General features: G+C 38.1%; 3 protein-coding genes across 11 annotated transcripts in view; all 3 read left to right on the top strand.

Annotated features, from left to right (window-relative positions):
* Positions 1–2,171, top strand: part of LOC120291770 (probable serine/threonine-protein kinase PBL11) — a 6,736-nt gene extending 4,565 nt beyond the window's left edge. Inside the window, exons 4-6 of the mRNA XM_039309498.1 lie at positions 1,858–1,928; positions 2,007–2,083; positions 2,156–2,171. Of these exons, the coding sequence (XP_039165432.1) occupies positions 1,858–1,928; positions 2,007–2,083; positions 2,156–2,171 (164 nt within the window). The remainder of the gene's footprint in view (positions 1–1,857; positions 1,929–2,006; positions 2,084–2,155) is intronic.
* Positions 2,172–14,523: 12,352 nt separating this feature from the next.
* On the top strand, positions 14,524–25,027 carry LOC104439344 (TMV resistance protein N-like). Of its 9 annotated transcripts, none has more exons than XM_039308177.1 (7): positions 14,525–14,762; positions 14,795–15,957; positions 16,075–17,155; positions 19,979–20,278; positions 20,372–22,003; positions 23,538–23,659; positions 24,597–25,027. In XM_039308177.1, exons 2-5 carry the CDS (start codon positions 14,846–14,848, stop codon positions 21,551–21,553), a joined length of 3,675 nt encoding a protein of 1,224 aa, XP_039164111.1. In that variant the 5' UTR covers positions 14,525–14,762; positions 14,795–14,845; the 3' UTR covers positions 21,554–22,003; positions 23,538–23,659; positions 24,597–25,027. The 9 variants fall into 9 exon arrangements, with proteins under 9 accessions (XP_039164105.1, XP_039164111.1, XP_039164110.1 ...); XM_039308176.1 differs by having other exon boundaries at positions 23,459–23,659; XM_039308175.1 differs by having other exon boundaries at positions 23,434–23,659.
* Positions 25,028–37,599: 12,572 nt separating this feature from the next.
* On the top strand, positions 37,600–59,759 carry LOC120291769 (chalcone synthase 17-like). The gene is made up of 4 exons (XM_039309497.1): positions 37,600–37,795; positions 39,261–39,422; positions 45,048–45,052; positions 59,427–59,759. Exons 1-4 carry the CDS (start codon positions 37,600–37,602, stop codon positions 59,757–59,759), a joined length of 696 nt encoding a protein of 231 aa, XP_039165431.1.
* The last annotated feature ends 12,330 nt before the right edge of the window (positions 59,760–72,089 follow it).

Genomic DNA, 72,089 nt, shown 5'->3' with positions numbered 1-72,089 from the left:
AAGACCATGTTGAATGAGTAGACAAACTTTTTCCCATTAGCTTGCCACTCAAGTAATACCAAGGATCCATGTACCTACATTTGACAAACCATCAATGATACTAGACAAAAACCATCAGTGGTACGACAAATCAAAAATAAACTTACCACAAAGTCTCCATTATGTGCATGGATACATGCGTATCTATATCTAAAGTGAACTTGGTGAGTCCAAAGTCTGCAACCTGAAATCAAAATGTTAGCTTTCATAACAATAACTTGAATTCAATAAACAACTTATTGATATTATCATGTCATCGCACCTTAGCGTCAAAATCAGAGTCCAAAAGAATATTGGAGGACTTGCTATCACGATGAATAACTTTGAGATTACCTAGAAGGTCAAATCAATAAAATGAAACCCGAAAATTATTATAGTAATGATAAGGTTTTTTTTTTTTTGGTTGAAAAAAAAAACTCACACTCTTCATGTAAGTAAGCCAAACCTTGTGCGGAACCTTAAGCCACCTTTATCCTCTTAGGCCAAAGCATGATAGGGGGATCAATACTTGCAATAACATTTGGGGTAATTATAATAAATCAGATTTTGAGTTTTGAAATAACTAAGCATACATGATGGATACTAACAGTGCAAATGAGAGTCTAGTGTGTTGTTTGGGATGAATTCATAAACTATGATTCCAAGAGTGTTAGAATCGCAATATCCAACTAATTAAATGAGGTGAGGGTGGTAGATATGGTTGATGATATTGACTTCTGCTCAAAACACCATCTTCCTTTGCCAACTTCTAGCTTTTAGTTGCTTGATGGCAACTAATTCCTCACTCGGGAGTACTCTCTTATGAATGAGCCCAAAATCGCCTTCATTGAGTAGACCAGATTCAGAAAAATCATTCGTTGTCATTTTCAGCTCCTCGTATGTAAAGGACTTATGCAAAACACCTAAGGCAATGGAAGAGGTTGGACGTTGGGACCCCATTCTACCAACTTAATGATAATGAAAGCATAGTTAGAAGAATTGATGTTAGAGATCTTGGTATTATGAACATGTAACTATTGTGATCCAACTGTAGAGCAAATTTTGATTGAGGACTAAAATCACATACAATGAAAAGGACAAGCTTAAGGACAATTAATGTTGATTCCTCAATCAGAATTTGTTGTACATACAATAGTAACATGTTAATAATACCAACATATGTAATATCAATTCTTCCAACTATACTTCGTCATTATTATTAAGCTAGTAGAATAGGGTCTTAATGTCTGACCTTTTCTATCTCCAGGCATAGCCTTTGGTATTTCACATAAGACCTTTACATACAAAGAGTTGAAAATGGCAACGGATAATTTCTCTAATTCCAATCTACTAGGAGAAGGTGGTTTCAGCCTCGTTTATGATGGAGTACTCTCAAGCAGGGAATTAGTTGCCATCAAGCAACTAAAAGTTGAAAGTCGGCGAGGGGAGAGGGAGTTTCGAGTGGAGGTCAATATCATCAGCCGTATCCACCATCGTCACCTCATCTCTTTGGTTGGATACTGCATTTCTGACACTCTCAGAATTCTAGTATGAGTTTGTCTCAAACAGCACACTGGACACTCATTTGCACAGCCAAATCTATCATGTATGCTTAGTTATTTCAGAGCTCAAAATCTGATTGATTATAACTGCCCCAAATGTCATTGTAGGTACTAATTGCCCAATCATGCCTTGGCCTAAGAAGATGAAGGTGGCTTTAGGTTCCACATGAGGCTTGGCTTACTTACATGAAGAGTGAGTATTTTTTTTCAAAAAAAAAAAAACTTATCATTATTATAATAAGTTTCGGGTTTCAATTTTGTTGCTCTGACCTTTCAGACAATCTTAGAGTTATTCATCGCGACATCAAGTCCTCCAATATTCTTTTGGACTCCAATTTTGATGCTAAGGTACGATAACGTGATAATATCAATTGGTTGTTTATTGAATTCAAGTTATTGTTATGAAAGCTAACATTTTGATTTCAGGTCACAAACTTTGGACTCACCAAGTTCACTTTGGGTATAGATACCCATGTATCCATGCACATAATGGAGACTTTGTGGTAAGTTCATTTTTGATTTGTCGTACCATTGATGATTTTTGTCTAGTACCATTGATGGTTTGTTAAATGCAGGTACATGAATCCTTAGTATTACTCGAGTGGCAAGCTGATGGGAAAAGCTGATGTCTACTCATTCAACATGGTCTTAGCGGAACTACTCATTCGAAGAAAAGCATCGGATGCTGATCAGCCTAAGGACCAACAATCTTTGATGGAGTGGGTAAGATGTAAATGAGTTTTCAATTTAACTTATATGGGTTTAGATTTTCAATGACAAATATGATATATATAGTCGATCACCTAATAGCTCACTTTTTAACTTTTTGCACATGTATAAAAATTGTAGGTGATCATCTAATCATTTACTTTTCCTAGTGATGTACAAGATGCCAAGGAGTAAGTAAAAGACAAGGTCCAAGGTCTAGAATTCCAAAGTCTGAATGTACTTCAACTATACACTTGTCTTTCGTGGACTATAATTTTTTAAACCTGAGAGAAGTACAAAAAAAAGCAATCGAGTGAGATAGTATGACCTATCATACACTGAGTGTAATCATTCATTATTGTAATCTTTTGTTAATCATTTAGTGGAATCTAGCCGATAGGCTATTAGTGTGGAAGAGTAGATGTAAGTTTAATTTAAGTCGAACCATTATAAGTCTTATATGCAAATTCTCTTATCCCTAGCCTTTTACTATTTATTTTTATAGTCTATTGCACACTAGCCATATTGCTTATGAAGTTTGTTCTATAGCAAACTTGCTTTTGAATTTTCATCTAGAATCTAAACTTTCCACTCTAAATTCAAACTTGGATATTGACTTTTTCTATTTCGCTTTTAATTTATCAAAATTATATAAAATCACCTATTCACCCCCTCCTTCCTCCCTCCAAGTGACTTGCTAGCTACTTCAATATGCTCCTACTGTTTTTCAATCTCATCTCATTAGTAAGATCATTTGCCAAATAACTATATAGATGACCAAATTAGTTAAATGTATGAATACATTGGAAAGAAAATGGGGAATTTGAGTATATTTCGATTTGTAGATAAATAGTACATGAGTTTATGCATAAGCTTTACTAGATGACTGTTAAGCTAATAAGATAAACATAAAAACAAATATAATCAATCAAAATATACACTATCAAAGAAATATGCATAATTTTAATAGATACGCAAAATCAAGTAAATATCCTAAAATCCTCTCAAACGCAATGAGTATGAAAAATAATCTGAACAATGTCACAAAATCTGTGATTAAAAATGAGCTCAGCAGATTTGAAGCAAAGCAGTGCGTAGCGCGTGTAATGGCTTTAGGCTTCCATTGATGATGAAATTTCAATGTGTTTGATGGCAACGAGTCTAATGATGGTGTTCAATTCTCGAAACGAGAAATGATAACTCAAGAATTAGAGGCCGACAACATGCATCATTTGCAATCAGTTTTGCTATCAAAATAGTAACTGAACAAATATAGCCAATATGACTAGTAGGGCTAGTATGGCTACAGCAAGCTGAATAAGCCAGGCATTGTTGAGCAAAAGCTACCTACATGAAAAGGAAAAACCCGATTTGGCAACACATCACTTACGTCGTAACACGACCACAGCGCTTGGTCAAACGCAAATGAGACCTTTGGCCATAGCACTCGGTCAGACATTAATAAGGCCTTTGGCTAAACACTGTCAATGGGAATGGATTTATTTAGATGTCCAAATGCCAAGTCTGCCTAGTGCACTAGGGTTGCCCAAAGCTAGAAGGCTCTAGTGTCAAGTTAAATGTAAAAAGTGGAAGAGAAAAAATGAGGAATTTGTGCATAATTAGATATATTGATAAATAGTACATAGGCCTATTTAGACGTTTTAAGCCGCTCTCACAGTCTATAAACAAAGCACTTGTTTCCCTCTAAACTAATTCTTCACTCTAGTCACGTACAAACAGAGACTGTGATGGCATCTTTGGCTACCAATGGCAAGGAAAGTCGATGGTAGAAGCACCAAATCCTAGCCATTCTAATCCGCCAAACTACATCCGCCAAAATGATTATCCTGATTTTCTCTTTCAAGTCAATAATTCCAACCACTTGACTCATGTGAAAAAGAAGTTTGTGGGCATTTGTAATAGCAGTTTCTGTGTTGCCAACTAACTCTAAATTCTTTCTTCTTCTTTTTTTTTTTGGGGTTTGTGCTAAGATTCAGTAGACAAATCTTTTATTTCATGATTATGATTTCAATGAAAAAAATTTATGACCTATTTACATAAATATTTTGCATGCCCCTACTATTAGTGATACCGATAGAATGGTAGGGATACTCGAATAAAGTTGTTTAGCAAATCTTGCAAAATCTCACATGCCTAAATAGGTGATCAAGTTCTTGGAAAAATATCACTTGGGTTTATTTGTGTAGTATTTTCCTTTCGATTTGATAAAACATTTTACTACTCATGTATATGTACCACATTTAATAAAATTGTTTACCAAATCTTGCAAAATCTCAACTTAAGATGCCACTATTATCACAACCTAACCCCTCGAGGAGAGAGTTAGATTTAAGGGTATTCTCAACTCCGGACCGATGGCTTTTCATTTACTTAGGTTCTTCCAAGCTTGTACCTCACGTGACATCAAGCGTTCAAGATTTTAATCAATTTAAGCCTATACAAATTTTGACTAAGGAGTCACCACTAGCTCTTTTGCGATCGACAAGAATCCTAGTAACAGGCGAATATTTTACTATCTATACAATCAGAGATTCTAAACTCAGGTTTTTGATGCTAATGCCGTTTTTGTACCTTACCTAATCACATGCTAACTAACACCATGCCAACCTATCAAAAAGAAATCTAATGTTCATCTTAACCATTCTAAAACAAGATAGTAACTATCCGAATATTGAAATACACAATTAATTATAATCATGAAAGAAAACACACAAGTATCCAAATATTGTCCCTAAGAATAAAAAGACAATCAAAACAAAGAATCCTCTCATAAAGCCTTAAAAACTTGTCCAATTTTAGGTTTTAATCTCTAAAGGTTTTCTAATTGAAATTTTGTTTGAAGTTTTCTTTTAGAATTATTTGAAAAAAAAAACAATTTTTCTAATTTTCTCTAGATTTTTTTAATGATTTCCTAAATTCTCTAAATTTTGTTAGTGATTTCCAATTTTGTTAATTTTAATAGATTTTCTGATTTAAAATTTTCAACATATTTTTTTATTTTATTTATTATTTTTTAATATTAATGTAAAAGAAATTTTGACAGGGCCAAGAGACCCGACCCAACCAAACCGACCCGGACCTATCGGTCCGGGTTGGACTAAAATCGGGCCGGTCCTAAGGCCCACTAAGAATAAATGAATAGGCCCACTAAGTTTTTTTAGAACAACAATCACCCAACCTCCAGCCCATTTTCATTTCTTGTCGGCCCAACGCTTTTTTATTCTAAGCCCACTTCTCATTGAAATTTCACTAACTCACACACTCCTAGCCCATGAACAGTACCCGACCTAACCTTTTTTATTTAATCTTTTTATTCTTTTCTTTTTCTCTTTTGTCTTATTACCTTCATCTTCAACCTCACCCCCTACGCAGCTCACCGAAGATGAACGCCTGCAACTCCCTTCCCCCCGCCGCCATCTCTCCGGCCGTCGACCGCCATCTTCCGCTGTCACAGAAACAACACCACTCTGACTATCGCCAGGGACGCTGCCCTTTTTTTTTAACCGCAACTTAACAAACAAAAACCGGAGGACATGAAGAGAAAAGAAACATGCGGAAATAGACTCATACATTTCACGAGTGATCGGCAAACGTGATTTCCACTCCGACATAGCTCTCGCACAGCATTGGAACATAAGACTCAAAGAAAAATGAACCCAGAAACGGAATGAACTACACCCTAACTTGGTTCGGGCATTTCAACGAAGGCAGGTGTATTTATACATGAAATTCAGAAGCAAGCTCAATACTCTATTCGATCCGACGTAACATATCAAGCTTTAGATCAATATTACTTGCCACAAAACCGATACTAGCTTCGAACAACCTTCTCACGCATTGATCATCAAGCCATATATCCTAAGATCGGCAAAGAAAAGCAAATATGAGATTACCTGGATTCGAAGACGAAATGTGATCGGCTATCCCCGTGAGTGGGTTGGGCTCGTCTTCTGGCGCACCGTGTCTGGTTTCCACAACGCTTTTGACGCTGGGCAGAACGGAACGATGAGAAGGCAACGAACGGTGGCGAGATCCGGGGTGGCGGCCACCTCCAATGACAGACGCAGATGAAAAGGCAACGCTTTTTACGAGGCACCCTCTCGCGCTGGCTTTTCTTCTTCCGATCCCCCCGGGAAAAAAAAAGTGACACCCCCTCTACCTTCTCTGCCTCCAAAAGCGTCCAGCCCCCCACTCTTTTCAGCAGAGAACCTCTCCGTTAGACCACGCTCTCTGGTTTCTTTTCTTCAATGGCCGAACGCTCGACCTCTTGCCTCCAGAATTAGCGCCCTGCCCCTCTTTTCTTTTTCCTTCCTTCTGCTTCGTGCTCGGGCAGTCCCCTCCTGCAAACCAAAACCAGCCGAAGCTCCCCCCTTGGTTCTCTCACTTTCCGGCTCTCCGCAACTTGCCTCTTCAACGGCCGCCCTCTCCGAAAACCGACAGGCGTCTCTCCTCCTTTTATCACGCGAACAGGAGCCTCTTCAGGCGAGCATCCCTTCCGGCCGAAGATGTTCCTCGGCGAGCAAACTCCTTTCTCAGATTCTCTCTCTGCGATCTGGTCTTTGCCAAAACCGCCGAGCCTTTCTCCCTTCCCTCTCGGTATCTCTCTCTCCGTAAAAACAGCCACTCAAGCCTCCACCGATTCTCCCTATGATGCGGTTTTCTGCCCTCACCATAACCGAACGATTCCCCTTTTTTCGCCCACGTCCTTCACGCTTGCTCGCACGCTCCCCTCCTCCACTCGTGTGCTCAAGGAAACAAAGAAAAATGGGCCAAAAGAGAGGCAGGGAAACGGGGAGATGGGTCAAGGGCTAGCCGAAAGTTTTAGACAAGTGGACCGGACATGCCGGCCCGCTCCAATTCTTTCTTTCTTTTAGTTATTATCATTTTCATTCACCCCGTCTATTCATTTGTTTGCTTTTTCGTTTCTTTTTATATTTTTTTTGCCCTCTTTTCCTTTTTCTTTTCAAATAAATGGATACTTACAATGTCGATAAAAATTAGAGTGTCAACAGATATCAAAAGCATGAAAATAAGAAAATGAAAAGTGAGACGCTCAAGGGAATCACAAGGGATAATATGGTCAAAACATATAAAAATGGAGTGTCTAATTAGAAAGATGAGTGAAAAAAGCATGACTCTTATTATATTGTTGAGTTGATGAATCTATTATACCAAAAATTTTCTCAAACGTTAAAATTGCTCACTTTCACCAAAATCCACATTCTTTTGCACCCTAACCCATCAACCACGAGAAGCTAAGCATAATGAAAAGGAATAATTATTAATTTGTTTTGAATTTCAATATCCATGTGATTGTTGGCATTTCATTTTGTTTATTACAATATCCACGAAAGAATCTAATTCTAGATTCAGTTTTTTCCATTGTATGTGAACTCATGCGAGACAGGTAGAGTTGTCGCAACCTAAATACCATTGATCGCCCCTCTCCAAACTCATGGTAGAACTAAAGCCAAATGGAACTCAATGAAAATCATCTCATCAGTGAAGAATTTAAGCTTTTGGAATCTGTAATTTCCGTGCTTTGCTTCCCAACGTTAGCGGGAGATAGTTAAGTTTGAGGGTTACTAGAAGGCCTTGGAACTGATTGATTTTTGTATTCCTCTCTTACGGTTCGATGCAAAGTCTAAATTCTCGCCATCCGTCTTCTCTTCTCCCTCCCGAATGATTGGGACTAAGAGGAGAGGTGATGGGATTTACTTGGAGAAGAACTATATGAAGAATTGTGTAATAATTTTATTATAATTAATCATTCCCTTGCAACTGCGAGAGCTACTATACCTCAGATTCATTTAGCACATACTGGCAACTAATTGAACAGACAAGAACAACCATTGCATGCATCGATGAGAACAAAAGTTCTGTGGGCTTTGTGAGGAAAATCATCTCGTCACTGAAGAATTGAAGCTTTTGGATGTGCAGTTTCCCTGCTTTGCTTCCCAATGTTAGGGGAGATAGTTAAGTTTAGGGGTTGCTAGAAGGCCTTGGAGTTGATCGATTTTTTATTCCTCTCTTACGATTTGATTGGAAGTCTAAATTATCACCATTTGTCTTGTCTTCTCCCTCCCGAATGATTGGGACTGAGAGGAGAGGTGATGGGATTTACTTGGAGAAGAACTATGTAATAATTTTATTCCAATTAATAATTTATTAAATCTTTATTCCCTCACAACCGCAAGAGTTACTTTACCTTGGATTCATTTAGCACTTAGTGGCAACTGATCGGACAGACAAGAACAAACCTTGCATGCATCGGGATCCGATGACCACAAAATTTTTGTGGGCTTTGCGAGGATTTAGCATAAAAATACTTTCTTGATTTCTTACCAAAAATTAAACATGTTATCCAATTTCAAAACTTACAAAATATTTATGTGCCTAAAATTAGCATAAAAGTACTTTGCATGAGTTAGGATAAAACTAACTCTTACTCTTGCTACAAGCCTAAGAGTTTCTTAAGTCTCATATATATTGACCATCTTTCATGAACCACAGCTAAATCCACTGAAATTGTCTCGTAACCGCACTTGAGAGACAAAAATGGCTTAATTTTTTAATGTCCAACAAAAGCATATTTTTACTAACGGGGCAAAAATAATATAAAAAAAAATTATCGTTTATACTATCCCATGTAGCTGCTAACGTGGCTAACGATGTGAATATTTTAATAGTCGGGCCATTTTTGTCCAGGCCGAGATATAAGTTGGTTGTTTTTTTTGGGTTTATGCAAAAGGGGTTGGAGATTTGGCTCACAAACGATGGCATGCTAGACTAATGCTAGATATAAAGATTGAAAAACTTATTTTACAAAGTTCATTGGCTCAAATGTAAGGGGTTGAGGGTTATTACGTAATCAAATGATTGTTATCTCAATAATTGACCAACAAGTAGAGATCTAAAAATGGGTAACGGACTCATTGGCTTTACCAAATAAAAAAAAAAAATTGCAACCAATTAATGTAGTGCATCAGTCCATGATAGCATCATCGGGAACTCATGTGATGACTTAAAACACAAAATGTGAATAATACGAGTGATATTTTTGTTAGGGGATTTGAATCAACTCCTAATTTTTAATATAATAATTGACTAAGTGGGTCATCAAAATTAAGGTATCAACAATGTTGAGGAGCCTCCACATCTTAGAGGCTTATCGTTATCGATGAGTGATTGCTTGTAAATAGCAACCCGGCGGCTCAAAGTGGGCATTTTCAGGCTCTCCAATAGGCGATGAACCTGATGCCAACACTGTCTAGTAGAACAGCCATAGATAAGATGGACAGACAAGAAACAGGGAGTTCTCGAGTCATGCCTGAGAACAATGGACATTAACATGGTGGTTCGGCGGTGCCAATGGTGTTCGTCGTTGATGCGACGCTCGTCGTGGCCAGCGGCTGCTGTGGTCAAAGGTGTGACAGCGACGGTGGTCAATGCCGATGGGTTTAGGGCGGAAGTTAGGCTGGGCTCAAGGCAAAATCTGGCGGAAGGAAGAGCAGATGGGTATGATGGTAGAATTAGCATATCTCCACCCGGTCAATTACAAGGGACCATTTCGACCAAAAAAATAAATTACAAGGGACCATTGGGCTTGGATCAAATTGTAGTCCATGCATGAGAGAGTGTGCTCAAATATTTAAGATTTTCTTTGTTTAGGATTAAGTAAAAGTAAAAGTTTTTGCTTTTAGCTTTTCCTCCAAAATTAAAAATTGTACTCAAATTTCAAAATAAAAATGTCCAACTTACGTTTGACATTATAGAAACTCAATGTGTGGAACACGACCGTATAAGCCACTAGCAATTGTTGCGGTCCTTAGCCTAAGCCAAAATGATTTGAAAAGGGACAAGGGTTGCTTCGTCGCAATCCTTGTTTCAACAGCTGTCCATACTTTTTGAAACCTCTTTTAAATTCTAGAGCATTTCTTTCTTAAAACATCATTATAGAAACTCGTCTAATTTCCCAGTCTGTTATTCGTAAGGTTCAACCATCAAATTGGACCAAACGATGGAATTGGACTGACTTTAATGCTCCGGCGCCATGCCACCGAATGCGTTCTTAATGCATCAGCCCATGCAACATATATACCCACCCTAGCAACCCCATCCTATGGGAATTAAGGACCTGTCTAATCTAAATAGGAATTTGATTAGTTGTTACCCACCTTATTCATGCATCCATATATAGCAGTAATCCCTATTCATGCTCATGCATCTTTCTACTTGGAATTTCAGTGATGGAGGAGTCCCGTGAGTGCAAAGTTCCAGCAGCAATTCTGGCCATCGGCACGGCCAACCCTTCAAACTGTGTCAATCAGGACGACTATCCTGACTTCTTGTTTCGCGTCATCAACACCCAGCATTTGACCAATGTGAAGGAGAAGTTCGTCCGCATTTGTAAGCCCACATGCTTGTTTCAGATCATATAAAATCAAACTTATTGTGCTTTAAGTCCAAGAGAGCATTGTTTTATTGTACTTTTCAATTATGTAAAAAGAAAAAAAAAATATTTAGAGAAGATAAACTTTGAGCTTGTCGAGATTAGTTTCCTTGGCCACTCTATTATTAGTTACGATCATAGTAATTACTTTTCAATTGCATGACTAGGTACCTTTCAAAATGGGTTATAGTAATTAAGGGTGACCGATTCCTAAATAGGTAGGTTCCAAACTTGAAATTTAGAACCTAACCTTCTATAACCAACTCTTGGTTTTTGGAATTTAAAACCTACCATGTTTTCCTAAAACCGGATGTAAAACCTACCATGTTTTACTGGTCCAATTCCAAGATCTACCTGAGAACCATTTTTTTTCCCCTTTTTTTGGTTTCATTTTTTATAGTAAAATTATATGAGCAACAAATATGAAATATTCCTAAGAATCATGTTGCTCGGCTAACATCATGCAAACACACTGGTATGTTCTCAACAACACATCTTTAGTAGCTACGAAATATACCAAAAATCATGTTTGATTAACTTATAGCTTAGTTAACATCGCGTAAACACACCATTACATTTTCAGATAGAACAATAAGAAGAAATATTTCAAGATTGCAATGCAAAAACATTTCGTCGAGCAGGTTTTGTGTATTCGACTAAAAATGAGAAGGTTATGGTGCATAGCTCATAACCATGCACTGTTTATGTATATCAACCCACCTCATAAGGTTATCTGTATTTGCAAAATAAGTATAGAATAATCCAAATTAATGGGGGAAAATTACAAAAAAAAAAAAAAGTCATAAACCTATTTTGATTTTTCCAATTCAGTCATAAACCCTTTTTTTGGTCAATTTAGTTCTAAAATTTTTACAATTATGTCGATTCAATCTATCTTAGCCAAATTTAGCCAATCAATGCTAACATAGACGCCGGCCGGCGATAACAAATAATATTTTATTTTCTTTTTATTTTCTTTTTTTTTTTCTCTCTTTGTTCCTTCTCCCTCCTATTTTGTCTTCTCTGGCAACTAGCTAAAGTGGAGGGTCGATCACCTGACTGAGGCGACTGGCCAATGGCTAAGAATCATCAGTCTAATTTCTCTCAGCCCCATGCCTACTTACAAGCACGAAAACAGCAAGACAGTAACTGAGGGGTTAGTGACTCAAATTATTAGAATATTTCAGAATGAACACCAGCAAATCTAATTAAGGTCTCAAAGGACAGGAGTAAAATACCATATGTAAGAGAAAAATTCAATCACTTTGTGTCCCTGCCATGAGTACATAGAAACTTGGACAAAGCAGAATGAACCAAGTTCTAGTTTTTGAGAAATCCAGTAGTTTCTGCAATTTGAGAAGAGTGAAATTAGAACAAGAGAGAGTCGCAAATGACTACGAGCCTGATCTTCTTATCCTCCATGGACTAAATTTTTTGGCAAGAACATCATTTTCAGCTGAACTTTAAGAGTAAGTATATGAAATGGTACTAATGAAGGCAACAGATTAATCATTTCAAGATGAATTCTGCTAACCCCATCTGGGAACCCAAAGTTCCAAATTAATGATTAATACAACATTTTTCTAAAGATTAGGGTAAAAGGCCTAGGTTTATGAGCCTGATAATATTCTTTTGAAAGTCAGATATAGCTTTTCGAATGCAGAAGTAACTAGCTCATCTTCTGTTTCAAAGTCAGTTATAGCTTTTCTGCAGAAGAGTACACAAGTCATAAGGTCACAATTTGTTTCATCTTGATAATTTGAAATTGACAAATTTGCATACAGTTAATGAAGTTGGCCATCCAACTTTGAAGAAAATTGCAAGGAGCAAATTGTTTATAGGAAAATAGTTACGATTGAACTAACTAGTCATTGCCCAAAGAGAAAGACGAAATGAATAACAAAAAAAAGTCCTTTGGTGGTAGGCATGGATTGTATCTTTGCGGGTAAACAGAGAGAGAGAGAGAGGGGGGCCTTACGAAGATCGAGGAGAAGGGACAGATCGGAGAAGTGGGCGAGGTTGAGGACTACCGACGGCAGAACAACAGCAGCGTCGCGGTGGCGGCCCGACAACAGCTCGTTGCTGGGAGGTAGTATGCACAACGGCAAGAGTCGGCAATGTCTTCAAAAGGAGTAGCAGCGGCGTCGATGGCGACGTCGTGGGTCATGACAGCAGCATTGAGGGCACCGAGTAGTGAGGACGTTGAGGGCGGTCAGCAATGTGGGGTCACCGATGATTTGGGGGTGGAGCGCAGACTGCAAAGGAAATAGAAAGAAGGGAAAGTGAAGAAGATAGGTTACAGAAGCGTTACAAAATTAGGTTTTTGGGTTCCTCGTTCCGATTCGGTTGCAGTGGAACCGGGAACCACCTGGGAAACTGAACCGATTCTCCGTTCCAAAAAAAACCGTGGAACAGATAATTGGAACCACCCTGATTGGGACTTTGTAGAATCGGAAATAAAGGGAAAGAACCGGTTACCCATCGATCCGGGTTTTTGGTTTCTCCGGGAACCGGTTCCCGGTGGAACTACCTGCGGAACCACCCTGCTCACTCCTAATCACCCCTGAGTCATGATGCCTTGACGCTGAAAAGAAAGAGTGATTGGGATGAATGAAGAAAGAAAAGAAGAAGGAGAAGGAGAAGGAGAAGGAGCATAAGAAGAAGGAGAAGGAGCGGAAGAAGAAGAAGAAGAAGAAGAAGAAATCAATGAATTAATCTTATAAATGAAAATGTATAAATAGATCTAAAATAGATATATATATATATAGACAACTTTTTGTTATATATCTTATTAGATAAATGTAAAAGTGATGCTGTAAAGCACTTTCAATACACAGCAAATTTCTATAGATGGATTGTCTTTACCGAAGACCCTTCCATCAACAAGCAAAAGATGAGACCCAATAATTAAATTGTTATCCTCATAATAAGTTGTCTAATTTAAAAAAAAAATTGCAAAACTAATAGCACTAAGAACATGATAGCAAAAGTTAAAAGAAAAGAAGTCACAACATGAATGCTCCGTAATTAAATTTATAATTTATATTCTTTCTTAAAGATCACAAGTTAAAAAAAGGAAATTGTTGAAGTGCCTGAGCATAAAAAAAAAGCATAACTTCTTACAGCTTAGTTTAAGCTTATAAAATCAAATATGTTTCATGTATCGTTTCTAAATTAGGTACAATATTCTTATTAGTTGAATATAAAAGCAATACTCCAAAGCAATATCAATGGGCGGGTCACAACTCACACGTGGCACTCTCCATAAATGATATCTATCTTAACTTTCTTTCAAAAATATTTATTTTTATTTGCCACTTTAATTGAAATAATTTTTCCAAGAACAATTACTAAAGCTCTTATTTTCATGATGATCAACATACTTCTCTAATGATTATTTCCCCTAATCTATTTCACAAGACTTTTCCCGTGCATAGCGTGGCTCTATAGGCCACTGTAATGTTAAGATGATTGTAGCGCCAATATAGCTATTAAGTTCTTTTATTTGCTTTTTGATACGGTATTAATGCTGTGGTAAAAAATGACAAGAAAATCAGCTCGTCTTAATTATTTTCAGCGTTGAGATAGAACTGCCACCAGATAATGCCTAGAATGCCATGACTAAAAGCACGCGTAAGAGGAGGTCTCCAAGAAGTGGTAAGGAAAGGCGCGCTTGGGGCAGCGAATGGAATGTCATCCATCGGATATGGCCGAGAAGCTTGCGTCGAGGATGAGGAGTTTCGACCACAAGAAGGCAACAAGTGAGCAGTTGTTTTTTAGTCAATTTGGAGGCATCTCCAGATTCCCAGTGTGAACATATGAAATTATATGAAACGACCGACGCACTGTGACGGATTAAATTGTGCATAATAGTCGAGGAGTAATCATGCCTTGCATCCTGCTTTCCCTTCTTCCTCTTCGCCAGCCACGCTGTAAGTGTGGCGCAGAGATAGTTGAGTAATCATTTTCCAGCTCAAAACTATCCATAACAGTCGAGTCTCAGAGAGAGAGAGAGAGAGAGAGAGAGAGAGAGAGAGAGAGAGAGAGAGAGAGATCGTAAACTGAAACCGAAGATCGTCCCTTGATGCGACAGCGCAAGCAAGCTGAATTCACCGAAGCTTCGACTCCGACCATGTCGAAGCGACCAAGACCCGACCTCCTCGAAGAATTGTTCGAATTACAGTCGGAGGAGTGCGGGAGCGAAGAGACTCTTCTTCCCTCGACCCGACAACGCAAGGGAGCTGAATTCACCAACACTTCGACTCCGACCATTTTGAAGCGACCAAGACCCGACCTCCTTGAAGAATTGTTTGAATTACAGTCGGAGGAGGGCGAGAGCGAAGAGACTCTTCTTCTTCCCACGACCCGACAACGCCAACGAGCTGAATTCACTGAAGCTTCGGCTCCGACCATGTCAAAGCGACCAAGACCTGACCTCCTTGACGAATTGTTTGAATTACAGTCGGAGGAGGGTGAGAGCGAACAGACTCTTCTTCTTCCCTCGACCAGACAACGCAAGCGAGCTGAATTCTCCGAAACTTCGATTCCGACCATGTTGAAGCAAGCAAGACCCGACCTCCTTGAAGAATTGTTTGAATTACAGTCAGGGGAGGGCAAGAGCAAAGCGAATTTTCTTCTTCCCTCTTCGGACTCACTGGAGAAGATCAATGTGCCGTTGGAGTCCAGCGCGAATTCTTGGCCATCTGCTTCATCCACCTCTGTGATTGGAAACAATTATCACATATTCCTGAGTTTTAGAGGCCCTGATACTCGCAAAAGCTTCGTCGATCACCTCTACCATAGACTCAAAGACGTGGGCCTAGTGTTCCATCCAAACTTTTTGTTCAGAGATGATGAGAACCTCCCCTTTGGCAAGGATATTGCTGCAAATCTCCTCAATGCAATCAAGTGCTCTAAGGTTTCGATCCCAATCATTTCTGAAAATTATGCTGCTAGCAAATGGTGCCTCCGCGAGCTCATTCATATTATGGAGTGCAAGGAAAGTAGAGGACAAATAGTCTTGCCTGTGCTTTACAAGGTAAAACCCCAGGATGTGCAGCACCTAGGGGGCAGCTTTGGAGAGGCCTTTCGAATGCATGAGCATCATTTTGATGAGGAGGTCAAGCAGCAAGGGCCGACAGCTCTAAAAAGAGCACTTGATCTTAGAGTATTCGAATCAGAGAAATTTGCTGATGGGTACTTCGTTTACTTTCTTTTAACAAATCCTTGTCGAAAGGATTTTTCTATTTATCATCCTTAATCCTTGTTTTGTGGAGCCATTAATAAGTTTTCATGTATTGTGTTGTTTGACAGGTGTGAAGGGGAATTAGTAAATAAACTCGTAGAAATAATAGTGCACAAACAGCAACATGATTTTCAACCACATCTTCCCATGAATCTGGTTGGAATTGATAATCGTGTGGCTGAGGTCATGAAGTTGGTGGATATTGCTTGCCCAGACACTCGAATTATTGGGATTTGGGGGATGGGTGGCATCGGTAAGACAACTCTGGCTACGATCATTTATAATAAGCTTTTTAACAAATTTAAATGCCACAGCTTTCTCCGGGATATTAGAGAAACAATTAAAAGCAAGGGCATGGAGTATGTCCAATCTCTAATGATATCGGATATAACAAAAAATCCTAAAAGTGGAGTGCGTGATTCCAAGACAGGGATTACAATGATCCGATCAAGTTGTGAAAAGAAGGTACTTATTCTTCTTGATGATGTAGATCATCGAGACCACCTTGATAATTTGATTGGAGATTGCAATTTCAAGTCAGGAAGTAGGATCATTATTACATGTCGAGATAAGGCCCTCTTGAAGTTTGAATATAAAATGTATGAACTCAAAGAAATGAACCGCAAAGAATCTTTCCTTCTATTTAGTAGATATGCATTTGAAGAGGAACAACTTCCCACAAATCTCGCAACTCTTTCTAGTGATATTGTTGCCACCACAGGAGGGCTTCCCTTAGCCCTAATGGTTATAGGTTCACTTCTCAATGGAGTAAAAGATCAAATGGTGTGGAGAGAGACGCTCGAGAAATTGAGGAATGCACCTGATGAGATTGTACAAGGAAAATTGAAGATAAGTTACGATACATTAACATATAAGGAGAAACATATATTTCTAGACATTGCATGTTTTTTCATTGGAACTGACAAAATAATTGCTACTTACTTGTGGGAGGATCTCAAATTTTTCCCAATAACCGGATTGCGAGTACTGATTAACCGTTCATTAATAAAAATTGATGAAGAGAATCGATTGAGAATGCATGATCAATTAAGAGATCTAGGTAGAGCTATCGCCCGTCCAGAAGATGTGAAGCCTTGGCATTGGAGCAGACCATGGGACGTGGAAACCATGACAATACTAGGACACAAGGTAACAATCATGTGTACTTTTTGTGTCTCCCCATGTTCTCTAGTGGCAGTCCCTCAAATTATTATCGTTCTTTTTCTCTATATCTTGGACCATTATCAACATGTTGTTAGCATTTTCTTGGTAAAAGCTACATCCAATTTTGGCCTTTAGTCCATGAAAAGTTTGCACTCATGATTATGAGGCTCAGAAGAGGGTTTTGCTCTTTTGTCGTTTTTAACATTTTTCTTTAGTAGATTTGTTACTGCTTCTTACTATATTACTTGTTGAAAACAAGCATCCCACGAGTTTGAAAATTTACCTTATGCCACTTACAAATCCGGTTCATCACACTCTAAAACGCATGAGAGTCTTTATAACTGTATGCCGATTGATTTATGTTATTCAACCAAACAACAAAAACTTTGTTGCCGATCATTACTTTGTTGTCTTTCATTTTATCTTCCCAAAATATATCAGCAATATAGTTTTTGAAGTACGTTGGTGTGAGGATAAATACATGGATCACATGTTATACACCTTTTTCACTCTTGAAAATTTACTTGTATGATATATGTGATAATCTCCTTTGCTGAGAATCAAATACATTATTTTATATTCAACTTCCAACTGCAAATATGTGCAATTTGCTCATGTGTAGGTTTTACTTTTTATCAACAAAAAGAAAGATTACAGTTCCATTATTTGCACCTTGACTATCAGCTATCAACTTAAGATTATGTTCAATTTCAAGTAATAAGATGTTATTAAGTGGTTTTATATGTATGACGAATCTATACAATTGTTTTGTAGGATTTATTATGCATGTTCGCGATGTAAATCCAATATGATAATGTAAATGCAGAAGTACATGTGCTTAATACAAAGAAAATTAAAGATTTAGTTTAAATTGCATTTCTTAGTGAATATTAAAAACATAATTGAAGAAGCGCCTCTAAATATATCAAATTTTTTGAGTAAACTAGAAATGCATAATTATGTTATTAACATGGTTGGGTTGGTTGATAACTTGAAACAACATTTTATAATTTGGATGCCTCTTAATCAACAATAAATAGAAAACTCTTATTTTTCTTTTCACTTAAAGGATTGATAAATTTTAGAGAAAATAAGTTCAAATTCTCTATTGTGATTTTGGCTTTTCTCTTATAGTCGCCTATACCAAGTACCAACTTGTAGTTAAATTAACAAATTACATGAAAAAAGATTGTTGGAAGATTGTTCAAGGTACATTAATTATAGAGGAAGTGGCATAATTCACGTTTTTTTTTTTTTTAATTTTAATCAAGCTCTACACGTGCATCATGGATCAATGGCGTTCATAGAACTCATGGAATTTCGATACGTGATGTGACAACATAAGGCTATTCTACCCAATTTTCATAATATGTCCTAGTATACATACTGGTGCTATGCATTGGTATCTTCAGCACATAATTCACTATGTTGCAAAATTAGATAACAATTAATTACGATAGAAGAAAATAAATAACAATTGACATATGATTTTGTAGGTATTCATGCAAAGTAATTTTCAACCAAAAATTGAAAAAGAAAAGATCGAAATAAGAAATCAAATTATTGTAGAGAGTATGTGATGGACTATTGAAAGGTGAAAGAAATTGTAATCTCGTCGTATCTGCCCTTAGTGTAATAGGATATCCACCTCCATTCTATAAAGCAAGGATTAATTGTGCCTTCACGCACACACACACACTAACAAAGAGGAGACAAAAATCTATTGTTAGGTATTAGGGAAGAAAAATCAAATAATTAACTAATCAAATAAGATAACTGGAGGAGCAAAAAATAAACGCTAGAATGAAAAAAAGAGGAAAATGATAATAATCACTAACCTTTATTTACTAATTTATATGTTTTTACATGATTGGGTGAATGCAAAAATGCACGAACAAATTCTTAAAATCAGGTCAAATTTCATGATTGATTGGGGCAAATTCAATTATGACTAATTGAATAGTGTGTTCTTCTCAGAGGAAAATTATCCGATCAGTCCTAAACTTATTGTATGGATATCAATTCAATCATGAACTTACTAATTTTGTCAATTTAGTATTAAACTTTTGAGCAAAATTTTAATATAGTCTCCCAGATCAATTTTCATAAGAAATCACCAACATGGCGGTCCAATTAATTATCAACCGTCCTATATGGCACATCGCCATGTTAATGATTTCCTGCAAAATTGACCAAAAAGATTAAAATGGAATTTCATGTAAAGGTCTAAAATTAAATCAATAAAATTAGTAAGTTTATGATTGATTAGACAATTTCTTCTAAGTCTAAGGATTAGTTGTTAAGCTTTGAGCTTGAATATCCAAAAATGAAAACTCAAGTTCAATAGACCAAATTCTTGTTTCCTTCTAGCTGTATCCCAAAACCAAAAATATTTTATGAACGGGAAGGGAATGAGTTGGCATCCTTTATTAATGCAGAAGTCTAATTAGGTACTTTTTGTTTTTGAAATGTGTAACAATTCTCACATATGTCAAAGGGATACCATATTTAGTCAGTCGTCAATACTATGTATGTTACAAAATTTAATTTCAAAATCTAAAAAAAAAAAAAAAAAACTAGACTAATTTCATATAGGAATTTCACATAAAACATCAAAAAATTGGGGCATACAAGTGAAGATCAACGTATTACATGACCATTTAATTGTAGAAGATCATATATATTTCTTTTTCTCTATAAGTATAGACAAAATGCATCTGCCACAATAACATGCAGAGTATACTAACAAAAGGAGGAAGGAGGTTGGATGGTATTTACAATCCTCGATTTTATTTTATTTTTTTGTAGGAGGAAAATGAAAATATTGAGGCACTATGTTTGGATGAAGGGGGCTCTAGAGAGTTCATGAAGCGAGAGAGCTTCAAAAAAATGCCTAGCTTGAAGTTCCTTTACCTGAAGGATGTGGAATTTGATGGAGATTTCGAAGGATCACTTGCTGAATTAAGATGGCTAAAGTGGGAGAGATGTCCTGTCTCTTTCAAGGCAACCAACGTTCATTTGGAGAAATTAGTCATACTTGATTTATCAGGTGATTACAGTAGTAGAAACCATATTAGTGAAAATTGGAGAGGATGGAGTTCAATTAAGGTAAAGATGAAAAATGTGTTTTCTTTTGTTACAATTGATGATAAATCATTCTATATCTAATTGCTAATCTTGGAATATGTTTCTTTCTTGTAGATGGAGAGGTTGAAAGTTCTCAATCTTTCAGGTTGCTTAAATTTAATAAGCACCCCTAGTCTCTCCACATTAAAAAATTTAGAGATGCTAATCCTGGAAGATTGTCTTAATATAAAGAAAATTGACCCTTCCATCGGAGATGTCAAGTGCCTCATTTCCTTGAACTTGGACAATTGTCAAAGTCTCGAGAAGTTACCCGAACAACTAGGTGAACTAGAAGATTTGGAGGAACTTTTGTTAGACAACACTCCGATGAAAGAAATCCCTCCATTTATAGGATCATTGAAAAAGCTGAAGAGGCTTCGTGCACGTCACCTAATAATTTTTTCATTAGGACAGATCCCTTCTTCAATTGGTCAGTTGGGAGAGTTGGTAGAACTAAACTTATTAGGTACAAATATTGAGGAATTACCCGAATCCATTGGGGAATTGAACAAATTGAAAATTCTGAGGATTTCTCATAGCCACATAAAATGGTTACCGAGCTCTATTGGAAAATTGCGAAGCCTTGAAGAGCTCAATGCCGATAGATGCCTTCACCTGGAAGGACAAATTCATGTTGATAAAGGTGGATTGTCTTCTCTAAAGACCCTTTGTTTACGTCATACAAAAATTTCTAGCTTGCCGGAAAACTTAGATCAGCTTTCTTCTCTCGAGTGCCTCGATTTATATGACTGTTGCGAGCTTCAGTCACTCCCAAAACCTCCTTTTAGCTTATCATTCCTAGGGCTCACCTGTCGGAGTAATGAGCTGCCACCGCTCTCTCACCTGAAGCATCTAAAGGAGCTCAACCTTGGGCGTTGCAAGTCTCTTCAAAGCATCCCAGAGCTTCCCTCCTCCATACGGACACTTGATGTTTGGGGATGTCCCAAATTGGAATGGTTGCCAAATCTTTCCAATTTGGAATTTTTGTCGGAATTATTGCTCGAGGATTGCAATGAGATGAAGAAATTGGATGGACTGGAAGCTTTAAAATCCCTAGAAGGGTTGCATATCTCTGGGCACAAGCACATTCAAGTACTGGACCTTTCAAAGTCGGAGCATCTAAAGAAGTTGATTGTTTGGGAGTGCAAAAGCTTAGTTGAAATTTGCTGCCCTAGTAAATTCCTGGAGTTCTTTAATGCGGATGGCTGCGAGTCACTCAAGATATTACCAGAATTTTTACCACACGACGGGCCATGATTTATGAGGGAAGAAACAACAAGAAGCTAACTGAGGTTTGTGGGCTATGGTCGGATCTTCATGAGGAAGCCAACGAGGTTGTGGAGGACGTGGTGCGATTTTGGGCATTGGGGTAAGAAGAGGAAGAGGGTGGAAATCGAGTAGAGAGAGAAGGGGAAGAGATTGAGGGGTCCAACATCATCTGGTGGACCGTTTCTATCTTCTTCCGATGGATGACAATGGGACGACTGATTCCAAAGTGAGATTCATGCTCACATGCTCCGCTAGCTGAGAAATGGAATTCGACTTCTAACCTCACCCAGTCACTGATTGCTTGAAATGGAGCAATGGAGGAGTTCGATGATGGGGGTGATCATGGAAAAGAAAGGATGTTGGAGGCAAGGAATCTGGTGAAGGATCTTCATGCAGGGTCTTCATTGCTTCCGGTTGCCGTATCTTCAAAGAGTCCAGGTGATTGGACCCCTTTTAACATTAATCCATTATTGTTGCTGATTGATCGGTTTATTCATTGGTTGATTCTTGGCATGATTGGTGCATGCGCATTTTGGTGATTCGAGGTTTTGAGTCGCTATTGTTGGTCTAATTTTGGATGTTCGATGTCTGAACACAATGGAAATGGAATGAAACTAATTCGAGCTTTTCAGCATGTAAAACAAAGCATGTTAGTTGTCCTGTTGGATTTATCAGCTTGTGATTCCTGTTAGGTGTAGAGATCTGCCTTCTACCAATTTGCTATGGTGTAACGAGATAACTCTAGCAGCTTTTGATTAGGTTTCGTGTCAATGGTGGTGAATTTTCCTTGTATTATCTGAGCAATCACAGAGCATGTATAGCAGGATTAACCGGACTTATGAGCCTATTACTGGTTTAGGTTGATCTTATCACTTTGTCTAGGTAGAGTGGAAATTGAGTGCAAATTTGTCGAAACTAATGTGACCTAACTTCAAGTTGAATAGGAAGATTACCTTGATTGATGAGGTTCTACTTTCATAGCCATTTCTTTCCTTTTCTCGAATCTTGATGCACCTTGAGGGGCGATGAGAAGTGGAAAGATGAACAATCTCCTGTGAACCTTTTTTTGCACCTATGATCCAAAGAAGCATTGTCTCCATGAGTATGTGGAAATTCCTAATGTCCTCACTCAACCCATTTAGCTAATAACGTAGTGAAATGGTGTTGAAGGCTACTAATTTCACACGGAAATGGATGCTAGTGTCCAAATTGTTGTGATGATGATATGGCTTGTTCATTTGTCCTTACTTTTTCTTTGCTAGCTTTCTAGTTGAATGGAATTGCTCCTTATCTCCTTCTGACTCTGGGAAAATGCAAAAACTTGAGCTGCGATAATAGAAGTATGTTGGTTTCAGGCTCTAACATTGTGGCGTGTTTGGAAGAACTCTTGCTTTTAACTTTCATCTATACTATTGTTTTTAGCATTTGCAATATATCTTTTGCTCAATACTCAATGCTTCAAACCTTCAGAAAACATAAAACTTTGCATTTTATGGCCAATTATAGCACTTGTCTTGCTGACAAGGTCAGGAAGTACCTTTTGATTTCTAATGTTGAAACGGAAACACCATTAAATTTGTTTCTATTTCCATGGTTGGTTTACAAGTTGTCATCCTTCATATGGATTCTCTATAATCTAATGGTCGTGTTTTTTTAAGGTTACAAACTCTATGCATGTCGATTGTTGCCTGCACCGATGCGAAATTTAGAGTACATAGTTGACTGAATCTGAGAGTAAGTAGCTTTTCTTTTAAGTTGCCTGAAGATTTCAGTTCACAAGAAGGTGTCGAAGAATGGCATTAAGTCGTGCTTGAGAAATATCTGGTCATTGGTTGGTTCAACCATGAATTTGAGGATTGCATCTCCAGCGGGGATGGGTTATGTTTGATGTAGGGGTGGAGACTGCTTTGGCCAACTTATTGTCTGTTCCTCAACTTTTCAACATTTTTATTTTCTCATATTGGGCAAGAAGGTCGGTCCATGATTGAGCTGTGCCCTCGATCGCTGGTGCTACATTGTTCTGTCATGGAGTCTCTCCCCGATTCGCCCACAAAAGCTCCATCTATGCTGTTTGGGAAGCTTGATTGTGGAATGGTAAGGAAGAAAATCAATCTTCAGAGCTTAGTTTGGAGGCTTTAGATGTTGCCACTATTAAATAAGTGACATTTGTTTTGTCTAATTTGATTGTTGCAGATAATTATGTGTCTTTGTTCAAATCCGCTTTTGTTGAACATACTCTATTTTTACATTAATACATAAAAGGTTGTTTGGGGTGTTCATCCGCAAGTTTAAAAGTTGAAGCACACCGGTTGGTAGATGAGTTACTGATTTGGTGTTAATTTTTATCCCTAGTAGTTTGGTGCAGTCTGTTTATGATTGACTTATAGTGATGAAGTTGCTGTAATACTTGGGATTTGACCAAGTTAAAAAAAAAAAAAAATTATGAGGCCTATAAAAAACAAAAAAACAAAAAACAAAAGAGAAGGTTGAAAAGTCAAGTAAACAAGGGAAGCGGACGTCGACTTAAGGGGAGAAAAAAGAGATGCCCGGCTCCCTCTTAATGTGGGAGCTCATGTAGAAAGAAAATGGAGAGGAGAGAAAGAAGAAGATCTGATTCTAGAGAAGGCTAATGTCTCCTACTAAACAAAAAATATAGTAGGTATAGTGTCGTTTTCTGTGGAGATTACTTGCATTCATTTGTATTTTCAATTTGGACGGGGTTTTTCTTTGATATGTTATAATTTTCCTGTCTTAATCCCAACAACTGGAGGAAGTTGTTTCAGCAAAGTAATTGTAATGCTTCAATTATTATCTGGCTCGTGATCATGATATGAATAAAAAAGATCAGATTGCCTCCAAAAGGATATTTGATGTCTTCAATCAAAAAGTATGAGATTCTTCATTCTCAACGTGGTATCAATCTATGTTTGTTTATATAAAGTAATACTGTAGAGAAATTCACAATCTGATGGATTCTGGAAACTGCTCACACATATGTGATCTTGATTGCATTTTATTAATTTGTTATTAGGTCATGGAAGTAGGCAAAGAAGGTACCATAGAAGTGTTCTGCATTTTCTCAAAGCCAAGGCACTAATGTCAAGATGATGAATCTCCACGGATCTTTATCAAACACAGCTCATCGCTTAATATGCCAATGTAAAGATTGCTCTTTCTGAAGGCAGATACATGGCCTTGATTAGGCTGAAGGTATTATCATCAACGATCGAAACCCAGTACAAATCATGAAGCCACTCTTTCCTTGTTTTTCTTCATGCCTTTAATTATCATCTTGCAATTTCGTACCTTAACATCATTTGCAATTTATTACTTCAATTCTGTCATTGATTGGTGATGACAATGTTTACACCCTAGAGGCTTTAAAAAGAACAGAGGATTTCCATAGTATTGTGGATAAATGTGAGAGCCAAACCAGAAGTATGGAGGAAGTCCTTAAATCAACCGTATTGCTTTCATATTTTTGGGATAAATGTGACAAGTAATCAATGGGTGACTAAAAAGGTGATTTGCTTTAATGTTTGAGAGCTGATCTAGATCTCTAATTTCCATATTTTCTTGATCTACAACTCAAATCCGAATGTTTTGCTATAGATGCCATTGAATGGTATTGGAAAGTCATTCCTGCAATAATTGTGGTTTTAGCCAGAAATATGCACTATTTTTGGCTTGGCTGATGGCGGGGACAAAAATTCTGTGGTGCTCGGGTACTACCCTGCTATTTATGGCTCTAAAAATAAGTGGGAGGAGCTGTGCAGGTGATTTTTAATTCTATGGAGAGCTCAAATGGTTTTGCATCAGAAGCAAGCATTTCCAACTACAACTGTAATCTTGACATAAGAATAGCTCATTGGCAATATTAAGAGTGCAAATTGACTTGGAAGATACTAATCATATTCTTTAATTATCATTTGCACAATAGTTAATGCGTGTCTCTGAATCCTTATGAGAGAAATCATGTTCATTTATTTTCACCTACACAGAGTGTGCCAGAATGATGATGAAAACATATGCTCCATATAGAGTTATGAAAAATATTTGCATGACAACAACACAATAGAGATCGGATTCTGGAGATCATCCATCTCGCATTTTCATTGTTCATACCATCAGTGTCTTTACATATCGAATTTGCATCCTTCTATTTGTTCTTCATTTGGTGACGACAATTTCTCATGCTCTTGATGCTTTAATTGACCAAAAGCTTCACTATAATTTCGGCCATGGTGTGAGATTCGAACCAAATATCTGGGATATGGATGCAAGGGGGACGTTCTTTAAGCCTATCGCGTTGCGTCTGGCTTTATTAATGGGAGCTATCCATCATAGTAATTAAAACAAGTGCCTTACTTCATTGCCAGGACATTTGAGAACTGATCTAGATCCATGAATGCCCATCTTTTCTTGAAGGGATAAGTGTAATAGAAGTCCTAAAACTTGTTACAAAAATGCAATTAAGTCCTAAAACTTGTCAAAATGGTTCAATTGAGTCCTAAAATTAACACCGTCAATCTTACTGATGGAAAATGCTGACGTGGCATTCTAAATGATTTTTTATTTTCCACTTGGCTTTTTAAAATAATTTTTATTCCTAAAACTTGTTACAAAAATGCAATTGAGTCCTAAAATTTGCAAAAAGTGCAATAAAATCCTAAAACTTGTCAAAATGGTTCAATTTTTTATTCATAAAAAATTATTTTTAAAAGCCAAATGGAAAATAAAAAAATCATTTAGAATGCCACATCAGTATTTTCCATCAGTAAGACTAACTGTGTTAACTTTAAGACTCAATTGAACAATTTTGATAAGTTTTAGGACTTAATTGCACTTTTCGCAAGTTTTAGGACTCAATTGCATTTTCGTAACAAGTTTTAGGACTTAATTGCATTTTTGTAACAAGTTTTAGGACTTAATTGCATTTCGTAACAAGTTTTAGGACTTCTATTGCACTTATTCATTTCTTGAACTATTAAGAGATCAAAATACTTCATTATTTTCTTACCAAAAAAAAAAAAAAAATACTTCATTACTTCTTACCAAAAAAAAAAAAAAAAAACCTCATTACAAATGCCACCACAGCCATAATCCTATCATTAGCACCTCCTCATTCTTAAGCACGATAATCCTTTTTTGTTCTACCGATCGTTGCCGTGTACATAAGAAGTATTTTCAGTGTATATATAGAGGGAAAATTACGTGAAAAAGCAAAAATGAAAATGAAAGAGGGAGAAGAAAGCAGCATTGGAAGCTACTCTTTCCTTATATACGGTCAATAAACTAGCCAACTCACTCATTTTCATGAGTCTCGCGCGCTCTGTTCTGAAGTCCAAAAACTCGATGTAGGGAGATTTGTAGAGCACACCACTTGGAGATAACTGCTTCAAGATCAAAGCAATCTCGTTGGAGTATCTGAGACTTTCTAGAAAATGGCTTTAACCCATCGAGAATGAAGCTTTGTGATTGTTGCAATGGATTCATTTACTCGAAATCGATCAGTATGTGTGGGGCATGGTCGCTATCCAAATGACAACTTATCAAGTGATTGAACAATTTCGAACATCTTGTCATGCCCCGAACCCTAGGCATGCGCACATTGCTCGACGGTCGATTAAAATGCGACGTCCCAGGACGCGTCTCTGGACCCATTCTTTTTATCTTTCAATTAAGCACACGCAAAAGCAAATTAAACAAACACTCGAACAATCACCAAACACAGGGATAGTAAAAACATGCTAACGCTTTTATTTCACAACTGCACTTTATAACCATACCAGGTTAGCCCTACAGGTTTATACACATAAGTCCAATTCAAAAAGAAACCACTAGGCCACCTATGCTCCGGACCCTTCCACCTCGGGCTTCGGATTCTCCACACTACGGCCCTGAAAAATGTTAACCACGACAGGGTGAGATGAAATCTCAGTGAGCCAAAACCCTAAACCCCGATTAGAACAAATTCTCCTCGAAGGTGGTCCTAAACATGCACCATACAAAACTCACCTTGTCTTTGCGCGTACCTGCACGTTACCTCATCACATATGCTATTATCAATGCAGTAAGCATAATTTAATAACCAGAACACATCATTTCAATCACATGGGTTTCGATTATAAGGCTAAATCGTTATGACACGTCCCATACCGTGCCACACAATTTTGCCCCATAATCAAACGCAGCTATCACAACCACTCAGGCGTGTTCCAGTTATTACGACTCATCGGCCACGGCCAACTCAAAAGTCAACGGTCATCCGGCGTAACTAGGCATTGTCCCACTTTGTCGAGCACGGCAACGTCCCGCGTAAACGCATCAAAACGGCATTCCATAAAGGAGCATTGGCCTGGCCTCCACCACGACCAGCATCTGTTGACGTGGGGCATCCAACCTTAATCAAGCATCGTCCCATGTAAACGCATCACTACCCCACATAAACGCATCAAGGTATTTAGGTGATCACACAAGCACGTGTTTAGCCAAGGACACCATGCTTCGCATTCAATTGTCTCGTTTTCAAATAATGAACTTGGCAACTTTTCTTCATATTAAAAATTCCCAATAAAATAATTGTGCGTGATCACATATTTAAACCAAACCATTAAACATAGTATGCTCTCATTTCAAAATTCCATGATTTTATATAGTATATAAAAAATTTGGTGTCGAAAACTGACACCAGGTATTTTCTATTTAAATACCATAAAATCAAATTTTGCAATAACAATCCATAACAGCCACTAAGCGCTCCCACTCTTTCTCCAACTATGGCTGTCAATGGGTTGGGTCGAGTAGGGTTTTTATGATACTCGACCTGACCTGACCAAAAACCCGTATATCATATAACTTGAAAGAATAGGTCGGGTTAGGTTGAGTCGAGTTGGGCCAACACCGGCATCAATCAGCTAGGTGTTTCACCCTCATTGCATATGCGCAAAGAGAGAAAAAACCCGCGTTGGCCAAACCCAACCTAACCCGACCAAAACTCAAACGATACCAACACATAAAAAGGCCCAACCATTTAAATTAGGGTCAGGTCAAGTCGAGTCGGGCTAGCGTTGGTTTTTTTTACACCCCTACCTCCAACAATGGAAGAGCACATAGATTAACACCCCAACCAAGATGAATCCTGCCAATGCGATTACCATCATCGATCCCCCATTCGGGGGAGAGGTAAGGTCATCCTCCTAACTGGTCCTCTGGAGGATTGCGGCCTTAGTGGTCATCCCCGGTTGGGCAGAGAAGGTTTCCATATAGTTACTGGCAGATCAGAAGCCGGTGGCGGAGATGTTGGTCGAGGAGGCATTGTTGCTTTGGTTTGCTATTTCAAGGGGCACTCAGGACAAGGATTGGGTTTGCACAGAGGACGAAACAGGAGAGAGTATCTATATTTGTCACGCGACCCATAATTAGTTGCCAGGAAACCAAGCTGCTCGCTGAACCTGCATTTGTTTCTTATTTGAATCGAGGTGAGAAGCACGAGTGGAGCAGAGGAGGGAATAGCCGCATAAGATTTTTTTGACTTTTTGGATTTTTGTCAAAAATGAGTATGAAATTACCTACAAATGATAGGCCAAGGAAAACGAAATGGAAAATGACACTTTCGGTTCAAGAAATGAGCTTCGTTGCAATCAGAAATCTTAATCTTGAGTTTGTTACCCTTAACAATGCTTCGACTAAAAATCAGGAATCAATAGCCTCAAGTTGTAATTTCATTGATATCAATCAAATGAGGTACATTTATTGGAATAAAAAGTGCAACAACAAATTCCTACGACTTAAAAAAGAAATAAAAAAGTGAGCAAATACTATAAAGCTGCGAATTCTAAAAAGTGACAAAAGTTCCCACGCAAGGGAATGTGCAAGAAATTAAAAGAGTTACTGTTGTGAGCTTGCATCCATTCCATCCCACTAGTTATCCTCAATGGCGCCAACCAACCAGTCATCTAGTAAGGTTGTAATTCCTTTCATCATATCTAGATCTTCCTCCTTTGGATCATCCATGCCACCCCATCTATCTTGAGTAATGTCTCGTGAATCAACATAAAAACTCAGGGAAGCCGAATACTTCATATAGTAGTCAAATTTACCATTGGGCTGCCCCAAGGTGTCAATTACTCCAGCTTCATCATGCATTATCCATGTAGGCCTAAGGAAAGTGGTTCGCATAATGATCTAGCTCAGATTTCACACTTAGAAAGATTTGATTGACTCAATCTTGAAGATTGTTTTGCAAAACCAACTTTGTAATGCGAAACCATATAATTGATCAGCAAATCAATTTCAAGCCAAGTTTCTTTCTAAATGAAAAAAAAATTACTTATGGAAATCAAGACTCTAACCGTATGAGCAACTAAAATCAAGTGGAGATTCACATTTTGTTACTCAAAAACCACTCAATCTTTTTGATATAGATCTATTTGACGAATAGATTGGAAGATGATCCTTTGACGATTGTGACAATAGCTAGTTTGGAAAAAAAAAAAGTATAAAAAGGACCAAGATGCCAAGGAGTAAGTAAAAGACAAGGTCCAAGATCTCGAATTCCAAAGTCTGAATGTACTTTGACCATACACTTGTCTTTCGTGAACCATAATTTTGTGATCCTAAGAGAAGTATAGAAAAAAGTGATCGAGTGAGATAGTATGACTTATCATACACTAAGTGTAATCATTCATTATTGCAATCTCTTGTTAATCATTTAGTGGAATCTAGCTGATAGGCTATTAGTGTGGGAAAGTAGATGTAAGTTTAATCTTAGCCAAACTATTGTAAATCTTGTGTGCAAATCCTCTTATCCCTGGCCTTTTACTATTTATTATTATAGTCAAACTTGCTGTATTGCTTCTGAAGTTCATTCTATAGCAAACCTACTTTTGAACTTTTGTCTAGAATATGAACTTTGCAGTCTAAATTCAAACTCAAATCTTGACTTTTATTTCTTTTTTAATTTATCAAAATTCTATAAAATCACTTGCTCACCCCCCCCCCCGCCCCCAAGTGATCCTTGCTAGCTACTTAAATATACTTCTACTGTTTTTCAATCTCATCCCATCAGGAAGATGGTTAAATGACAAAATTGGTTAAATGTATGAATACGGTGGAGAGAAAATGGGAAATTTGGGTATGTTTCAATATGTAGATAGATAGGACGTGAGTTTATCCATAAGCTTTATTAGATGACTGTTAAGGTAATAAGAAAAACATAATAACAAATCTAAGCAATCAAGATATGCTCTATCAAAGAAGATATATGCATAATCCTAATAGATATGCAAAATCAAGTAAATATCCTAACATCCTCTCAAATGCAATGACTTTGAAAAATAATCCGAACAATGTCACAAAATCTTTGATTAAAAATGAGCTCAATGGATCTGAAGAGAGGTGGCCCGTAGCTCATGTAATGGCTTTAGGCTTCCATTGATGATGAGTTTCAATGTGTTTGACAGCAATGAGTCTAATGGTGCTGTTCAATTCTCGAAACAAGAAGTGATAACTCGAGAATTAGAGGCAAACAACATGCATCATCTGCAATCAGTTTTGCTGTCAAAGCAGTAACTGAACGAATGTCACTAATACAACTAGTATGGCTACAACAAGTTGAATAAGCTAAGCATTATTGAGCGAAAGCTACCTATGTGAAAAGGAAAAACTTGATTTGACAACGCATCACCTACGTCGTAACATGACCATAGCACTTGGTCAGACGCGAATGAGACCTTTGTCTGTAGCGTTTGGTCAGATATGAATGAGGCCTTTGGCTGAACACTGTCAGTGGGGATGGATTTATTTGGGTGTCCAAATGCGAAGTCCACCTAGTGCACTAGGGTTGCCCCAAGCTAGAAGGCTCTGGTGTCAAGTTAAATGTAAAAATGAGGAAGAGAGATGAGGAATTTGTGCATAATCCAATATATTGATAAATAGTACGTAAGCCTACTTAGAGATTTCAAGTCGCTTTCACAATCTACAAACAAAGCACTTGTTTCCCTCTAAACTATGATTCTTCACTCAAGTCACGTACAAATAGAGACTGTGATGGCATCTTTGGCAACCAATGGCAGGGACAAGTTGATGGTAAAAGCACCGGCGGCAATCCTGGCCATTGGCACGGCTAATCCACTGAACTACATCCGCCAGAACAATTATCCCGATTTTCTCTTTCGGGTCAAAAATTCTGACCACCTAACAAGTTAAAAAGAAGTTTGCGGGCATTTGTAATAGCAGTTTCCGTGTTGCTAACTAACTATAAATTTTTTTATTTTTTTTTTTTTTATTTTTGGGTTTGTGCTAACATTCACTAGACAAATCTTTTATTTCATGACCATGATTTCAATGAAAACGTTTTATGACCTATTTACATGAATACTTTGCATGCCCCTACAGTTAGCGATACGAATAAAATGGTAGGGATACTTGGATAAAGTTGTTTACCAAATCTTACAAAATCTCACATGCCAACAGGTGATCAAGTTCTTCGAAAAATATCACTTGGGTTTATTTGTATAGTCATTTCCTTTCGATTTGATAAAGCATTTTACAACTAGTATATATGTACCACATGTGGTAAAGTTGTTTACCAAATCTTGCAAAATCTCAACTTAGGATGCCGCTATTATCACAACCTAACCCCTCGAAGAGAGAGTTAGATTTAAGGATATTCTCAACTTCAAACCGATGGCTTTTCATTAACTCAGGCTCTCTCAAGCTCGTAGCTCATGCAGCATTCAAGATTTTAATCGATTTAAGCCTATACAAATTTTGACCAAAGAGTTGCCAGTAGCCCTTTTGAGGTCAACTAGAATTTTAGTATCCGGAGAATATCTTACTATTTATACAACTAGAGATTCTAGACTCAAAGACTTGATGCTAACGTTGTTTCTATACCTTACCTAATTACATGCTAACTAACAACATGGCAACCTATCCACAAGAAATGCGTAATCAATTATAATCGTGAAAGAAAACATACAAGTATCCAAATATTGTCCCTAAGAATAAAAAGATGATCAAAATAAAGAACCCTCTTGTAAAGCCTAAAAACTTGTCCAATTTTAGGTTTTAATTTCTAAAGGTTTCCTAATTTATTTATTTTTTTTAAAATTTTAGAATTATCTGAAATTTTTAAAATAATTTTTCTAATTTTTTATTTTCTGGATTTTTTAATGATTTCCTAAATTTTCTAAAATTTGTTAGTGATTTCCGAATTTTATTAAATTCAATAAATTTTCTGATTTTTCAAAAAATTTTAATTTTTTAATTTTTTTTTTTTTTTTTTGTTTATTATTATCTTTTAATATTAAGGTAAAAGAAATTCGGACCGGGCCAAGAGACCCGACCCAACCAAACCTGACCCCATCGGTCCAGGTTGGACTAAAATTGGGCCGGTCCTAAGGCCCATTCAGAATACATCAAATAGGCCCACTAATATTTTTTAGAACCAAAATCACCCAACCTCCAGCCCATCTTCATTTCTTGTTGGCCCAATGCTTTTTTATTCTAAGCCCACTTCTCATTGGAATTCCACTAATCCACCCACTCCTAGCCCATGAACAGTACCCAGCCCAACCTTTTTTATTTGATTTTTTTTATTCTTTTCTTTTTCTCTTTTGTCTTCTTCCCTTCATCTTTACCGCAACTTGACGAAATGAACAAAAACCGGAGGACATGAAGAAAGAAGAAACATGCGAAAATAGACTCATACATTTCACAGAACATAAGATTTTAAGAAAAATGAACCCAGAAACGGTATGAACTACACGGTAACTTAGTTCGGCCATTTCGATGAATATATGGCAGGCGTATTTATACACGAACTTCAGAAGCAAGCTCAATACTCTATTCGATCCGAACATGATATATCAAGCTTTAGATCAATATTACTTACCACAAAACGATACTAGCTTCGAACAGCTTTTCACGCATTGATCATCACGCCATATATCCTATGATCGGCAAAGAAAAGCAAATAAGAGATTACCTGGCTTCGAAGACGAAATGGAATTGGCTATCCCCGTGAATGGGTTGAGCTCGTCCTTTAGCGATTAGTGCCTGGTTTCCGCAACGCTTTTGACGATGGGCAGAACGGAACGATGAAAAGGCAACGAACGGTGGCGAGATCCGGGGTGGCGGCCACCTCCGATGACCGACGCAGATGATCCTCCTTCCAGCCGAATCCTCTATTTACGAGGCACCCTCTCGTCGCTGGCTTTTCTTCTTCCGATCCCCCTCCAAAAAAAGTGACACACACCCCTCTACCTTCTCTGCCTCCAAGAGCCTCCAGCTCCCCACTCTTTTCAGCAGAGAATCCCCTTCCGTTAGACCACGCTCTCTCTGGTTTCTTTTCTTCAATGGCCGAACGCTCGACCTCTTGCCTCCAGAATTAGCGCCCTGCCCCTCCTTTCTTTTCCCTTCCTTCCGGTTCGACCTCAGGCAGTCTCCTCCCACAAACCAAAACCAGCCGAAGCTCCCCCCTTGGTTCTCTCACTTTCCGGCTCTCCGCAACTTGGCCTCTTCTCAATGGCCGCCCTCTCCGAAAACCGACAGGCGTCTCTCCTCCTTTTGTTACGCGAACAGGATCCTCTTCAGGCGAGCATACCTTCCGGCCGAAGATGTTCCTCGGCGAGCAACTCCTTTCTCAGATTCTCTCTCTGCGATCTGATCTTTGCCAAAACCGCCGAGCCTTTCTCCGTTCCCTCTCGGTATCTCTCTCTCCGTAAAAATAGCCACTCAAGCCTCCGCCGATTCTCTCCATGATGCGGTTTTCTGCCCTCACCATAACCGAACGATTCCCATTTTTTCGCCCACGTCCTTCACGCTTGCTCGCACGCCCCCTCCTCCTCACTTGTGTGCTCAAGGAAACAAAGAAAAATGGGCCAAAAGAGAGGAAGGGAAACGAGGAGATGGGTCAAGGGGTGAGCCGAAAGTTTTAGACAACTGGGCCGGAAATGCCGGCCCGCTTGAATTCTTTCTTTCTTTTTTTTTTTAATTATTATCATTTTCATTCATCCTTGTTTATTCATTCGTTTGCTTTTTCGTCACTTTTTATATTTTTTTGCTTTCTTTTTTTTTTTCTCTTGTTTCCTTTTTCTTTTTAAATAAATGGATACTTAAAACGTAGAAAAAAATTCGAGTGTCAACAGATATTAAAAGCATGAAAGAAGAAAAGAAAAAGTGAGACATTCAAGGAAACACAAAGGATAATATGATCAAAACATATAAAAATTGAATGTTTAAATAGAAAGATGTGTGAAAAAAGCATGACTCTTATTATATAGTTGAGTTGATGTATCTATTATATCAAATATTTTCTCAAATGTTAAAATTGCTCACTTTCACCAAAAATCCACGTTCTTTTGCACCCAAATCAAAACCCATCAACTATGAAAAGCTAAGCTGAATGAAAATGAATAATTATTAGTTTGTTTTGAATTTCAATATCCATGTGATTGTTGGCATTTCATGCTGTATATTACAATATTCACGAAAGTTTCTAATTTTAGCTTAAGTTTTTTCCATTTATGTAAACTCATGCAAGACAGGCAAAGTTGTCGCAACCTAAATACCATTGATCACCCTCTCCAAAGTCATGGTAGCATTAGAGCCAAATGGAACTCAATGAAAATCATCTCGTCACTGAAGAATTGAAGCTTTTGAAATCTGCAGTTTCCTTCTTTGCTTCCCAATGTTAGGATGAGATAGTTAAATTTAAGGGTTGCTAGAAGGCCTTGGAACTGATCGATTTTTTATTCCTATCTTATGATCCGATGCGAAGTCTAAATTCTCGCCATTCATCTTGTTCTCCCTCCCAAATGATTGGGATTGAGAGGAGAGATTATGGGATTTACTTGGAGAAGAACTATATGAAGAGTCGTGTAATAATTTATTACAATTAACAATTTATTAAATCTATATTCCCTCACAACCATAAGTGCTACTATACCTCAGATTAATTTAGCACTTACTGGCAACTGATCGGACATACAAGAACAACCCTTGCATGCATCATGATCCGATGAGAACAAGAAGTTTTGTGGGCTCTGCGAGGATCCAGTATAAAAATACTTTCTTGATTTCTCACCAAAAATTAAACATGTTATTCCAATTTCAAAAATTTACAAAATAATTATGTGCCTAAAATTAGCATAAAAGTACTTTGCAAGATTTAGCATAAAACTAACAATTACTCTTGCTACAAGCCCAAAAGTTTCTCAAGTTTCGTATTTATGACCATCTTTCACGATCCACAGCCAAATGGAAATGTCTCGTAATTACACCTGAGAGACAAAATGGCTTAATTTTTTAATGTCCAACACAAGCACATTTTTACTCGGGAGGCAAAAATAATAAACTTCTTTCTTAACGTTTAAATATCCTATAGCTGCCAACATGGCTAACGGTGTTAATTTTTTAGTAGTTGGGCCATTTTTTCCAAGCCCAGATATAAGTAGGTTACTTCTTTTGGGTTTATACAAAGGGGTTGGAGATTTGGCCAACAAAAAAGTAGCATGCAAGAATACTGCTAGAAATAAAGATTGATAAACTTATTTTACAAAATTCCTTCACTCAAATATAAGGGTTTGAGGGTTATTAAGTCATCAAGTGATTGTTATCTCAATAAGTTGCCCACAAGTAGAGATGAAAAAATGGATAAGCGACTCAGTGGTTATTACCGAATAAATAAAAAAATACAACCAATTAATGTAGTGTTTAATGCGTTTGAATAGACCAGATTTCAATGCATTCGATTAAACAAGTAGAAAAAGTGGGTAAGCGACTCATTGGTTATTACCAAATAAAAAAATACAACCAATTAATGTAGTGTTTAATGCGTTTGAATAGACCAAAGTTCAATGCATTGAAGTGGGTAAGCGACTCATTGGTTATTATCAAATAAAAAAAATACAACCAATTAATGTAGTGTTTAATGCGTTTGAATAGACCAAATTTCAATGCATTCGATTAAGCAAGTAGGAAAAGTTGTGCCTCCATCAACAACACCGCCAGGTATTCCCCCTCCCCTTTTTTTAAAAAAAAAAAAAATTGAGAACATCAAACGGACTATAAAATGGCTTTTGGTACATAAAAGGTCTAAAAGATACTGAGAAAGTGAAACAACCCAATTTTAAGGAAGGAAATTGCATCCATGGGCTTTGACGACATGGTTCACGATAAACTTAGCCTCTCTTCTACAGTGTTGGATTTGGAGCTTGGAGAATAATGGAGCAATTCAACACACTCAACCAACTAGATGCGTGTCTTCCATGAGGTCAAACTTGGATTTAAAACTGCATCTACCAATGTCAAAAGGTCTGACTCGATTGTTAAATTATCTTTCTCCTTTCCCTATTTAAGTTAGCTAATAGGCGATGGGTCCAAAGTAGACCACCTGTACAATGGACCTCAAAAATGATGGGGATCTCCTTTGAATTAGGTAATAGTCAATCACCCAAAAGTAGAGGGGGAGGACCTTAATGGTCCTTGACTTCAAAAGAGAACTCTTCTGAATGTGTTCTGTGTGTAATGTATATTGAGAGTTTGTACAAACCCCTACTTATAGGTGTTAACCTTGATTTTAAAAGGCAAGAAGCCGGAATATTCTCCATCAATCCACATCTCAGCCGGTTCTTTTTATTTCTTGTTTTGTATTTCTTCCCACAAGTACTTCCTCATGTGAATGGCTAGCTATCTTCGGGAGAGAATTCTACTTATGCTTTTCAGTGGCGGTGTTACACTACAAAAAGTGATTTTGCGTGCATGAGTCCATGATAGCATCATGGGGAACTCATCTGATGACTTAAAACGCAAAATGTGAATAATACAAGTGATAATTTTGTTTAAGGTTTGGGATCGACTGGTAATTTTTAATACAATAATTGACTAAATAGGTCGTCAAAATTTAAGTGTCAATGACGTCAAGAAAGCCTCCACGTCTTAGAGTCTTATCATTGTCGATGAGTGATTGCTCGTAAATAGCAACCTAGTGGGCTCAAGACAGGCATTTACAGTCTCTCCAACCGGCGATGAACTTGACACCAACCCCGTCTAGTAGAACATCCATAGAGAAGATGGATAGACAAGAAAAAGGGAGTTCTCAGGTTGTGCCTGAGAACAATGGACGTCGACGTGGTGGTTCAGTGGTGCCAATGGTGTTCATCGTTGATGCGACGCTAGTTGTGGCCAGCGGCCGTTGTGGTCAAAGGTGTGACAGCAATGATGGTTGATGCCGATGGGTTTAGGAACGAAGTTAGGGTGGGCTCATTGAAAAATCCAATGGAAGGGATAGCATATTGGTATAGTGTGTGGAATTAGCATATCTCTACCCAGTCAATTACAAGAGACCATTGGGCTTAGATCAAATTATAGTCTATGCATGGGAGAGTGTGCTCAAATATTTAAGATTTTCTTTGTTTAGGTTTGAGTAGAAGCAAAAGTAAAAGTGAAAGTGCAAGTTTTTTTTTTTTTTTTTTTTTTTTGCTTTTCCTCCAAAATTAAAAATTGTACTCAAATTTTAAAATAAAAATGTCCAACTTACGTATCAAAATTTTCTTATTGTGAAAGTTTCAGGTGTTTTTTTATTAAAAAATAAGCTTTTGCCAAAAAAAATTACATTGAGTGAAAAACAAAATTAAAAGTCTATGCAAACCCCCCAACAATTTCATGATTTAATAGTTCAAACTTTTTGAGTGGTCGGATAATAGTCTCGTAGAATCTTACACTAACCTCATAGATCCATCCCTTGTTACCATGTAAATGGCAGCTAATTCTCCATTTGTTTCACGTAATATAATTAATTTGGAAAACATTTTTCTCAAATCAATCCCTTATATTGCTTACAAAAATTATGCAATTTAGAATATTTTCATTGTTGACTACAATCTATATTTATACATATTTGTGGATGATAAAAATAATTTTTGTTTATTCATTCATGTAAGCAAAACGAGCGATCAATTTTTGAGAAAATATTTTTCACACAAATTCATTTTTTGGTGAAACAAATAAAGCTAAACATTCACCACATTGTTCTGAACACTAACCTCAAGAGGTAAGGCATTGCATCTCATCACGATGGCTATGGTTTGTCGCTACCGCTCTCAAGTCTAGCACTGAACATGACTTTGGCTGCATTTGATCATGGAATGTCTAGACTAATTACCTGCGAATCTAACTTAATAAAAAATTTCTAGACTTTCTATATCCTACTCGATGTGTGGAACGTGACCATATAAACCACTAGCAATTGTCACGCTCCTTAGCCTAAGCCAAATTGATTGGAAAAGGGACAAAGATTGCTTCGTCGCAATCCTTGTTTCAACAGCTGCCCATACTTTCCGAAACCTCTCTTAAATTATGGAGCATTTCTTTCTTAAAACATCATTATAGAAACTCGTCTAATTTCCCAGTCCGTTATTAATAAGGTTCAACCATCAAATTGGACCAAACGATGGAATTGGACCGAGTTTAATGCTCCAATGCCATGCCGCCAAACGCATTCTTAATGCATCGACCCCACGCATATATATATATATATATCCGCGTAGCAACCCCATCATAGTGGGAATTAAGGACCCATCTAATCTAAATGGGAATTTGATTAATTGTTACCTACCCTCTATTCATGCATGCATATATAGCAGTAATCCCTATTCGTGCTCATGCATCTTTCTACTTGGAATTTCAGTGATGGAGGAGTCCCGTGAGTGCAAAGTTCCAGCAGCAATTCTGACCATTGGCACAGCCAACCCTTCAAACTGTGTTAATCAGGACAACTATCCTGACTTCTTCTTTCACGTCACCAACACCCAACATTTGACCAATGTGAAGGAGAAGTTCGTCCGCATTTGTAAGCCCACATGCTTGTTTCAGATCATCCAAAAAACAACTTTCTTGTGCTTTTAAGTCCAAGAGTGCGTTGTTTTTACTGTGCATTTCAATTACGTAAAAAGAAATTAATATTTAGAGAAGATAAGCATTAAGCTTCTCGAGATTAGTTTCCTTGGCCACTCTATTATTAGTTACGATCATAGTAATTACTTTTCAATTGCATGACTAGGTACCTTTCAAAATGGGTTGTAGTGATTAAGGGTGATCGGTTCCTAGATAGGTAGGTTCCGGACCTGAAATTTAGAACCTAACCTTCTATAGCTGACTCCCATTTTTAGGAATACCTACCATGTTTTCCCTAAAACTGGATGTGAAACCTACCATGTTTTACCATTCTAATTCCAAGATCTACTTGAAAATCTTTTTCTTTTTTTTCGGTTCATTTTTTACAGTAAAATTATTTGATGAACAAATATGAAATATTCCTAAGAATCATGTTTAATGACTCACAGCTCGGCTAACATCATGCAAACACACTAGTACATTTTCAACAATACATCTGTAGTAGCTATGAAATATACCAAAAAACATGTTTAATTACCTTACAGCTTAGTTAACATCACGCAAACACACCGTTACGTTTTCAGATAGAACAATAAGAGGAAATATTTCAAGATTGCAACTCAAAAACATTTCATCGAGCAGGTTTTGTGTGTTTAACTAAAAATGAGAAGGTTTTGTGCGGCAAGTGCTACACCGATATGACCACCCACGGCAATCGAAGCAAGTGCCCTTAGCTGTCGCCTCTGCGGATCGTCTCTATCCTATTATAATGTTGTGATAGTGGCATTAGTATATATCATGTGTTCTATGCTAATGAGCACTGCCCAAGACCAACTTTGTAATGTCATCTTATTTCAATAGAAATGATGGATGAATGATTTCTACACTACTCTTTGCAAATGCATCCCAAGTCAATTTTCTCTAACGTGACATGGAACTTATGATGGCAACACGCGTGAACTGCGCTAAGAATCCAACTACCGAGAACTGCCCATAATCCATCTATTTAAGGATTTTGAAGAATGCAACAAGAGGATTGCAGAAGAGCATCCATTACACAACAAGAAGTAGACCGCATTTGGCCCCTACGTTTCAGCTAGAAATGCTTTGCTAATGAATTGGCTCATACAGAGTTGTGACCGATATGTCCAATGTGCCAACGGACTTCCACAAACGGAAACGTTGAAGAGCAAACCTGAATTGTTGGGTTAACGAATCAAACGAGACATTAGTTTCTCTAGTTTTTCCGACTTCAGGTGTCTAATTTAGTAGGGATAAGAACCTATTCTTCGGAATAATTTCTATTTAAAAATGATTTTCTGTAGTTATGTTTCCTGAACGAGTTTTTAAGTATCTGAAAATGTTTGGTAACTATATAAAACTTTTATTCCCAGAATAAAAAAGTCTTTGGTATGACTCTCAAATTTTTTTGTTACTTAGAATTTTTACTGTGATTACTTAGATTCCAGATAAGTACTCAAATGAGTTACTGATTAAACATAACACTCATGGAATTCCACATTGTTACCTCTAAAACTTCGGCTTCTTGTCTTTTAGCAGTAGAAGATTGCATATATGGAGATGGCCGCAAAACTAGGTCGATGAACGCTATCACCACATCAATCCCTCGGTCGAGGGAAGTGTGCATCCTAATCGGCCCCCCAAATGGCGGCTACCCTGTATTGGTCCCCTGTTGAGCAGGAATGCCGAGATGTTGTTTTCATGAATTAAATGCACTTATTGCATCATCATGAGAGAGATCAAGTGGAAATAATTTTCTTCACAAAAAGAGAGCCTTTTCATTTTTCTTCCTTTCCTTTAGGATACACAATCCTATACTTCTGTGCACTTAGAGAAAAAAACAAGTTATTTTCTCTTTTTAAGAAGTAACCCTCAAAATAACTACATGAGCGGTTATTTTCTTTAAATTGCGGGCTATGGGCTCTTTTGAGTTATGGGCTAAGTTAGCCCAACATGGGCGGCCCAATAACAACAAAACTCATCATCTCCCACTTGGCCATGATGGGCTAAATATAACCCTCTCTTCTCTGCAATATCCATACTAGTAAATACTTCGTGTAACCATACTATGAGTAGACATTGGATTTTTCCATTAGCTTGCCACTCAAGTAATACTAAGGATCAATGTACCTATATTAGACAAACAATCAGTGGTATTAGACAAACAATCAGTGGTATTAGACAAAAACCATTAGTGGTACAATAAATGAAAAACCAACTTACCCGAAATTCCCCATTATGCACATGGATTCATACGTATGCGTGCCAAAGGTGAACTTGGCAAGACCAAAGTTTGCGACCTAGAATTAAAATTTTAGCTTTCATAACAATAACTTGAATTCAATAAACAACTTATTGATATTATCATGTCATCACACCTTAGCGTCAAATCCAAAAGAATATTGGAGGACTTGATGTCACAATGAATAACTCTGGGATTACCTAAAAGGTCAAATCAATAAAAATGAAACTCGAACATTATTATAGTAATGATAAGGTTTTTTTTTTTTTTTTTTTGAAAAAAATACTCACACTCTTCATGTAAGTAAGCCAAATCTTGTGCGGAACTTAAAGCCACCTTCATCCTCTTAGGCCAAGGCATGATAAGGCAATCAATACTTGTAATAACATTTGGGGTAGTTATAATCAATCGGATTTTGAGCTTTGAAATAACTAAGCATACATAATAGATACTGACCATGCTAATGAGTTTATAGCATGTTGTTTGGGACGAATTCATAAATTATGATTCTGAGAGTGTTAGAATCGCAATAACCAACCAAACACATGAGGCGAGGGTGGTGATATGGTTGATGATATTGACTTCTACTCAAAACACCATCTTCCTTTACTGACTTCTAGCTTTTAGTTGCTTGATGGCAACTAATTCCTCGCTCAAGAATACTCTCTTATGAATGAGCCAAAAATCGCCTTCCTTGAGTAGACTGAAATCAAAAAAATCATCCCTTGTCATTTTCAGCTCTACGTACTTAATGGCCTTATGCATAACACCTAAGGCAATGGAAGAGCTCAGACGTTGGGACTCCATTCTACCAACTTAATGATAATGAAAAGCATAGTTAGAAGAATTGATGTTAGAGATCTTGGTATTATGAACATGTAACTATTGTGGTCCAACTGTAGAGCAAATTCTTATTAAAAAATTAAATCACATACAATGAAAAGGACAAGTGTGAGGACAATCGATGTTGATTCCTCAATCAGAATTTGCTCTACATTTACAATAGTAACATGTAAATAATACCAAAATCTGTAATATAAATTCTTCCAACTATGCTTTGTTATTATTATTAAGCTAGTAGAATGGGGTCCCAATGTCTGACCTTTTCTATCTCCAGGCATAGCCTTTGGTGTTCCACATAAAGACCTTTACGTACAAAGAGCTAAAAATGGCAACAGATAATTTTTTTGATTCCAATCTACTCGGAGAAGGCGATTTCAGCCGAGTACTCTCGAGCAAGGAATTAGTTGCTTTCAAGCAACTAAAAGCTTAAAGTCGGCAAGGGGAGAGGGAATTTCGAGTGGAGGTCAATATCATCAACCATATCCACCATCGTCACCTCATCTTTTTGGTTGGATACTACGTTTTTGACACTCTTAGAATTCTAGTATATGAGTTTGTCTCAAACAGCACACTGGACTCTCATTTGTACAATCAAATCTATCATGTATGCTTAGTTATTTCAAAGCTCAAAATCCGATTGATTATAAGTGCCACAGATGTCATTGCAATTACTAATTGCCCAATCATGCCTTGGCCTAAGAGGATGAAAGTGGCTTTAGGTTCCGCATGAGGCTTGGCTCACTTACCTGAAGAGTGAGTATTTTTTTCAAAAAAAAAAAAAAAAAAACTTATCATTACTATAATAATTTTCGGATTTCATTTTTGTTGATCCGACCTTTAAGACAAACCTAGAGTTATTCATCTCGACATCAAGTCCTCCAATATTCTTTTAGGCTCTGATTTTTACACTAAGGTACGATAACATGATAATATTAATCGGTTGCTTATTGAATTCAAGTTATTGTTATGAAAGCTAACATTTTTATTTCAGGTCGCAGGCATTGGACTCACCAAGTTCACTTTGGGTATAGATACACATGTCTCCATTATGAAAGCTAACATAATGGAGACTTTCTGGTAAGTTCATTTTTTATTTGTCGTACCACTAATGGTTTGTCAAATGCAAGTACATGGATCATTGGTATTACTAGAGTGGCAAGCTTATGGGAAAAGTCGATGTCTACTCATTCAACGTAATCTTGGCGGAGCCACTCATGAGAAGAAAAGCATCAGATGCTGATCAGCCTGAGGACCAACAGTCTTTGGTGGAGTGGGTAAGATGTAAATGAGTTTTCAATTTAACTTATATGAGTTTAGATTTTCAATAACAAATATGATATATATATATATATAGTCGATCACCTAATAGGACAAATTGTAGGTTATCGTCTCATCGTTTACTTTTCCTAATGATGTAAAAGAAACATTATGTTAAGAATAAGGAACAACAAGCCAATCACTTGTTGCATATAATCCAAATTGATAATCATGAGATATGTTAAAAAAAACATATAATTTATTTGGCAAGTTTATCGATAATTAAAAATGTAATAAAGAAACAAATTTAGTTGTGAATTCATTGCAAATCTAGTCTTACTCTTCTTCTTCTTCTTCTTCTTCTTTTTAATAAAAGCATTATTTCATTACTAGAGTCTAAACGAAGAAGTGCTCATAAGGTTTGTGGAGGAGTACAAAGCCAATTTGACGATTAAATTTTTTAAGAGAAAATTGTTCAAAAAGTCTTAAACATATTATACTTTTGCCAATTGAGCACAGTTTTAAACCATAGAATCCATAATTTTCCCAAAATTGCAATTTTAGCCCAGTTTTAAAACTTACCGACACAATCTCACACCTTTTGATTTTGCTTCATATCTGGATAGTAAGTGCAAGAGTTCACTTGTTAATATTAATAGTAACAGATGACTTTAGCTACCCTCTACCACCCAACATTTCATCAAAGAAGTAGTTCTTTTGTTCTATTAGAGTAGAAGCAGAGGGGGGCGAGGAAGGGTGGAGACAACAAGGATAGTTTTAAAGACAGCTAGCAATGAACTACATCTGGCAGCATTGGGAAAATCCAAAATGGAAGAAGAAGATTTGGGTGAAGGTGGCCTCGCCTAGTTTTTGGGCAAGGTTGCTTCACCCATGACCTTTGCCAAAAAGGCCATCACTATGGTTGTCACGATAGTACGCGTGACAATGGCATTCCAAATGGGGCTGAATCAACCTCAAGAAATGGTTGAGTTTCCAATCGCAAATAATTTTTTATTTATTTAGTGTAATAATATTAATTTTGTGGCATCTATAAGTGTAACCTTAATTCTTATTAATGTTTTAAATAAAAAGGGCAAATATTCATTGAACTAGCGATCCTAATGACGTGGTTCGCCATCACCCTAGCGATGGCCATGTACACAATTCCTGCAGTGGTATCCTACCTCCATAGTAAAACCAACACATTAATTGAAATAGGCGATGTTGTTGAGATCATATGGTTCCATAAAAGCATCTTGAAAGTATAAGAGCTCCAAAAGCCAAATGATGTTGAAAGATTGAGTGACCTAGTCACGATGGCATGATGATCATCGACTCTTAAAAACCCTATTGAAAATTTTAAGCTTTTCGAGCCTCTCCCAAGCCAACATAACAACCCTCTTCCGAAGTCTTTTCTAATTGGGATGGTTTGAGTGAAAATAAGAATGCCACAAAGAAGCTACCGCTTGAAGCAGTTTAAGCAATTCTATCTTGTCTTATCTTCCGAGTTCTCGACTTGTAAACCCGATGAGGATAGTGACAGATGTTCATTTATTGGCCTCAAAACAATAATCTCTTAATGTAAGCCCATAACCAAACCTATATTGCGATCCTTTCAAAAGACTTTTTTGATCGATCAGATTGTGCTCATCTCAAATGTTTCCGAAAGCCTTTAACATGGGTTATGTGAGATACCCTCAGCAATATTAGTTACTTCCCACGCGATTGGATAGGATGAAGCAGCTATATTATCAAGAGTGTGTGAGAAACTCTTTCTGACTAAGAAGTTCTAATTTAGCATGCTTAATGAGCCTTTTTCACGAGTCGTAGCTATTCTAATAAGAACTTGACTCCCAGAGAACTTGATGATTAATTATACATCCCCAAGCAAGATGACAGTTCTGCACCATAAGAAAAGGAAAAGCTACCTACATGAAAAGGAAAATCCCGATTTTGCAACGCCTCACTTACGTCGTAACATGACCACAACGCTTGGTCACATGCGAATGAGACCTTTGGCTGTAGCACTCGCTCGGACATTAATGAGGCCTTTGGCTAAACACTATCAATAAGGATGGATTTATTTAGGTGTCCAGATGCGAAGTCCACCTAGTGCACTAGGGTTGCCCCAAGCTAGAAGGCTCTAGTATCAAGTTAAATGTAAAAATGTGCAAGAGAGAAAATGAGGAATTTGTGCATAATTCGATATATTGATAAATACTACGTAGGCCTATTTAGAGGTTTTAAGCCACTCTCACAGCCTACAAACAAAGCACTTTTTTCTAGGTTTGTGCTAAGATTCAATAGACAAATCTTTTATTTCGTGATTATGATTTCAATGAAAATGTTTTATGACCGATTTACATGAATATTTTGCAAGCCCCTACTATTAGCGACACCGGTAGAATGGTAGGGATACTCAAATAAAGTTGTTTAGCAAATCTTGCAAAATCTCACATGCCACAATAGGTGATCAAGTTCTTGGAAAAATATCACTTGGGTTTATTTGTGTAGTATTTTCCTTTCGATTTGATAAAGCATTTTACCACTCATTTATATAGTATTTTCCTTTCAATTTGGTAAAGCATTTTACAACTCATGTATATGTACCACATTTAGTAAAGTTGTTTACCAAATCTTGCAAAATCTCAACTTAAGATGCCACTATTATCACAACATAACCCCTCGAGGAGAGAGTTAGATTTAAGGGTGTTGACACCTAAATTTTACAATTTTATTATGTGCAAAATTAGGAATTAGTCACTAAATCAAAAAAAAAACAAAACAAAAAAACAAAAGTAAAAACAACAAAAAATAGAAAAAAAGAAGACATGGAAGGGGCCGGGCCGGATTTGGCCTTGGCCCGGCCCATTCCGCTTTCTCCTTCCTCCACTTTCGGATGAAACCCTAGCAACAGAAAGAGGAGAAAAGGAGGCACAGGAACGGGGCTCAAGAGAGAGGAGGTGGGGGAGTCCGAAGAACAAGGGGCGAGTTGGAGAGAAACCAGAAGAAAAAAAAAAAAAAAAAAAAAGGAAGGAAGGAGCCTCAGCGGCTCCGCCCCGCGGCCGCGGGAAGCCTTCGCTGCGTCGGCCGCCGCGCGGCGGAGCCGCTCGTCCGCGAGCACAGCGCCACCACCGCCGCGCCCCGACTCGCCTGCAGCCCGCGCGTCCGTGACCCCCGCTGCAGCTGCGACGACCCGACGCTCGCGCCACCTCCACCAGGCACCCGACGCCCTCTCCGCCCGAGCGTCGCCCGTCGACCTCGCGCCACCTCCGTCCAGTGCTCGCCGCTCCGCTACCTGCCGCTGCAGCACCTCTCAGCGACTCCTGCAGTAGCTCACCTCCAGCGTCCCTGCCTCTGCCCACTTGACGCCGCGCTAGCGCCCCCCGACGCTAGCAGATCTGAACCGGTCGCCGCGCCGCTGCCGCCCTGCAACCGTCTGAAGCTCCGCCCCGCTGTCGCTGTTTCCGCGCCCTCCGCCGGTCTCGGCCGCTCCTGCAGCTAGCACCAGTCCGCCCCGTCGCGCTGGAGATCCGCCAAAGGCCCAGATCTGATCACGCTCGATCAGATCTGGGAGTCTTTCCCCTCCGCCGCATCATCTGCCGTCGCGCCACCACCGCTTCACCCCGACTCGCCTGCAGCCCGAGCTTCCGCGACCCTCTGCAAGAGTCTCCTCCTGCCGCCCCTACGACGCCGTCCGAGCCGCTCCTCTGCCCGAAGCCGCGACGCCGCCGCTACCCACTGCCGCTGACGCCGCTCCTTCGATCCCGTCGCGGCACCAGCACCGCGCCGTTGCTGCCCGTGCCGCCGCCACCCGCTGCGCCGTCGCCGTCGCCGCCATCGCTGCCCGGTGTCAGTGCCGTCGAGAAGCCTTGGAGAAGGAGGCTCAAATCGGGTCAGAACCGGGTCAAGCAACCCTCCAAACCGGGTAGGGTTTGGTCTTCGAAGTGGGTCAGGCTTGGGTTTGTCTCTGGGCCGGGCTTCAGATTTAGGTAAATTGGGCTGGGCTCTTGCGGGCTTAGGAAATAGGTGGGTCTTTTAATTTTCTTTGGGCCTTGACTAAAGTATTAAAAAAAAAAAAGAATTTTGGGCCACTAGGGCCCGTTGCCACCAACTAGGCCGAAATCGGGTCCGGTCTACGACCGGACCCGACCCGCATCGAACGGGCTGAACCCGGGTCTGGTCAGACCGGACCCGACCCGGTCCGGCCCCGAATTTTATTTTATTATTTAAAAAGAAATTAAAAATATTTTTTTTAAAAAAATTTCGAAAATCCAAAAAAATTAAAAAAATTAAAAAAAATTAAAAAATTAAAAAAAATTAAAAAAATTAAAAAAAAAATTAAAAATTAAAAAATTAAAAAAAAAAAATTAAAAATTTCGAAAATCCAAAAATGATGGGTTTGATTAGGACTTGCCATGTATTGCCATTTTAGTGTAATTAGACCTTTATTTGCTCGTATATTGATTATGTCAAATGTTTAATTTGCATATCTAATTATGTTTAATTGCACGTGTTTTATTTTATTGCAATTAGGATCTTGGTAGTTATGATTATTACTTTAATGATTGCGCGCCTGCATGATCACCTCACATGTTAGTGGATAAATATGAAATCAATCCAAATTGCCTGCCAAAAATCATTTTGTTAAAATGAACAAGATTAGGTACTGAAAGGGCACTAATTGGTTAATTAGTGTAATCAAGTCCCCCGAACCTAAATTCTCTGTTGCGTAGGAAGTGAGGCACGCTCCCATGCCTCATTTGGTTTCTAGCCCAGGCCCCAATAGGCTAGTGGCGACTCCTTTTATGCAAAATTTCTTAAGAATATCCCAACGTCACGCGGGGTATGGGCTTGGGAGAGCTCGCGCCTAACCATGGGCCTTAGGCCCGTCTTTTAGGCAATACCCCTAAACCTGTTCCCTCTCCCCGAGGGTAGGTCGCGACAGCTTGTATTCTCAACTCCGAACCGACAACTTTTCATTAACTTAGGTTCTTCCAAGTTTGTACCTCATGTGACATCAAGCGTTCAAGATTTTAATCGATTTAAGCCTATACAAATTTTGACTAAGGAGTCGCCACTAGCTCTTTTGGGATAGACTAGAATCCTAGTAACAGGAGAATATTTTACTATCTATACAATCAAAGATTTTAAACTCAGGTTTTTGGTGCTAATGTCGTTTTTGTACCTTACCTAATCACATGCTAACTAACACCATGCCAACCTATCCAAAAGAAATCTAATGTTCATCTTAACCATTCTAAAACAAGATAGTTACTACCCAAATATTAAAATACGCAATTAATTATAATCATGAAAGAAAACACACAAGTATCCAAATATTGTCCTTAAGAATAAAAAGACAATCAAAACAAGAATCCTCTTGTAAAGCCTTAAAAACTTGTCAAATTTTAGATTTTAATCTCAAAAGGTTTTCTAATTGAAATTTTCTTTTTAGAATTTTCTTTTAGAATTATTTGAAAATTTTTTGAAATAATTTTTCTAATTTTCTCTAGATTTTTTAATGATTTCCTAAATTCTCTATATTTGTTAGTGATTTCCGAATTTTGTTAATTTTAATAAATTTTCGATTTAAAATTTTCAACATTTTTATTTTATTTATTATTATTTTTAATAGTAATGTAAAAGAAATTCGGACCGGGCCAAGAGACCCGACCCAACCAAACCGACGCGGACTCTATCGGTCCGGGTTGGACTAAAATCGGGCGGTCCTAAGGCCCACTCATTTTTTTAGAACAAAAATCACCCAACCTCCAGCCCATTGTCATTTCTTGTCGGCCCAACGCTTTTTTATTCTAAGCCCACTTCTCATTGAAATTCCACTAACCCACACTCCTAGCCCATGAACAGTACCCGGCCCAACCTTTTTTTATTTAATTTTTTTATTCTTTTCTTTTTCTCTTTCGTCTTATTCCCTTCATCTTCAACCTCACCCCCCTACGCAGCTCACCGAAGATGAACGCCTGCAACTCCCTTCCCCCCGCCGCCATCTCTCCGGCCGTCGACCGCCATCTTCCGCCGTCACAGAAACAACACCACTCCGACAACCACCCGGGACGCTGCCCTTTTTTTCTAACCGCAACTTAATTACAAAAACCGGAGGACATGAAGAGAAAAGAAACATGCGGAAATAGACTCATACATTTCACGAGTGATCGGCAAACGTGATTTCCACGCCAACATAGCTCTCGCACAGCATTGGAACATAAGACTCAAAGAAAAATGAACCCAGAAACGGAATGAACTACACGCTAACTTGGTTCGGGCATTTCAACAAACAAATGGCAGGTGTATTTATACATGAAATTCAGAAGCAAGCTCAATACTCTATTCGATCCGAACGTAACATATCAAGCTTTAGATCAATATTACTTGCCACAAAAACGATACTAACTTCGAACAACCTTCTCACGCATTGATCATCAAGCCATATATCCTAAGATCGGCAAAGAAAAGCAAATAGAGATTACCTGGCTTCGAAGACGAAATGTGATCGGCTATCCCCATGAGTGGGTTGGGCTCGTCTTCTGGCGCATCGTGTCTGGTTTCCGCAACGCTTTTGACGCCGGCGAACGGGCGATGAAAAGGCAACGAACGGTGGCGAGATCCGGGTGGCGGCCACCTCCGATGACCGACGCAGATGATCCTCCTTCCAGTAGAATCCTCTTTTACGAGGCACCCTCTCGTCGCGGCTTTTCTTCTTCCGATCCTCTCCAAAAAAAACGAGGCGCCCCCTCTACCTTCTCTGCGCCTCCGAGAGCGTCCATTTCCCCCACTCTTTTCAGAATCCCCTTCCGTTAGACCACGCTCTCTCTGGTTTCTTTTCTTCAATGGCCGAACGCTCGACTTCTTGCCTCCAGAATTAGCGCCCTGCCCCTCCTTTCTTTTTCCTTCTTTCTGGTTCGAGCTCGGGCAGTCCCCTCCTGCAAACCAAAACCAGCCGAAGCTCCCCCCTTGGTTCTCTCACTTTCCGGCTCTCCACAACTTGGCCTCTTCAACGGCCGCCCTCTCCGAAAACCGACAGGCGTCTCTCCTCCTTTTATCACGCGAACAGGATCCTCTTCACGCTAGCATCCCTTCCGTAGAAGATGTTCCTCGGCGAGCAACTCCTTTCTCGGATTCTCTCTCTGCGATCCGGTCTTTGCCAAAACCGCCGAGCCTCTCTCCCTTCCCTCTCGGTATCTCTCTCTCCGTAAAAAACAGCCACTCAAGCCTCCACCGATTCTCTCTATGATGCGGTTTTACGCCCTCACCATAACCGAACGATTCCCCTTTTTCGCCCACGTCCTTCACGCTTGCTCGCACGCCCCCTCCTCCACACTTGTGTGCTCAAGGAAACAAAGAAAAATGGGCCAAAAGAGAGCAGGGAAACGGGAGATGGGTCAAGGGCCGAGCCGAAAGTTTTAGACAAGTGGGGGACATGCCGCCCGCTCCAATTCTTCCTTTCTTTCTTTCTTTTAAAATTATTATCATTTTCATTCATCCTGTCTATTCATTCATTTGCTTTTTCGTCACTTTTTATTTATTTTTCTTTTTTTCTCTTTTTTCCTTTTTCTTTTTAAATAAATGAATCCTTACAACATCGATAAAAATTCGAGTGTCAACAGATATCAAAATAATGAAAAGAAGAAAATGAAAAGTGAGACGTTCAATGAACCACAAGAGATAATATGACCAAAACATATAAAAAGAGAGTGTCTAAATAGAAAAATGAGTGACAAAAGCACAACTCTTATTATATTATTGAGTTGATGAATCTATTATACCAAATATCTTCTCAAACATTAAAATTGCTCACTTTCACAAAAAAAATCCACATCCTTTTACACCCAAATCAAAACCCATCAACCATGAAAAGCTATGCAAAATGAAAAGGAATAATTATTAATTTGTTTTGAATTTCAATATCCATGTGATTGTTGGCATTTCATGCTGTATATTACAGTATCCACGAGAGAATCTAATTCTAGATTTAGTTTTTTCCATTGTATGTGAACTCATGCAAGATAGACAGAGTTGTCGCAACCTAAATACCATTGATCGCCCTCTCCAAAGTCATGGTAGCATTAGAGCCAAATGGAACTCAATGAAAATCATCTCGTCACTGAAGAATTGAAGCTTTTAGAATCTGCAATTCCCTTGCTTTGCCTCCCAATGTTAGGAGGAGATAGTTAAGTTTAAGGGTTGCTAGAAGGCCTTGGAATTGATTGATTTTTTATTCATATCTTTTGATTCGATGCGAAGTCTAAATTCTCGCCATTCATCTTGTTCTCCCCCCCAAATGATTGCGACTAAGAGGAGAGGTGATGGGATTTACTTGGAGAAGAACTATATGAAGAATAGTGTAATAATTTATTACAATTAACAATTTATTAAATCCATATTCCCTCACAACCGTAAGTGCTACTATACCTCAGATTAATTTAGCACTTACTAACAACTGATCGAACATACAAGAACAACCCTTGCATGCATCGGGATCCAATGAGAACAAAAGTTTTGTTAGCTTTGCAAGGATCGAGCATAAAAATACTTTCTTGATTTCTCACCAAAAATTAAACTTGTTATTCCAATTTCAAAAATTTACAAAATAATTACGTGCCTAAAATTAGCATAAAAGTACTTTGCAAGATTTAGCATAAAACTAACAATTACTCTTGCTACAAGCCCAAAAGTTTCTCAAGTCTCGTATTTATGACCATCTTTCACGAACCACAACCAAATGGAAATGTCTCGTAATTACACCTAAGAGACAAAATGGCTTAATTTTTTAATGTCCAACACAAGCACATTTTTACTCGGGAGGGAAAAATAATAAACTTCTTTCTTAACGTTTAAATATCCTATAGCTGCCAACATGGCCAACCGTGTTAATATTTTAGTAGTCGAGCCATTTTTGTCCAGGCCCAGATATAAGTAGGTTACATCTTTTGGGTTTATGCAAAGGGGTTGGAGATTTGGCCAACAAAAAAGTAGCATGCAAGAATACCGCTAGATATAAAGATTGATAAACTTATTTTACAAAATTCCTTCGCTCAAATATAAGGGGTTGAGGGTTATTTAAGTCATCACGTGATTGTTATCTCAATAAGTTGCCCACAAGTAGAGATGAAAAAATGGGTAACCGACTCGTTGGTTATTACCAAATAAAAAAAATTTACAGCCAATTAATGGGTTTGAATAGACCAAATTTCAATGCATTCGATTAAGCAAGTAGAAAAAGTTGTGCCCCCATCAACAACACCGCTAGGTGTTCCCCTCCCCTTTTTTTTTTTTTTTTTTTTTTTTGAAATATAGGAGCTTCATTCAAGTAAGAACATCAAACGGACTATAAAATGGATTTCAGTACATAAAAGGTCAAAAAGATACTGAGGAAGTGAAACAACCCAATTTTAAGGAAGGAAATTGCATCTATAGGCTTTGACGACATGGTTCAAGATAAATTTAGCGTCTCTTCTACAGTGTTGGATTTGGAGCTTGGAGAATAATGGAGCAATTCAACACACTCAACCAACTAGATGCGTGTCTTCCATGAGGTCAAACTTGGATTTAAAACTGCATCTACCAATGTCAAAAGGTCTGACTTGATTGTGAAATTATCTTTCTCCATTCCCTATTTAAGTTAGCTAATAGGCGATGAGCCCAAAGTAGAGTACGCCTGTACAATGGACCTAAAAAATGATGGGGATCTCCTTTGAATTAGGTAATAGTCAATCACCCAAAAGTAGAGGGGGAGGACCTTAATGGCCCTCGACTTCAAAAGAGAACTCTTCTGAATGCGTTCTGTGTGTGATGTATATTGAGAGTTTGTACAGACCCCTAACCTTGATTTTGAAAGGCAAGAAGCCAGAATATTCTCCATCAATCCACATCTCAACCGGTTCTTTTTATTTCTTGTTTTGTATTTCTTCCCACAGGTACTTTCTCATGTGAATGGCTAGCTAACTTTGGGTCCTACGTATGCTTTTCAGTGGACGCATTGCACTACAAAAAGTGATTTTGCGTGCATCAGTCCATGATAGCATCATGGGGAACTCATTTGATGACTTAAAACGCAAAAATGAATACGCAAGTGATATTTTTGTTTAGGGTTTGGGATCGACTCATAATTTTAAATACAGTAATTGACTAAATTGGTCGTCAAGATTTAGGTGTCAATGACGTCGAGAAGCCTCCACATCTTAGAGGCTTATTGTTGTTGATGAGTGATTGCTTGTAAATAGCAACCTGGCGGGCTCAAAGCGGGCATTTACAGGCTCTCCAACTGGCGATGAACCTGACACCAACCCTATCTAGTGGAACAGCCATAGAGAAGATGGACAGACAAGAAAGAGGGGTCCTCGAGTCATGCCTAAGAACAATGGAGATCGACATGGTGGTTCAATAATGCCAATGGTGTTCATCATTGATGCGGCGCTAATTGTGGCCAGCGGCCGCTGTGGTCAAAGGTGTGACAGCGACGGTGGTTGATGTCGATGGGTTTAGGGCGGAAGTAAGGCTGGGCTCATGGCAAAATCCGGCTGAAGGGATAGTAGATTGGTACAGTGTGTGGAATTAGCATATCTCCACTCGGTCAATTACAGGGGACCATTGGGCTAAGATCAAATTATAGTCTATGCATGGGAGAGTGTGCTCAAATATTTAAGATTTTCTTTGTTTAGGATTAAGTAGAAGTAAAAGAAAATGTGAAAGTGATTTTTTTTTTTTTTTTTTTTTTTGCTTTTTCTCCAAAATTAAAAATTGTACCCAAATTTTAAAATAAAAATGTCCAACTTACGTATTAACACTTTCTTATTGTGAAAGTTTTAGGTGCTTTTTATTAAAAAAAAAATCTAATATGCTTTTGTCAAAAAAATTTACATTGAGTGAAAAACAAAATTAAAAGTCTATGCAAACAACCCAACAATTTCATGATTTAATAGTTCAAACTTTTTGAGTGGCCGCATAGTAGTCTTGTAGAATCTTACACTAACCTCATAGATCAATCCCTTGTTACCATGTAAATGGTAGTTAATTCTCCATTTGTTTCACGTAAAATAATTAATTTAGAAAATATTTTTCTCAAATCAATCCCTTATATCGCTTACAATAATTATACAATTTAGAATATTTTCATCGTTGACTACAATCTATATTTATACATATTCGTGGATGATAAAAATAATTTTTGTTCATTTATTTATGTAAGCAATACGAGCGATCAATTTTTGAGAAAATATTTTTCACACAAATTCATTTTTTGTGAAAAGAATAAATCCTAAACATTCACCACATTGTTCCAAACACTAACCTCAAGAGATAAGGCATTGCGTCTCATCGCGACAGCTATTGTTCGTCACTGCCCCTCTCAAGTCTAGCACTGAACATGACTTTGGCTGCATCTGATCATGGAATGTCTAGACTAATTACTTGCGAACATGACTTAATAAAAATTTTCTAGACTTTCTATATCCCACTCGACGTGTGGAACATGACCGTATAAACCACTAGCAATTGCCGTGCTCTTTAGCCTAAGCCAAATTGATTTGAAAGGGGACAAAGATTGCTTCGTCGCAATCCTTGTTTCAACAACTGCCCATACTTTCCGAAACGTCTCTTAAATTCTGGAGCATTTCTTTCTTAAAACATCATTATTAAAACTCGTCTAATTTCCCGGTCCGTTATTCATAAGGTTCAACCATCAAATTGGACCAAACGATGGAATTGGACCGAGTTTAATGCTCCAGCGCCATGCCACCAAACACATTCTTAATGCATCGGCCCCACGCTACACATATATTTACCCGCCCTAGCAACCCTATCCTAGTGGGAATTAAGGACCCATCTAATCTAAATAGAAATTTGATTAATTATAACCCACCCTCTATTCATGCTTCCATATATAGCAGTAATCCCTATTCGTGCTCATGCATCTTTCTACTTGGAATATCAGTGATGGAGGAGTCCCGTGAATGCAAAGTTCCAGCAGCAATTCTTGCCATTGGCATAGCCAACTCTTCAAACTGTTTTAATCAGGACAACTATCCTGACTTCTTATTTCGCGTCACCAACACCCAGCATTTGACCGATGTGAAAGAGAAGTTCGTCCGCATTTGTAAGCCCACATGCTTGTTTCAGATCATCCAAAAAACAACTTTCTTGTGCTTTTAAGTCCAAGAGTGCGTTGTTTTACTGTGCATTTCAATTACATAAAAAGAAATTAATATTTAGAGAAGATAAGCGTTGAATTATCGAGATTAGTTTCCACGGCCACTCTATTATTAGTTACGATCATAGTAATTACATTTCAATTGCATGACTAGGTACCTTTCAAAATGGGCTATAGTGATTAAGGGTGATTGGTTCCTAGATAGGTAGGTTCCAGACCTAAAATTTAGAACTTAACCTTCTATAAGCGACTCCCGGTTTTGGAATTTAAAACCTGCCATATTTTCCCTAAAACCGGATGTAAAACCTACCATGTTTTACCGGTCCAATTCCAAGATCTACTTGAGAATCTTTTTTTTTTTTTTTTTTTCGGTTTCATTTTTTACAGTAAAATTATATGAGCAACAAATATGAAAATGTATTAGTGTGTTTACAGTAAAACCTACCATGATTTTTTTTTTTTTTTTCGGTTTCATTTTTTTTTTTTTTTTTTGTGTTTAATGACTCACTGCTCGGCTAACATAATGCAAACACACTAGTACATTTTCAACAACACATCTGCAGTAGCTATGAAATATACCAAAAATCATGTTTAATTACCTTACAGCTTAGTTAACATCACGCAAACACACCTTTACGTTTTCAGATAGAACAATAAGAGGAAATATTTCAGGATTGCAACTCAAAAAACATTTCGTTGAGCAGGTTTTGTGTATTTAACCAAATTGTGTATTTAACCAAAAATGAGAAGGTTACGGTGCACAGCTCATAACCATGCACGGTTTGCGTATATCAACCCAACTCATAAGGTTATCTGTATTTGTAAAATAAATATAGAACAATCCAAACTAATGAGGGAAAATTACCAAAAAAGTTATAAATTTATTGCAATTTTTCAATTCAGTCATAAACTATTTTTTTACCAATTTAGTCCTAAAATTTTTGCTACTATGTCAATTCAATCTATCCAACCAAATTTAGCCAATCGGTGCTAACATGGACGTTGGTCGGCTACAAAGAATAATTTTTTAATAATATTTCATTTTCTTATTTTTTAATTTTTTTCTCTTTTCGTCCTCCCTCCTATTTCATCTTCTTTGGCAACTAGTTAAAGTGGAGGCCAATCATCAGACTAAGGTGGCCAACCAATGGCTAGCTCACCTAGATCTCGGAGAGAAGCCCTCACTAATGGACAGGCAAGCTTGACCTCGTCGTCATTGGGAGGGGGCAAGCTCACCCATCCACTCGCAAGGCAAGCCCTCATCGAATATGGCGAGGCCCTTACCGTCACCAAAAGGAAGAAGGAAGAAGGAGAGAGAGAGAGAGAGAGAGAGAGAGAGAGAGAGAGAGAGAGAGAGAGAGAGAGAGAGAGGACAATATAAAATTTTAATAAAAAATTTAAAAAATAAAATATTATTAAAAATTGTCTGCCAGTCTTTGGTGACATCCATGTCAACATTAGTCGGTCAAATTTGGTTGGATGAATTGAATTTGCACAATTATAAAGGATTTAAAACTGATTTGGTAAAAAAAAATAGTTTATAACTAAATTGGAAAAATTACAATTGATTTAGGACTTTTTCGGTAATTTCCCGAAACTAAAGGAGAGGCCTCATTGCTTGGTGTACATAGAGAGACTAAATATAACCTTAGTTTCCTAAACAATGACTCTTTAAACTACATATTTTAGGATGCTGGTTTCTGTATGCATTTCACTTTTTTCACCAAAATATGTGAGATTATCTAATTTATTCTATGGACTTATTCCCGTTTGCCATTCATCAAAATTAGCGATGGCAAAATGATACTAGAACCAATAGTTTAAATCCTATTTAATTGGGAATCATAAATGGATTGTCCTTAGTTTTAAAATAAGCTCAAGTGAGTCATAAATAAATTACCTAACAACTAAATGGATCTATCAACCCCAAAAAAAAGAAAGGAAAAAGAACTAAATAGATCTCAAATGAGCCATAACTGGGTTACCTAGTAAACTTAAGTGAATCATAAACAACGTCTTTCAAAGAATTCATAACTTTTTTATGTTTCTTTTTCTTTCTTTCTTCTCCTTTTTCTTCTATGAAATCCGGCAAGGGTCAGCCCCAACCGACCCTTGCCGGTCATAGGCTTGTCGACGCCCGAGTGAGATCCGTGAAGCCCTTGCGATCACGGGCGAGGGTTGCGATCCACGCCCGAACATGGCAACAACCATGACCCTTGCCCGCAAGCCAGCTCGCTTGTAGTTAGCAAGGAATAGCCAACACTCACTTGTGACCAATGATGGTTCGCTAGCAATGCTTGCCGAACGTAGAAGGAAAAAAGGGGAAAGAAAGAAAGAAAATAAAATATTAAAAATTAATTTAAAAAAATTATAAAAATTGTTCACTAAATTTGTATTGGTTGGAAGTATTTTACAAATATTTATAAATAAATAAAAAGTCATAAGAAGCAAATTTTCTTAAATTTTGTTAAATATGAAAAGTGTTTTAGCAAATGGGTGTAGGTAAAAAAATTGTATTATGAATAAATGGATTATAAATAAATTGATTAGTTGATTTGGATCGGATCATTTATAACTCAACTCACTCTTCTTCTTCTTCTTCTTCTTCTTCTTCTTCTTCTTCTTCTTCTTCTTCTTCTTCTTCTTCTTCTTCTTCTTCTTCTTCTTCTTCTTCTTCTTCTTCTTCTTCTTATCAAAACCCAACTCATTTGTTTGAGAGTTCTAATCAAAATAAAGAAACAAAGAGATTAAAACTGTAGTAGATGCTTTTGTCATATCAACACCGTTTTGATCTGGCTGAATTCAGAAAATGACACTTTTACCTGTCATCCTTTTTATGTTGAAAATGGACTAGACATAATCAAAGTGAGCTATGACTAACCACATTATGATAACCAAATTAATTAAAAGTAAACACATAACACATATACTGTCTCTTCTACTAGTGCAAACAAATCTAAATGACGGACATAAACCTTCATCCCTGTCTAACAATGCGTCCCTCTCCATCTGTCTTCGACTTTTAAAAAGATCATTTGACTCCACAAGCACGCCCACCTTGGTATGTAAACACCGGGCCAATGAAATGCACGATAACTTCACTGTCTATATAAAACGCAAGCCAAACTTCTGATGGGTGACTTAAATAAGAATGTTTACAGACTGAAATTTTAATTTGTCGGAGCTAGAATATCCAATTATAATTCCCCGAATACCCTTTTTCCGATCTATACTCTCCCATCCAATTAAGACATAATGATTCTAGAATTTAGTCAATAACGGGTTCAGATGCACTAGGCTTTTCATTTCTTTTAACTCATCCTAAACTCTGGCATATTTTTCAACGATGCTGATGGCAATGCTTTTCTATGAGTAATGGTTCTTTCAAAATTGATTCGGCTTTCTGATGATGCTTCTTTGATGGTGAGAAATCTGCGATAAAGAAACGATATTTTCACTTGAACGAAGAAATTCTCAAGCAAAACCCAGCTTTATGCTCTTACGGTGCCGTATTGCTAAACTCACGTCAAGATTTGACGATCGACATGATCCCGAAGCTCGGCATGGAAGCTGCGGCGAAAGCCATCAAAGAATGGGGCCAACCGAAGTCGACCGTCACCCACCTTGTCTTCTGTTCCTTCTCCGGCATGGACATGCCCGGCGCGGACCTAAAACTCCTCAAAATCCTTGGCCTTCGACCTTCAGTCAACCGGATCATGCTCTATAGCCTCTGCTGTAATGCCGGTGGAACCGTCCTCTGAAAAAATTTGAGTCTTCTAGAAAATAATCTTAATTGCAATGCTATAAATACTTAAAGACTGGGAAGGGCCAAAGGTAATTAGAATGATTTAACTTTAGGGAATCTATTTTTGGAATTGATTTGATATAATTTGGAAAGGTGGGGATTTGATAGCCTAGCAAGGTAGGGATAAAATTGAAAGAGGAAAAAGGCGAGCATGAATTCATCGAAATGAGGATTAATTATATTGTTGAAATTCAACGGACGTCACAATCCCCTTTGAAAATATGGACCATCATGCAATTTAATAAGTTCTTGTGTTGCATGTAAGAAAGACTGCCACATTACAATTTCTAAATCAACAATGTTTTCGGATTCTAGATAGTCATCAAATAAAGAAAGTTGTTCTTGGGATATTAAGAAAAGAACAAATTCCAATAAAAGACACAGCCTTATAAAACGATAGATATCACATTTAAAAATTAGATGACAGTTTTCAGCTAAGTGAAATAAGCTAGGTGAAAATAATTTTCAAATTAAAATATATGGGTCGGTAGGTATGTAGTAATATTACCCCTAAATTTTTTAAATCCAAATAATATTATTTTCAATCACTAAATTTCGGCGGGAAAGCCAGGACACGACCGTTAGCAACCGACTGACACGTGGTCGAAGATGATTCGTAGCGGGCGTCCATCCTGAATTCTCTCACGGCGAGCGTGTCAAGCAACGGTCGAAATTCCTAAACTGAAGAGTCAGCAGATCACAGCCGTCCAAATCACGATCCTCGCTGCGGATACATTTTTACATCAACGGTCGACCCGAGGTCGGGGTATCCTTTTCTCCTCTCGTGCTCATTCGTATCCGTTGCTCTCGTTCCGCGTTCCTGGTTCTACTCTCTCTCCCCATGGCTTCTTCTGCAATTTCGTCATCGTTGATGTAGGCGTTCTTCATCGGCCCTTCCTTCTTCTCCTTTTGTTTTTTGTTTTCCGCTTCTAGATTGATTGATTGATTGATTTTGTTGATGGTGTCCTCATTTTGCTTTCTTCTTTCTTGTCTGATTTTGTGAAGCATCATCTGGTTGCGGAGATCCTTGAGGGTTTCGCTTGGCCTACGATTCCTACTGGTTATCGGAATTCTTTGGTTTACGCCTCATCCTTTGATTGCTTAGTGATTCATCGGGCGATCGATTGAACTTTGCGTTGCTGTTTTTGATCAGCTTATTCTGGATTCTCGTTGTTCGGTGAATTGGTAGTGCAATACTTTTCCACTTCTGATACAGTGATTGTCGGGTTGTTTTCAGTTTGTAGTGCTACCTTGAGGGCCTAATTTCTGAATATGCTAGGTTCTCGGTATGAAGACTTTTCTGACAGGACCTAAGTTATGCTTCGTTGCAAACTGTTAGCATCTCATTCTGAAAAGATGAACTGGTGCTGTGATTTTGCCTAATTTCTGAATATTCCACGTAGGTACCTTTCATAACTAGAAGGTCTCTTTTTTCTCGTGTTTTATGATTGGCATACGTGATTAGGCCTCACATGGGGATGTTGTCAGGACTGCCTTCTAGAAAGGTCTCTTTCTTCCCGTGCTTCATTCATGATTGGCATATGTGATCAGGCCTCACATGGGGACGTACACAGGACAGCCATCTAGACATAACTCCCTTGGCATTGCTTGCACTCTGACCGATTCTCTCCTTTCTGCTGATTCTCTTGTTTCTTATCCATCACAAAGCTGTGTTGTGCCTTGTATGCTGTCAGCAGACGTGGCTGGTCTGGCTGGGAGAAGCAGACACTTGGTGCTTGGATGGCCTGTTTGTCAAATTTTGTAGTTATTTTTAGATGGGTGAAACTGAAGGGTTAGATGACAATCCTGCATAAGCCTTGGTTTGAGGTCTTAACATATCTGGTAAGCATGGACCCCTCCTGATCTCTTATGATACCTAATGTACGATGGGCGAACTTCTACTGCTTATATATTATCTAAATTTAATCAAGCATAGCTGTTGAAACTCTTTAGGGCTATGAATTTATCGATGTCCAATTGCAGCATGATCATTTGCCAATGATGATCTTTTGACCAGGAATTCTAATTCATGGTTCTACTGTATCTCATCGGCTCTATGAAGTCATCTTCCTTGTAATTGGAGATACTAAATGATTGCCTTATGATTGGTTTCATTTGCTTTGGTGTTTGCTTTGAAGGCATGAATTTTGAAGCATTTGGCTGGGTCTTTTTTAAGGACAATGTTGGCGACAGCTCCGATTTTATACAGAAAGGTCTATCCAAGCTATTAAGGTTCGAACACTGATCGTATCAACTAATTTTGTGGCTTCCATGCTATACGGACTTGTTCAGTTGTTGACAGGTGCTGGTTCCAGTTTAGAGTGATCCCACTAAGGACCGTGTGAGGATGCTAATTGAACGAAAATGTTAGAGAATCCTAGTTCTTTAGTTGGGGAAGGCAGGAGGTTATTAATTAATGCAATTACGTTTAGTTGAGATGCTGAATTTTGTTTTTTTTTCCTGTGGATTGGAGCGATGAGCGATGTCTGGATCTTTCCATAGGGATCGTCTGTTTTTATTTTTATTTTTGGGGATATGCAATGAACGTCTAGTTCTCTTCCTGTTGTAAATTATTTGTTTCTACTTTGAATTGGTTTGGTGCAGTCCGTAGAAGCATTCTTGTTGGGATTCTCTTCATATTGAAGTTCCAGTTGATATAAATTTGCCTTACAAATTAGTTTTATATTGCTTGTGTGTTGAAAAGTTACTAGGCCACGAGCTTGCACGATCCCTCTACATGGATTTACCCCTGATTTTCTCCAAAACTCCTATTCTGTTATCTTTGTTTTCTGCGGAAGTTGGCTCTATTTTGTGCCTTCAAAACTATATCTGCAAGGATGCTCGTGGGCATGCGTAGAGTGGATGGATTGGATGTTTTGGCCAACTTTTATAAGCTTGCTCTTTGAATGATAGGATGTGCGAGAACTAGCGAGGTTTGAGGTCCTCACTCTTTCCTTTGAAGCAAACCTCTTCTGGTTCAATGTGGACTGTCTTCAATCTGTGATGGTTCTTTCTAGCTCCATAATCTTTATTTCATTTACCAAGATCTTCTTTCATCTGAGATTTTATTGGCTTTTCTTGTATTTGGAAGATGAGTAATCATTGACTATCCTCCATTATAGGGATTGCTAGCGAGTCTGGAAAAGCTTGAAAGTCCATTAAGTTCTGGCTTGTTTCTTCTCTTGATTCTTTTAATGCATGCTGCAATCCCAAGATCAATTGCTGGTAAATCATGCAGATATTGCATGTTATTTGTCTTGCTTTGTTTTTGGCCCCCCAAATACTAGCTTCACACAATACACAGGGATTGCATTCACATGATTGATGTGCTTTCTTTTGGTGCTGAACCTTTGGTGTACTTTTTCATTTATCAGGTGATTCCTATTCTGTTGTTTAACAAGCTGTTTCTAGATTGTTATAATCCAGTGGATTGGCAGTAGCTTATTTTCTCACTGAGTGGTCTCTTTGATTGAGGATGTTGTCTAAAAAAAAGTACATATAATGAGGTTGGTCAATTATTACTTAGAATAGCTGAGCTTTTTTTGAGTTCAACATTCTCTTCACATCTATTTTTGGTTGGGTTGGTGGATGGGCAGTGTCCTTGATCATCTTCAGGACCGGGTGAAGAACTGAAATTTGGATAAACTCCTGCTGCGTAGGTGTTTTGCCAAATACCAGAGGTGATGATATCACCTTTTCTGTGTGGCTGAGTTGATGAATTGCGGTGTCTGGGCTTTGTTGGAAATTGGATAATTTCCCACTTCTTGGATTTTGGTTCTTTTGATGTCCTCACTCTCCATGTGTATATATATGGATTAATCCCTAATCAATTGATATGTTGGCCATGCTTTAATGATAGGGTGTGCAAGAAGTAGGTTGACTATGATGCAAACCTCTTCTGGTTGCAGAAACCCCCTTGCGGAGATCCATGAGGGTTTCACCTAGCCTATATGGGATGTTTCCTGTGGTTATCGGAATTATCTTGTTTATGCTCAGTGATTGATCGACTGATCAGCCTTTGCATTATTGTTTTTACCAGCTTATTCTGGATTCTTGTTGTTTGGTGAATTGGTTTTGTGGTTTATCTCCTCATGGATTATATCTCTTTCGTTTGAGGATGGTCTCCTCCTTCAATCCTTAGTTGCTCCATGGACCAACTTTCTTTACAATTGTTTTACAAGCTGCTTCTGGATTTTGTTATTTGGTGAATTGGCAGTGGCTTTTTTCCCCTTGGAGTGAACTGCTTGTCTGAGGATGTCAAGGATGATGAATTCTATGACATTGGTCAGTTTGTTTCATAAAACACGGATGTCCGGGCTTTTGGAGGACCAACGATCCTTTTGCTGTCTCTAGGACTTTTCCATGTTGTGGCCATCATTAAGGCTTGCGCTCCTCTCGCTTGATTGATTGATTTGTCGTTTATTGATCTTTCTAAGTTTATTTGTATTATGAGCTGATTTTGATATTCACTATTCTGTGAATTGGCAGTGGCTTCTTTCTTCTTGGCGCGATCATTTCGTCCAAGGATGTTGTAGGGCAATAAAAACAATGCAAGCGGTCGGTTGGTTACCTCGAATACGGCATGTGGGCTTTTGGAGAACTAATGATCAATCTTGCACTTGTTTGTGATTAAGCTGATGATCCAGTCTCTTGTCGGGACAAATGATGGACTGAAATTTTGACAAACTTTTAGGCTTCTTTTACCCGTTGATAATTTTACTTTGGATTTTGACAGCTGGTGATCTGTTGAGTTTTACGTGGGGCTGAGTTGATAATTGTTTGAAATTGGATGATCTCTTGCTTCTCGATTTTAGGCAGTTATTGGTCATAGTTTGGTCGATGCATTGCTTTACCTCGTCAATTTCGAGATGGTGTGTCCGTGATCGGTGATGGCTCTTTTTGTTGCATAAGAATTGAATGATAGGACAAGCTCTTCTGTCGGGTTCTTTCTTGTCGGAAAGGTCCACGCAATTTCTAGCTCGTACTTCATTCTTATCGTATGCCGCAATCTCTAATCAAATCTCTAGTAAATCATGGAGATATCATATTTAAGATTCATGCATCATGCTCTTCTTCCCTCTCGTGGAAATGGCTCCCCGGCATTACCTAGATTGCTTCACCTTCCCTTTCACACGACTTCTGTGTTTTCTTTTGGTACAGAACAAGAGTCAATTTCGTGTTCTTTCCGTGCGAGAGGTTGTTTGAGAATGTCTAAAAATTGTAGGGTTTCTTTGGTCATTGGGACTGTGAAGGCTTATTGCTAATGGAATCGGTTTGACTTCAGGGCATACTGGTAGTATCTTTTTTTGAAGTGACGTACTTCAGTTATCTATCACGATTTGCATTCTTAATCTTCCTTATTTTGTTTCTGTTTCTTAACAGATGGTGGTAGCTGATTCCAGTCGTTGTTTTGGCATTTTAGAGCCTACTTTCTTTTTGGTATTGGATTGGAAACTTTTGATTTGTATGTCATACCTTTTTCTTTGATGGAACTATCCTGCATGTTATTTATCAGGGACTTTTTCCTTTCAGCGTACTTTGTTGCACATTCAATTGGAAATACGTTTCTTTGGTATGCATTTGTTTTGACTTGGTGTGTGTATCTGCTTGAATAGATGTTAAATTTGGTTTATTTGAAGAATTTTTTGTCAGGTTTCTTTTGTGTTTACATTTGATGAGACTAACGTTATCTGGATTATAATTTCCTATGCTGAGATGTTATTTTGGTGTGACCTGTTGCCCCTTTCTTCTCTATGTTATTCGGAACTTGCAGGATGGGTTCTTTTCCAAAAAAAAAATACTTGTTTTTCCAAAAAAAAAGTGACGTTGGAAGGTTCATCAATGGATTGATCTTTCCATTTTATTGTTCATCGAGATGAATATGGATTTTGGTGGATTGGCAGTTGCATCTTTCCTTTTAGATCGATCTTTTTATGATTGGTTTCATTTGCTTCGGTGTTTGCTTTGAAGGCATGAATTTTGAAGCATCTGGCTAGGTATTCTAATTAATTTTTCTACTGTATCTCGTTGGCTCTGCGAAGGTTGTACGGAGTCATCTTCCTTGTAATTGGAGATACTAAACGGTTGCCTTATGATTGGTTTCATTTGCTTTGGTGTTTGCTTTGAAGGCATGAATTTTGAAGCATCTGGCTGGGTCTTTTTTCAGGAGAATGTTGATGACAAGTCCGATTTTATACAGAAAGGTCTATCAAAGTTATTAAGGTTCTTATGCTGATCATATCAACTAATTTTGTGGCTTCCATGCTATACGGACTTATTCAGTCGTTGACTGGTGCTTGTTCCAGTTTAGAGTGATCCCACTAAGGACCGTGTGAGGATGCTAATTGAACGAAACTGTTAGAGAATCCTAGTTCTTTAGTTGGGGAAGGCAGGAGGTTATTAATTAATGCAATTATGTTTAGTTGAGATGCTGAATTTTTGTTTTTCTTTGTGGATTGGAGTGATGAGCGATGTCTGGATCTTTCCATAGGGATCGTCTTGTTTATTTTATTTTTTATTTTTTATTTTATTTTTGGGGAGATGCGATGAACATCTAGTTCTCTTCCTGTTGTAGGTTGAGTCCTTTTGTTGCAAATCACGCTGAATTTGACCTGGTTTGTGTTGTAGTATGTTCATCCATTTTACTAACTTTTAGGGGAATGATTTGAGTTAGCAAGCTTTTGCTTTTTGCTTCTCCCGGGGGATTTTTGGTATAAATGGTTTATTTTGGGTGCCAGTTCAAGTACCTTTCTTTGATGATGTCCTGCTCTCTATCTTCTCCTACGGATTTTAATGGATAAAAATTACTACAATTGAGGCTTGTTTCCAAGGCTAAGTCTAGTTGTTGCTTAGCTTGGTCATTTGGGGCTTTTACTTTTCTTCTTTTGGAGGTATTTTTGGTGTAAATGGTTAATTTTGGGAGCCGGTTCACAAATTCCCTTTCTTCGATGATGTTGTCCTCTAATCGTTTTCTGTGAACTTCACTAGATAAAACTACAATTGAGTCCTTTTTCAAGGCTAAGTCTAGTTGTTGCTTTCCTTGGTGACTTGGTGGCACACATTGATGGCAGTTTGACTTATTGGATGCGTCTACCTTGTGAGATGGAAATTGATTGCCGATATTCAGTAATATCATGGTAGATTATTTGTTTCTACTTTGAAATGGTTTGGTGCAGTCCGTAGAAGTGTTCTTATCGGGATTCTCTTTATATTGAAATTCCAGTTGATATAAATTTGGCTGACAAATTAGTTTTATATTGCTTGTATGTTGAAAAGTTACTGGGCCATGAGCTTGCACAATTCCTCTACATGGATTCTTCCCTAATTTTCTCCAAAACTCCTATTCTATTATCTTTGTTTTCTGAGGAAGTTGGCTCTATTTTGCGCCTTCAAAACTATATCTGCAAGGATGCTCATGGGCATGCATAGAGTGGATGGATTGGATGTTTTGGCCAACTTTTACAAGCTTGCTCTTTGAATGAGATGGTGCACTGGACGGGTTGCTTCAGGTAGGGTTCATGTGTTGTATGAGCTATACCTGATGTTGAAGTCGAGAAGAAAAACTAATTGGTTCGTCGACTTCACAAAGAAATTGAGCCTTCCTGCAGGATATATATTGTATAGGCCCCGAAAGGAGATGGAAGGCTGTAATCTCTGGATAAAATTTTGCTTACAAATGAAGCATCTAGCATTAGTGAGTATATAAGCTAGCGGATTACCTGATGGAGCTTGTATAATTCTGCTTGTATTTTTGGACATTTGGACATATTTGTCCATTTTAAGTTGCTCACTTTGTTGAGCAAATTGTGCAACTTTGTATCATAGCACAAGTAAGTTGTGATTGGCAAAAAATCAAGCATGAATTGTGCAGATAGCACTTGTTATCATTTTGTTCATTTGTTGTTTGAGCTAAACCTGATGTTTAACTTGGGAAGAAAAACTAATCTGGGTTGAAGACCTTGTGAAGAAATTGAGCCTTTCTCGGATATATCGTATAGGCCTTGAAAGGAGAAGGAAGGCTGTGATCTCTGGATAAAATTTTACTTACGAAGCATCTAGCGTTAGCCGCATATGAGCTAGTGGAATACCTTATGGAGCTTGTATAATTCTGCTTGTATTTTTGGACTTTTGGACATATTTGTCTATTGTCGCTTGCTCACTTTGTTGAGCAAATTGTGCAACTTTGTATCATAGCATAAATAAGTTATGGCTGGCAAAAAATCAAGAATGATTGTGCGAGATAGCACTTGTTATAATTTGAGCGGGGTGTGATTTGCTGACTCTTGGAAGTTATTGATTGATTGATCTCTTGATCTTTGCATTGTTGTTTTACCAGCTTATTCTGGATTTTTGTTATTCGGTGAATTCACAGTGGCTTCTTTCCTCTTGGATCATATCTCTTGATGTCTGAGGATGTCGTTATGGGTGTTTGGTTTAGCTTTTCCTATGATCCTTAATTGATCCACCCATCCATCGATCTTTCCGTTTTATTGTTTCATGAGTGGCTTTTGGATTTTGTTATTTGGTGAATTCACAGTGGCTTCTTCCCCTTGGAGCGAAACTGTTTGTTTGAGGATGTCAAGAACGACACTTTGGTCGGTTTGTTTCATAAAACTAGGTGTTTGGGCTTTTGGAGGACTGATGATCTTTTGCTGTCTTTTTTGGTTGCGATGATGAAAGTAGTCTTTCAGGCGATAGGCTGTAATTTACTGGTTTTGATTGAAATTTGTTCTTCGGTCTTTTTATCTTTGGGACTTGATTGTCTTCTAGTCTTGATCCCCTCACGGGTTGGAGTCTTGCCGGATTCGACGGGGGGTGCTTTGCTTTGCGAGCTGATGATTGTCCGAGGGTGGATAAGCTCTATTGTCTCTCAAGGCGTTTATTGGTTTGAATGAAATTTGTTCTCCGGTCCCATAATTTTCCGATTGATGCGAAAACCGATTCTCATTCCTTTGGAGGGGTGGAGTTTGGCCAACATATGATCTGTGATGGTTCTTTCTTTGCGGGGTGTACGTGCCACAACAAATCACTATCCAATCCAAATCCACTTGCCCGTGTCCCCTTCCTAGAAATATCCCTCCATTGTGTCCTTATCCTTGATCTCATCTTGCGTCTATGATTGTGCATGCATTCCTTTCTCACTTGACAGCCTCTGTGAAGAACTCTTAGGAGGAGACATCATACCCAAAATGCTCTTGATCCTTCTTTTCTTTTTGTTTCTTGATTAATTGTTAACTTGGCCTGATTTGCATGCTAATTTTCTGAAGGTTATTCTCGCCTCTCGGGAGTCTCGCCATGTTGTGCATATCGTTGGGTTTGCACTCCTCCGACGGGTGATTGTTTCATCATCTATCGATCTTTCCGTTTAATCGTATTATGAGCTGATTACGGTATTCACTATTCCGTGAATTGGCGTGGCTTCTTCCTTCCCGGAGTGATCATGTTCTTCGAGGACCATGAGCACAATGCTACTGGTCGTTGGTTACATAGAACAAGACATTGGGGCTTTTAGAGGACCAATGATCTAATCTTGCACTTTGTTCGAGTTGAGCTGATGATGTAGGAGTCTTTGTCTTTAGGATGAGCGATGGACTAACATTTTGACAGCTGGTGATCTGCCGCGTTCTCTGTGGGGCTGAGTTGATAATTATTTGATATTGGATGAGCTTCCATTTCTTGGATTTTAGGCAATTATTGGATTGAATGGAACTTGTCCTTCACTTCTGCTATTTTCTAGTTAATCCCAAAGATCGATCTAGTTCTCTTCCTTCCGAAGATCGGTGTTTAGTCGGGGCAATACTTCACATGGCCAAGTTCCATATGGAGTCTCTATGATCGGGGATATTGTTCCTTGCCGCTTAAGCATCAATTCCTAACTTTTCTTCCACTTACGTCTTCTTCTAGTTCAGGTGGAAGGATGAGATGTTCTCTTTCCTTTGCAAGTCAGAGTTTGGTCAAAGGCAATAGTTTACCTCATCGAGTTCAATATGGAGTGTCTTGGATCAGTAATGGTTCTTTCTCTTTGCATAAGCATCAATTTAAAGGACAAGCTGTTCTTTCAGAGTTCTTTCTTGTCTGGAAAGGTCCACACAAGTTAAGCTTGTCTACTTTCACTTATCTGTGTTCTGCGATCACTGAGTGGATCTCTAATAAATCATGGAGATAGCATATGTATGATGTTCTTTCAGAGTTCTTTCTTGTCTGGAAAGGTCCACACAAGTTAAGCTTGTCTCCTTTCACTTATCTGTGTTCTGCGATCACTGAGTGGATCTCTAATAAATCATGGAGATAGCATATGTAAGATGTATACGTCATGTAAGGAACTGTAAATGTGATTGGTTTGGTCAATTGTTGCATAGAATGAAGCATTCGAGCTTTTCTTGGGACTGACGATTCCTTGGTAGTATATTATTGGGTTGGTGGAACTAGGGTACTGGGTGTTGAACTAAAACTTCTAATAATTTCCTGCATGGACACTAATGTTTGTTTTTTAAAATTCATTCTTTCATTAATTATCTTTGGTTAGTAGCAAGAATCAAGATGATAATCGTCTATTCCTAATTGCTTTAGGTTGAGGGTTTGCTGAATTTGAGAAGTGCTGATCCTTTGCCTTTTTGTAAGGCTGAGAGGATGAATTGTGGAGACCAGGTTTTGTTTGAAATGGGATAAGCTTTTATTTATTGCATTCTGGACTGTAAATGGTTCCATTAGTGTTAGCAGCAAGGAAATCACCATTAAATTCTCTTTCTTTTATGGTCAGAAATTGGCTAAAGCAAAGACCTTTTCCTTAATGGAATTATTCTGCATGTTATTTATCACTTTTTCCTTTTCAACTTACTTTGTTGCACACTCACTTGGAAATACGTTTCTTGCATATGCATTTCGTTGACTTGGGTGTGTATGTCTCGCTTGAAGTTTGTGTCTATGTTAAATTGGTTTATTTGAAGAATTTCTCTCAGGTTTACTTTGTGTTTATATTAGATAGATTGATGTCATCTAGATGGTAATTTCTTATGCTGAGTTATTATTTCGGTGTTACTTATTGCTCTTTTTCTCTATGTTATTTGGTACTTGCAGGATAGGTTCTTTTCCAAAAACATATATGTTTTTCATACCTTTTTTTTTTTCTTTTGTGGTAACATTTTCCTTTTGCCAAAATTTTTCCAAAGGCTATAATATGTAGTGTTTTCACTTATAAGGCGATGTTGTGGATGGCTCATCAATAGATTTATCTTTCCATTAAATTGTTTAACAAGACGATTCTGTATTTCGCGGTGGATTGGTAGTTGCATCTTTCCTCAGAGGGCGATCTCTCCATCGGAGCATGTCATCTAATGATGATAAATACATAGAAGATGGTCGGTTGCATGATATAAGGTGCTTGGGCTTCTTGGAGGAGTGATGATCTATTATGCAGTCTTTGTTTGAGTTCTGAAGTATTTTTGTTCACATCTTTAGCATGGGCGATGGACTAATTTTTAAGCTTTCTAGGCTTTTTGCAGTTTTGAAAAAAGTTTTTCTTTGGTTGATTATATTCAGGGAGCAGTGAGATGTATCGTCAAATTCTAATTTGTTTAAAGGTAAGTTTTGCCGGGTTTTGAGAAGTGCTTCCTTCTGTGGGGCTGAGTTCATGATTGTTTAAAATTGGACAATCAGCGGCTTCGTGGATTTCTCGCGATCTTGAAACTTCGAAGATTTAGAGGCTTTTCATAATTTTGATTTAGGTTTGTCTTTAGTTGATTATCTTCGGGAGAAATGAGATAATTATCGCAAGTTCTAATTCTTCTACGGAGTTGAAGTTTTGCTGGGTTTGAGAAATGGCGATCTATTGCGTTCTTACGTGGGGCCGAGTTGATGATTGTTCAAAACTGGACAAGCGGTTACTTAGTGGATTCTAGGCGAGTCATTGATTCCAATGAAGTCTGCTCGCTTTATACGCTTTTTTTTTTCAAGGGTTATGGTAAGATGATTGGGGCCAAGTTCTCTTTCATTTGATGCAAACCTCTTGTGATTCGCGATCTATTGTGTTCTTCGTAGGGCTGAGTTGATGATTGTTCAAAACTGGACAAGCGGTTACTTAGTGGATTCTAGGCGATCATTGATTCAAATGAAGTCTGCTCTCTTCCGCTTCGCTTTTTTTTCTGGGTTATGGTAAGATGATTGGGGCCAAGTTCTCTTTCATTTGATGCAAACCTCTTGTGGTTCGATGTGGACTTCCTTCAATCTGTGATGGTTCTTTCAAGCTCCATAATTTTTATTTCATTTAACAAGATCTTCTTTCTTTGGA

Source organism: Eucalyptus grandis, chromosome 3 (genome assembly GCF_016545825.1).
Source record: "Eucalyptus grandis isolate ANBG69807.140 chromosome 3, ASM1654582v1, whole genome shotgun sequence".
NCBI lineage: Eukaryota > Viridiplantae > Streptophyta > Magnoliopsida > Myrtales > Myrtaceae > Eucalyptus > Eucalyptus grandis.
The sequence above is the reverse complement of the archived record's forward strand: the minus strand, read 5'-3'. Positions and strand labels throughout refer to the sequence as shown.

Excerpts from the sequence above, each read along its gene's own strand:
- LOC104439344 (XM_039308171.1), top strand. The coding sequence starts at position 14,846 with ATGCGACAGCGCAAGCAAGCTGAATTCACCGAAGCTTCGACTCCGACC. Across the intron at positions 15,958-16,074 it reads TCAGAGAAATTTGCTGATGG|GTGTGAAGGGGAATTAGTAA; the intron begins GTACTTCGTTTA and ends GTTGTTTGACAG. Across the intron at positions 20,279-20,371 it reads GAGGATGGAGTTCAATTAAG|ATGGAGAGGTTGAAAGTTCT; the intron begins GTAAAGATGAAA and ends TCTTTCTTGTAG.
- LOC120291769 (XM_039309497.1), top strand. The coding sequence starts at position 37,600 with ATGAACTTGACACCAACCCCGTCTAGTAGAACATCCATAGAGAAGATG. Across the intron at positions 37,796-39,260 it reads AAGGTGTGACAGCAATGATG|TGATGGAGGAGTCCCGTGAG; the intron begins GTTGATGCCGAT and ends TTGGAATTTCAG.